The sequence below is a fragment of the Rhinatrema bivittatum genome, chromosome 6, assembly GCF_901001135.1.
Source record: "Rhinatrema bivittatum chromosome 6, aRhiBiv1.1, whole genome shotgun sequence".
Lineage (NCBI taxonomy): Eukaryota > Metazoa > Chordata > Amphibia > Gymnophiona > Rhinatrematidae > Rhinatrema > Rhinatrema bivittatum.
In genome coordinates, this window is record NC_042620.1 from 73,630,171 (window position 1) to 73,702,259 (window position 72,089).

General features: G+C 42.1%; 1 long non-coding RNA gene across 1 annotated transcript; it reads right to left on the minus strand.

The window, feature by feature from the left end:
• Positions 1-19,764: 19,764 nt before the first annotated feature.
• LOC115093201 lies at positions 19,765-49,706 on the minus strand. Its single transcript, XR_003857217.1, has 3 exons — positions 49,613-49,706; positions 42,565-42,692; positions 19,765-20,989 (listed from the first exon to the last, which is right to left on the minus strand). It is a non-coding gene; the product is annotated as an uncharacterized LOC115093201 (long non-coding RNA).
• Between the last annotated feature and the right edge of the window lie 22,383 nt (positions 49,707-72,089).

Genomic DNA, 72,089 nt, shown 5'->3' on the forward strand with positions numbered 1-72,089 from the left:
CTGAAGCCCTGTTTTGATGATTTTGCATTACAAACTTTAATTCTTGAGGTGTTAGGTTATGATAACATTTCTTGATAAGAATGCTGATTGCTGTGATCAAGAAACTTCAATTTATTCAAAACAGTGTGGCCAGGCTAATTTGCACTAAGAGTAAAAATGAAAGTGCTGCTCCATTGTTAGTTCACCTCCATCGGTTAATGGTGTTGGAGAGAATAAAATTAAATTACTAACAGTAGTTTTTCTCTGTTTCAGAATAATAGTCTAAAGTACTTGTATGATAAGTTGGAATGATGTGTTCTAGGTCAAGCCTTGCGGTCTTCATAGGATTTCCAATGGTCAATTTCAGAGGGATATGGATATTGGATACAGAGTTTTCGAAAAGGGCCTTTACTAGCATAGCTCCACAAATATGGAATATGTTATCAATTGCAGTGCAGCTGGAAATGAACTATCAAAACTCCCAGAGGATTTCCTGTACCCTAGTGCTTGAGTAGGTGAGGTTCCAGGGGTAAAGGGTTTAGCAGTGAAGAGGGTAACTGTTTTTTTAATATATTGTTTATGGATTCTTTCTGTTTGCTTTTATATTTTTTATAGATGAATTTATTGTAAACTGTTCTGATAGTTTTGCTTATGATACGGTATGTAAATTTTTAAATAAATAAATATACTAATCTATCCAATATTCAGGCCAATCCAGTACCGAGCGGTAGGAAGAGCTGCGTTAGTGCCTACGGCACCCGCAGTTACCGCCCGCACAGTGCAGCTCACCTACCGCTCGATCCTGAACCCTAATTATATGTAAATGTAAGCCGCGTCCGAAAAGCCTTAGGCCCGCGCAACCCAGGATACTGGATAGAGCGCCTATACAGGATCCTGGGTGCGCGGGCCTAAGGCTTCATGGCACGCTGGTATCTGTCATTTCAAATGTCATTTGAAATGACAGATACCAGGAAGCGAAAAAACCAAAAGCAAAAAGTAAGTCACTTCCCCGCTTCACTCTTCCCTCTTCCCGGAGCAAGGCTGCTTTTCGCGCCCTGCTCCGGGTGGAGGGAAGAGTGAAGCGGGGAAGCGACTTACTTCTTGCTTTTGGTTTTTTTCCTTCGCCGCTGTCAGTGTGCCCCCTCCTCTCAGAGCATGGCGCGAAAAGCAGCCTTGCTCCGGGAGGAGGGGGAGCACACTGACAGCGTCGAAGCAACGGCGAAGACAGCGGCGAAGCAACACGAAGACAGCAGCGAAGCAACAGCAAAAAAAAACAAAAGCAATTTTGGGTTTGTTTTTTTCAAAGCGACAATTTTTTTTTCCAAAAGCGACTTACTTTTGGGATCTGTCAAGATCCCAAAAGTAAGTCGCTTTTGGACGCCTGCCAACTTACTTTTCTGAAGCCATCATCAGGAACACATGCGATCGTAGCTCCTCCCGACGAACTCAAAGATGGCCGCCTGCACGGGGGAAGCGTACAATTGGCCGCTGAAGACGTGACTTCGTGACGTCACGTCTTCAGCGGCCAATTGCAAGCTTTCCCCATGCAGGCGGCCATCTTTGAGTTCGTCGGGAGGAGCTACGATCGCATGTGTTCCTGATGATGGCTTCAGAATAGTAAGTTTTGCAGGCGTCCAAAAGCGACTTACTTTTGGGATCTTGACAGATCCCAAAAGTAAGTCGCTTTTGGAAAAAAAAAAATTGTCACTTTGAAAAAAAAACAAACCAAAATTGCTTTTGGTTTTTTTTTGCCGTTGCTTCGCCGCTGTCTTCGTGTTGCTTCGCCGCTGTCTTCGCCGTTGCTTCGACGCTGTCAGTGTGCTTCCCCTCCTCCCGGAGCAAGGCTGCTTTTCGCGCCCTGCTCCGAGAGGAGGGGGCACACTGACAGCGTCGAAGCAAAAAAAAAAAACAAAAGTCGCTTTGCCGTTGTAGTCTTCGTGGCAGCCCCAGTCCGGACATCGGAGGGGGGCTGCAACGTTTTTTACGCTTTTTTTTTTTGGGTTCGGGAGCAGGGGAGAGGACTGGGGCTGCCACAGAGACCGGCACCCATGATCGCGGCCGGGGCAGGCGAGCGGGGGCTGGGGGAAAGCTTTCCACCTACCCTTACCCATGCCTCTACCGCCTGGGTCAGGGTAGGCGGTAAGTTTGCAGGTTAAACGAGCGACAAAACGGCAGGGAAAACTAGCGTTAGTCGGGGCGCGGGTTACGGGATGCTAGGGAATAGCTAATTCGCTCGTTTGCATGCAATATCGCGCTAATTCGCTCGTTTGCATGCAATATGCATGCCGCGGGCGGAAGGGGTTGCCCGGGGAATTTAGGACGTGGTAGGAGTAGGTTAAAGGGGATTCGGGATCGCAGGAAGGGCTAACGCGGCCGAAAACGAAGTTAAAAACGGCTTAGGAGCAGGGTAAACGCGGCCGCACTTTACAGGATAGGCCTGATTATTAGTAGTTATACCCTTTATATTTAACACTTATTCACCTACATTCAGCCAGTTTTCTAATTGCATGTCTTTTGAATATACCATATGAAGCATATTTTTGTATACTGTTATTCAGTATACATATGGAGTTGCTTAAGTTATTAAATCTAGCATAGCAAATAAGAGCTGCCTATGACACCTGGTACCTTATTTGATCTGTGGTCATCTCTCTAGCAGGCAACAGTACCATGAGTCTTATTCATAACTACCTGTTTTCTTGCTATTCCCCACCTGGCTCAGCCCTTTCAGTAATAGAGGACACAGACTCCAGCTGAGCACCCTGAGCCTGCCTAGTAGATGTCAGGGTTGTGTAATGGCTGAACTTCCCTCCCCATTTTTAAAAACATGCCTTAAAAATAAAATATATAATTTCCCACTGTATGAGGTTTAGATGTTTTCTGTCTCTCTTATATGTATGAAGGTAAAACTATATCTTTTGAAAATACAATGCTTGTAATCCTAGAGAGAGGAGTTACAAGAAAATCATTTACAGGAGCACAGAAATACATTCTCATAACTTAAATAAATTAATTACCAGAACCCAATTTATTAGTTATCACCATGTCAAAAGATAGACTTTGTTCATGCAGTAAATCACACCTTAAGGAATATTTATTTAATGTTACTATGTTTATTTAATGTTATTATTTAATGTTACCATAAGACAGAAGATGATACACTCAGTCATGGATGGAGGAGTATTGAAACCAAAAGACAAGTGCTGAGGTACTAAAGCATTTATTATGCTGAAAATGTCTTGCCCTGTGCACTAACCTTTTACAGAGCCTGTTAAAATGTGGTAAATGGTATCATTGCACTTGCAATAAGTATTATCACAGTTACCTATGCTAGAACAATAATAGACATGATGATGATGATAAAAATGAGTTTAGCTCCAATGTAGTAATATTTTAAATTTTTATAGCCCTCATTTATAGATAATGCTCAAGGTGATTTGCAGCATTATTAGTTTTCAGCTACAATAAGTCCATGCACCAAACAGCTTACAATCTAAGAGGTACATTTTAAAAGGAGTGCGAATGAACCCATTGGCATGCAAGCAGAGATAAGCTTAATTTTATATCATACGTACAAGTAAACACATATCATTTAAAATGTTACGGGACCGGGCCGTGCCCCTGGTCCCTCCTCCTACCTCGGGGCTGGCCCGACCCGCACGGAGCTCTCTTCGGCCACATAGGCCCGATCCACGGCCTGCCGCAGCGAGACGCCGCCGACTCGACATTCTTGGCCCCGCCCCCTATGCGCGTACGCACCCAGGGGCTGAGGCTTTAAAGGGGCCAGTGCGGGAAACTCTACAGGATGCCCTGGATGACATCAGACGCTGCAGGGTATTTAAACCCTGCCGCTTGACTAGGACGGGGCCTTGCAATGAGGTTCACTCAGTTCCTGAGTCTCTAGTTGCTGCATCTGGATCCTGGATCTCCTATTACGTCTTCTGGCTTCTGACCTGGCTCTTTTCCCGTCTTCGGCTTCAGTCCCTGGCTCTGGCTTGACTTCGTTTCAGTCCCACGACTTCGATTCCTGCTTCTGGCATTGGCTTCGGACCTCTGATTCTTGGCTACTGACCCGGCTCCATCCTTGGACCATGACTTCAGCCTCTTCTTCCACTGCAGGTATCCGGTACTTGCTGGCCCAGAGGATTCTCCTAAGTCCCAGCAGCTCGGGCTCTCATGGGCTCCTCCCGGGGGAGCCGTGGGCTTCTGAGGGTGAAGACTCTCCTGCCTCCTGGGCCCAGCCGACCTCTCATCCACCTCTTCGGCGGCTGCGAGGATCCTTGGTCGCATAGGGTCCCACCCAAGTCCAAGAGGTCCGGGTCCCTACGGGTTTCTCCTGGGGGGACCTTAGACTTCCGGTGGTGAAGTCTCTTCTGAGTCTCTTCTGTGCCACCTCTCGGCTGTGACGTTCGCTGTGGGGCCCCACAGCATACCAACAACAGTCTCAGCCAGCTCAAGGGTCCACGACCGTAACAGTTTGCAAGGCCATGGACCCGGCGGATCTTGCAGGCTTGAAAGCCATCCCGGGTATTGCCCAGAGGCTGCAACAGCAGCAAACTTGCCTCAACTCCCTGATGGCAACAGTGCAGGGATTAGCCGACTGCGTTGGCGGAGCCACTGCTTCCAGTTCCTTGGTACCTGGAGCTAGGACCAATTCCAGATCAACAGCACCCATACAGATGCCAGTACCCTCGCGGTTTTCAGGAGATGCAAAGCTTTGCCAAGGGTTCCTGAACCAGTGCTATATTCGATTCAACCTCCTTCCGCTTCAGTTTCCGACGGACTGGGTCAAGACAAGCTTTATTACAATATTTACAATAAATCTTCCAAATTGATGAACAACAGAATTTAAAACAAAACACTAAATAAAATAAAAATAACAATGCATAGAATACCATTACAGAAAAACACTCCAGAGACAAAGTATACATTCCTACTACTGGTTCCAGATTAAAACAATCATAACTTAAACTTGAAAATCATCAGCCAGGTCTTCAATTTATGTTGAAACTACTTTAAATTATTATCTTCCCTGATGGACAATGGGAGATCATTCCATAGTTTGGGCATAGTCATAGAGAATTATCTATTTTGCAACTTAATATGTTGAAAAGCTCTTATTGGTGGAAGTTGAAGCTGATGGCAATATTGTGGACACACATCTCTGATTAATGATTTTCAACATAGCCTTTGAGAAATACATGGAAGGCAGGTGTCATGCAAGATCTTAAATATGAGCATGAATAGTTTGAACATACATCATAACTTCACAGGTAGCCAATGTAATTTTACTAAAAGAGGGGCAGCAAATTCCCATCTAGACCAGCATGGAAACCATGAAGGAGAAGCTACAAAAGAGTGAGAACCAAAGGGAGGAAAGAGCAAGTGAGAGAAAGGGAGGAAAAAATCCAGTTACAGCAAGGGAGACTGCAGGAGAGCTCTCAGAAAGCACTACAATAGAGGAAGCCATGTAGGCAGTATTCTAGGTCCTATATCACTGTCTTGTGCATTTAGCCTGCTCAGATCCCATGGCACCCTTCAGTCTTTACTCGATAGTAGAGATCTGGATGGAGCATAGCTTCCCTCTTTGTAAAATGATCCAGTGCATTTTATTTATTTCAATATTTATTTATTTGAATGGTTGTAATCTGTCAATCCAAAGATCATTGCTCACAGCAGATAACATTAAAAAACAAACAATACAATCTATTAAAACAATGTTAACATAAGAACATGCCATACTGGGTCAGACCAAGGGTCCATCAAGCCCAGGTAAACCAGTAGATGTAGTGTATTTGGATTTTCAGAAGGCGTTTGACAAAGTCCCTCATGAGAGGCTTCTACAAAAACTAAAAAGTCACGGGATAGGAGGCAATGTTCTTTTGTGGATTACAAACTGGTTAAAAGATAGGAAACAGAGAGTAGGATTAAATGGGCAATTTTCTCAGTGGAAGGGAGTGGGCAGTGGAGTGCCTCAGGGATCTGTATTGGGAACCTTACTTTTCAATATATTTATAAATGATCTGGAAAGAAATATGAAAAGTGAGGTAATCAAATTTGCAGATAATAAAAAATTGTTCAGAGTAGTTAAATCACAAGCAGATTGTGATAAAGACCTTGTGAGACTGGAAAATTGGGCATCGAAGTGGCAGATGAAATTTAATGTAGATAAGTGCAAGGTGATGCATATAGGGAAAAATAACCCATGCTATAATTACACGATGTTTAGTTCCATATTAGGTGCTACCACCCAAGAAAGAGATCTAGGCGTCATAGTAGATAACACATTGAAATCATCGGTTCAGTATGCTGCAGCAATCAAAAAAGCAAACAGAATGTTAGGAATTATTAGGAAGGGAATGGTTAATAGAACAGAAAATGTCATAATGCCTCTATATCGCTCCATGGTGAGACCACACCTTGAATACTGTGTACAATTCTGGTCACCGCATCTCAAAAAAGATATAGTTGCGATGGAGAAGGTACAGAGAAGGTGGTTCTGGAAGGGACTTTCTAATTTGGAACTAAGACCTTCAGCAAATGCTTGAAACCCACATTCTCCACTACCTGCAAGGGCTGGTCATCAAGGGCATTCAATTCCCCAATGCTCCTGGTTACAACTTTTGAGCCTGCCTGCCTCCTTCCCTGGGATAGCGTTACCAAACACCACCCCATTTCCTCCATGGTGGTGGTGAATGTCTGACTAGGCTACTAGCCTAGTGTCACTGGTGAGGCTAGTGGCATTTTAGCAGAATTATAATTTATTTTTATTAGTACTGCAGCATTGATATATTCAAGCCTAGGTAGGCAGGCAGTGCACCACTCCAGCAGTCACATCATTGCTTCCTGTGCATTGCATTATGTGCACACATTGACTCCAGCTTGGGGACAAGGCAGGTCTCCTTTACTGCACACTTGACTCCAGCTTGGGGAAAATGGCAGGTCTCCTTTACTGCACACATTGACTCCAGCTTGTGGACAAGGCAGATCTCCTTTACTGCACACACTGACTCCAGCTGGGGAAAAGGCAGGTCTCCTTTCCTGCACACATTGACTCCAGCTTGTGGAAAAGGCAGGTCTACTTTACTGCACACACTGACTCCAGCTTGGGGACAAGGTAGATCTCCTTTACTGCACACACTGACTCCAGCTGTGGAAAAGGCAAATCTCCTTTACTGCACACATTGACTCCAGCATGTGGAAAAGGCAGGTCTTCTTTACTCCACACATTGACTCCAGCTTGTGGAAAAGGCAGGTTTCCTTTACTGCACACACTGACTCCAGCTGGGGAAAAGGCAGGTCTCCTTTCCTGCACATATTGACTCCAGCTTGTGGAAAAGGCAGGTCTCCTTTACTGCACACATTGACTCCAACTTGTGGAAAAGGCAGGTCTACTTTACTGCACACACTGACTCCATCTCGGGGACAAGGCAGGTCTCCTTTACTGCACACACTGACTCCAGCTGTGGAAAAGGCAAATCTCCTTTACTGCACACATTGACTCCAGCATGTGGAAAAGGAAGGTCTCCTTTACTCCACACATTGACTCCAGCTTGTAGAAAAGGCAGGTCTCCTTTACTGCACACATTGTGCAGGAAGATCACAACACCCCTGGTATCAGGATTAGGGCACTGTGTGCAGGAAGATCACAACACTCCTGGTATTAATAGGGATAGGGCACTGTGTGCAGGAAGATCACAACACCCCTGGTGTCAGGGTTAGGGCACTGTGTGCAGGAAGATCACAACACTCCTGGTATTAATAGGGATAGGGCACTGTGTGCAGGAAGATCACAACACCCCTGGTGTCAGGGTTAGGGCACTGTGTGCAGGAAGATCACAACACTCCTGGTATTAATAGGGATAGGGCACTGTGTGCAGGAAGATCACAACACTCCTGGTATTAATAGGGATAGGGCACTGTGTGCAAGAAGATCACAACACCCCTGGTATCAGAGTTAGGGCACTGGGTGCAGGAAGATCACAACACTCCTGGTATTAATAGGGATAGGGCACTGTGTACATGAAGATCACAACACCCCTGGTGCCAGGGTTAGGGCACTGTGTGCAGGAAGATCACAAAACCCCTGGTATCAGGGTTAGGGCACAAGTTCTAGTCACATTGACTGATCACATTACTTTTTTTGTCAAGCTACCAACTGTTTCCATTTCCCATCCCCCATATACTGTCAGTAGGAACCTTGGTAACATGAATAAATAAGAGGGCAGCCAATAGGAATACATATTCATTCCTAAACTGACCTGAAAGTGTCAAATTGTATCATTTTCTGTTAGTGCGCACTAACGGGAGTTAGTGCGCACTAATCGGAAAAAAACGATTTTTAACGATTTTTTTAACTAAAAATCATGCCAAACACGATTTTCTTCTCCTGCCAGACGATTTCGATCGTTAAGACAATAGGGTACACGATTTACATCCCTATTGGTGATCTAGTGTGGACCCATCTACTCCTGGACCTGGTGGCCTCCAATTTGAAAAAATGGCACCAGCTGGCCTTTTGTCCTATGATGTGTCAGGGCTACCACATGGTACTGATAGCTCCAGTTGCATGGTAGGGGAAAGTGCCAGCGAGCACCCTTTTCCAAAGTGGTGCCGGCTGGCCCTCTGCCTCTACTATGTAATGGGGTTACTCAATGGCACTGGTAGCCCCTGTCAAATGAAAGCTCAAAGGGCTGGGTGGGCCATTTTCCAAAATAGCAGTTGCCTTATTCAGGATTGGAGAGGTCTCTCCAAGCCTCCACTAGACCACCAGGGAGCATTTGGTAAGTCTAATAGGGGGTCAGGAGGGTGGGCTAGGGTGAGTGATAGGGAAGCTGCAGGTGGGGGGGGGGGGGGGGGGGGGGGGGGCTATTTTTAACAAAGGGGAGAGATTGGGCCAGAACATGTGACTGAGAGTTTTTTTTACTAATATTAACTTTCTGGGGAATCTTCAGCCATCTTCAGCAGGGGGTGGAACAGGGGGTATCTGGAGACTCTCAGGTTACAATGTTTGTTGGGGGAACCAGTGTGCACACAAAAAATGATACATAATAGATGAAATTTCATATTTTTTTCTATTGTTTAATTTAAGAAATGACATGAAATGGTATAGACAATGACATTGTCTGTTGTTTTGAATCACAAAACATCCCTACTAGTGTTGAAACAGGAGTCCATAGGCATAACATAAATGCAAAAAGCAGAATCAATAAATTGGCTATTTGAATTGTGACAGGATGATGCCATTTTATTTGACTTCTAAATCAGCCCAGTAAAGTGATACAGTATTAGGGAAATAAATTACTAAATAGTTGATGCTGAGAAACCTTCAAGACTTGAATTCCACCAGGACCTATAAGAATGTTACTGAACAGGTCTAAATAGTTCTGCTATTTAAAACCAGACCATGTGCCCTGAATTCTTAAAAACAAATTATGAAAAACTGAATATATTATGGCAGATAGCAATAATGAATAAAAAAAAAGCCATATATATATAGAGAGAAACACTCATATGGATGCCAAACTAGAAAGACCCTCATATATGATTCAGCAACTGAAAAAAATCACTTATATGTGTTTTTTTAAGGTTTGCCCTTAAACCACTAAAGATGACTTAGTGCCCATCAATATTTAATCATCGGTCTTTTAGGTCTATTTTTTCATTTTCTTAATATGCATTTAAAATGATTACATAAATATATAACTATAGACACTTATCTTAGAAGAATTTCTCAGATAAATGATATAAAGTTCATGCCAAATATTCTTAACTTAAAAGTCATGGGAAAGGAGGTGATATCCTTTCATGGATTACAAACTGGTTAAAAGACAGGAAACCAGAGAGTAGGATTAAATGGCCAATTTCCTCAGTGGAAAAGGGTAAACAGTGGAGTGCCTTAGGGATCTGTACTTGGACTGTGCTTTTCAATTTATATATAAATGATCTGGAAAGGAAAATGATGAGTGAGGTTATTAAATTTGCGGACAATAAAAAATTATTCAGAATAGTTAAATCACAAGCGAATTGTGATATATTACAGGAGGACCTTGCAAGACTAGAAGATTGGACATTCAAATAGCAAATGAAAATTTAATGTGGACAAGTGCAAAGTGTTGCATATAGGGAAAAATAACCCTTGCTGTAGTTACACAATGTTAGGTTCCATATTAGGAGCTACCACCCAGGAAAAAGATCTAGGCATCATAGTGGATAATACTTTAAAATCGTTGGCTCAGTGTGCTGCAGCAGTCAAAAAAGCAAATAGAATGTTAGGAATTAATAGGAAGGGAATGGTTAATAAAACGGAAAATGTCATAATGCCTCTGTATCGCTCAATGGAGAGACTGCACCTTGAATACTGTGTACAATTCTGGTCGCCGCATCTCAAAAAAGATATAATGTGATGGAGAAGGTACAGAGAAGGGCAACCAAAATGATAAAGGGGGTGGAACAGCTCTCCTATGAGGATAGGCTGAAGAGGTTAGGGCCGTTCAGCTTGGAGAAGATACGGCTGAGGGGGGATATGATAGAGGTCTTGAAGATTATGAGAGGTATTGAACAAATAGATGTGAATCGGTTATTTACACTTTCGGATAATAGAAAGACTAGGGGGCATTCCATGAAGTTAGCCAGTAGCACATTTAAGACTAATAGGAGAAAATTCTTTTTTGCTCAATGCACAATTAAGCTCTGGAATTGTTGCCAGAGAATGTGGTTAGTGCAGTTGGTGTAGCTGGGTTCAAAAAAGGTTTGGATAAGTTCTTGGAGGAGAAGTCCCATTAACTGCTATTAATCAAGTTTACTTAGGGAATAGCCACTGCTATTAATTGCATCAGTAGCATGGGATCTTCTTGGTGTTTTGGTAATTGCTAGGTTCTTGTGGCCTGGTTTGGCCTCTGTTGGAAACAGGATGCTGGGCTTGATGGACCCTTGCTCTGACCCATCATGGAATTTCTTATGTTCTTATTGAAATGCCAGACAGCTCATGTTTCGAAAACCTCCTTCTTCAGGGGCTTATGCGCCATGAATTCTAGTGATATTTCCTAAAATAAAAAATACATTTCTTAAGTGGTGATATAACCTTAAAATTATTGCATGTTGAAAACATACATGTCTTGGTTAAGATATCCAAATTCTCATACAGAGCTTTGTATGGTAACCTCAGCGTTTTAAACTAAGATCCGCCATCTTGATTATACACATTTATACCATTTAGGTGAATGAAAGTAAACCAATAGGGAATGAAGAAATTCAAAATGGACCAATCAGCTTTTGGTATACTTGCTGGTAAACGTTTAAAGGATAACATGCATTCATACATGCCATATAGGTGTTGCATCAATCACAGTAAAGACATCCAGTCTATGATGTCTTTCATTCTAGAAGAGAAACTAGAGGATGGGTGAAAGATCCAAGTTGTTCTTTATAGTTTAATGAAGATTTAATGTCTCTACCTCTATCTGAAGAGTGGGAGCTTCTAAAATAGTCCAACATAGTTGTTCAAATGTATGTTTATATTGTAAGCAATGCTTCATTATTAGCACATCTAATTTACTTGCGTTAAGTCTACTGCTGGTTCTTGCAAAGATGTTTTGATAGGTCTCAATGTATGTCCTCATATAATTGCAGGCATATAAATTGCAGCACATAAATTACATTCTGAGAATTATAATTGGTATTAGATTGTTGTTTGTTTGTTTTTTAAAGTAAGTGAAACAGGATCCTGCTATGTTGTGCTTTCAAGAGCAGTAGAACACATATCACACGCACCACATGGATAGTCACCTTTTCTATGTAATGTATCCAGTGTATTGGTGATTGGAGGTAGAGCTGCACAAATAACTTGATTCTTAATTCTGGCTCCTTTTCTAAAATAAATCAATGGATCATCTGAAAAAACAGAGTGAAATTGAAGGATCAGGAGCAAGAAGAATCAATTGACCAGTAAGAACATATATTAAATGTAAATATAAAATCACAGATTTAATAAAAGAATTAAAGCTATAAATGGACTGCAGAGAATAAGAATTTGTAACTAAACATTTTATCAACTTTTCATCACTAACCAGTAAAAGTTAAGTTGGAAACCATCAATTGCTTTCAGTGTGATTATTACTGCTGTTTTCCAATGACTGAAATGCTGAATTAACTATTGAATAATGCTCAGGACGTAGAAAGTAATCTTCTCCCTCCCCACTCCTATCTTGGACTTTCAGAGAAGCTTAACCTCAGAAGAGGAAAGTTATGCACTTATGCCCTTAATTGAGGTGTGGTCTTTGGGTGTCCTGTGATGGGACACTAGGCCAGGGGTTACATGTATGTGGTTGCTAGGGATAGGCTATGGATGAGTATTATTAGGATTGTTTTTCTGATGGATTGGATGTTTATTGTAAAAGAGGGGCAGCAAATTCCCATCTAGACCGGCATGGAAACCATGAAGGAGAAGCTACAAAAGAGTGAGAACCAAAGGGAGGAAAGAGCAAGTGAGAGAAAGGGAGGAAAAAATCCAGTTACAGCAAGGGAGACTGCAGGAGAGCTCTCAGAAAGCACTACAATAGAGGAAGCCATGTAGGCAGTATTCTAGGTCCTATATCACTGTCTTGTGCATTTAGCCTGCTCAGATCCCATGGCACCCTTCAGTCTTTACTCGATAGTAGAGATCTGGATGGAGCATAGCTTCCCTCTTTGTAAAATGATCCAGTGCATTTTATTTATTTCAATATTTATTTATTTGAATGGTTGTAATCTGTCAATCCAAAGATCATTGCTCACAGCAGATAACATTAAAAAACAAACAATACAATCTATTAAAACAATGTTAACATAAGAACATGCCATACTGGGTCAGACCAAGGGTCCATCAAGCCCAGGTAAACCAGTAGATGTAGTGTATTTGGATTTTCAGAAGGCGTTTGACAAAGTCCCTCATGAGAGGCTTCTACAAAAACTAAAAAGTCACGGGATAGGAGGCAATGTTCTTTTGTGGATTACAAACTGGTTAAAAGATAGGAAACAGAGAGTAGGATTAAATGGGCAATTTTCTCAGTGGAAGGGAGTGGGCAGTGGAGTGCCTCAGGGATCTGTATTGGGAACCTTACTTTTCAATATATTTATAAATGATCTGGAAAGAAATATGAAAAGTGAGGTAATCAAATTTGCAGATAATAAAAAATTGTTCAGAGTAGTTAAATCACAAGCAGATTGTGATAAAGACCTTGTGAGACTGGAAAATTGGGCATCGAAGTGGCAGATGAAATTTAATGTAGATAAGTGCAAGGTGATGCATATAGGGAAAAATAACCCATGCTATAGTTACACAATGTTTAGTTCCATATTAGGTGCTACCACCCAAGAAAGAGATCTAGGCGTCATAGTAGATAACACATTGAAATCATCGGTTCAGTATGCTGCAGCAATCAAAAAAGCAAACAGAATGTTAGGAATTATTAGGAAGGGAATGGTTAATAGAACAGAAAATGTCATAATGCCTCTATATCGCTCCATGGTGAGACCACACCTTGAATACTGTGTACAATTCTGGTCACCCGCATCTCAAAAAGATATAGTTGCGATGGAGAAGGTACAGAGAAGGTGGTTCTGGAAGGGACTTTCTAATTTGGAACTAAGACCTTCAGCAAATGCTTGAAACCCACATTCTCCACTACCTGCAAGGGCTGGTCATCAAGGGCATTCAATTCCCCAATGCTCCTGGTTACAACTTTTGAGCCTGCCTGCCTCCTTCCCTGGGATAGCGTTACCAAACACCACCCCCATTTCCTCCATGGTGGTGGTGAATGTCTGACTAGGCTACTAGCCTAGTGTCACTGGTGAGGCTAGTGGCATTTTAGCAGAATTATAATTTATTTTTATTAGTACTGCAGCATTGATATATTCAAGCCTAGGTAGGCAGGCAGTGCACCACTCCAGCAGTCACATCATTGCTTCCTGTGCATTGCATTATGTGCACACATTGACTCCAGCTTGGGGACAAGGCAGGTCTCCTTTACTGCACACTTGACTCCAGCTTGGGGAAAATGGCAGGTCTCCTTTACTGCACACATTGACTCCAGCTTGTGGACAAGGCAGATCTCCTTTACTGCACACACTGACTCCAGCTGGGGAAAAGGCAGGTCTCCTTTCCTGCACACATTGACTCCAGCTTGTGGAAAAGGCAGGTCTACTTTACTGCACACACTGACTCCAGCTTGGGGACAAGGTAGATCTCCTTTACTGCACACACTGACTCCAGCTGTGGAAAAGGCAAATCTCCTTTACTGCACACATTGACTCCAGCATGTGGAAAAGGCAGGTCTTCTTTACTCCACACATTGACTCCAGCTTGTGGAAAAGGCAGGTTTCCTTTACTGCACACACTGACTCCAGCTGGGGAAAAGGCAGGTCTCCTTTCCTGCACATATTGACTCCAGCTTGTGGAAAAGGCAGGTCTCCTTTACTGCACACATTGACTCCAACTTGTGGAAAAGGCAGGTCTACTTTACTGCACACACTGACTCCATCTTGGGGACAAGGCAGGTCTCCTTTACTGCACACACTGACTCCAGCTGTGGAAAAGGCAAATCTCCTTTACTGCACACATTGACTCCAGCATGTGGAAAAGGAAGGTCTCCTTTACTCCACACATTGACTCCAGCTTGTAGAAAAGGCAGGTCTCCTTTACTGCACACATTGTGCAGGAAGATCACAACACCCCTGGTATCAGGATTAGGGCACTGTGTGCAGGAAGATCACAACACTCCTGGTATTAATAGGGATAGGGCACTGTGTGCAGGAAGATCACAACACCCCTGGTGTCAGGGTTAGGGCACTGTGTGCAGGAAGATCACAACACTCCTGGTATTAATAGGGATAGGGCACTGTGTGCAGGAAGATCACAACACCCCTGGTGTCAGGGTTAGGGCACTGTGTGCAGGAAGATCACAACACTCCTGGTATTAATAGGGATAGGGCACTGTGTGCAAGAAGATCACAACACCCCTGGTATCAGAGTTAGGGCACTGGGTGCAGGAAGATCACAACACTCCTGGTATTAATAGGGATAGGGCACTGTGTACATGAAGATCACAACACCCCTGGTGCCAGGGTTAGGGCACTGTGTGCAGGAAGATCACAAAACCCCTGGTATCAGGGTTAGGGCACAAGTTCTAGTCACATTGACTGATCACATTACTTTTTTTGTCAAGCTACCAACTGTTTCCATTTCCCATCCCCCATATACTGTCAGTAGGAACCTTGGTAACATGAATAAATAAGAGGGCAGCCAATAGGAATACATATTCATTCCTAAACTGACCTGAAAAGTGTCAAATTGTATCATTTTCTGTTAGTGCGCACTAACGGGAGTTAGTGCGCACTAATCGGAAAAAACGATTTTTAACGATTTTTTTAACTAAAAAATCGTGCCAAACACGATTTTCTTCTCCTGCCAGACAATTTCGATCGTTAAGACAATAGGGTACACGATTTACATCCCTATTGGTGATCTAGTGTGGACCCATCTACTCCTGGACCTGGTGGCCTCCAATTTGAAAAAATGGCACCAGCTGGCCTTTTGTCCTATGATGTGTCAGGGCTACCACATGGTACTGATAGCTCCAGTTGCATGGTAGGGGAAAGTGCCAGCGAGCACCCTTTTCCAAAGTGGTGCCGGCTGGCCCTCTGCCTCTACTATGTAATGGGGTTACTCAATGGCACTGGTAGCCCCTGTCAAATGAAAGCTCAAAGGGCTGGGTGGGCCATTTTCCAAAATAGCAGTTGCCTTATTCAGGATTGGAGAGGTCTCTCCAAGCCTCCACTAGACCACCAGGGAGCATTTGGTAAGTCTAATAGGGGGTCAGGAGGGTGGGCTAGGGTGAGTGATAGGGAAGCTGCAGGTGGGGGGGGGGGGGGGCTATTTTTAACAAAGGGGAGAGATTGGGCCAGAACATGTGACTGAGAGTTTTTTTTACTAATATTAACTTTCTGGGGAATCTTCAGCCATCTTCAGCAGGGGGTGGAACAGGGGGTATCTGGAGACTCTCAGGTTACAATGTTTGTTGGGGGAACCAGTGTGCACACAAAAAATGATACATAATAGATGAAATTTCATATTTTTTTCTATTGTTTAATTTAAGAAATGACATGAAATGGTATAGACAATGACATTGTCTGTTGTTTTGAATCACAAAACATCCCTACTAGTGTTGAAACAGGAGTCCATAGGCATAACATAAATGCAAAAAGCAGAATCAATAAATTGGCTATTTGAATTGTGACAGGATGATGCCATTTTATTTGACTTCTAAATCAGCCCAGTAAAGTGATACAGTATTAGGGAAAATAAATTACTAAATAGTTGATGCTGAGAAACCTTCAAGACTTGAATTCCACCAGGACCTATAAGAATGTTACTGAACAGGTCTAAATAGTTCTGCTATTTAAAACCAGACCATGTGCCCTGAATTCTTAAAAACAAATTATGAAAAACTGAATATATTATGGCAGATAGCAATAATGAATAAAAAAAAAGCCATATATATATAGAGAGAAACACTCATATGGATGCCAAACTAGAAAGACCCTCATATATGATTCAGCAACTGAAAAAAATCACTTATATGTGTTTTTTTAAGGTTTGCCCTTAAACCACTAAAGATGACTTAGTGCCCATCAATATTTAATCATCGGTCTTTTAGGTCTATTTTTTCATTTTCTTAATATGCATTTAAAATGATTACATAAATATATAACTATAGACACTTATCTTAGAAGAATTTCTCAGATAAATGATATAAAGTTCATGCCAAATATTCTTAACTTAAAAGTCATGGGAAAGGAGGTGATATCCTTTCATGGATTACAAACTGGTTAAAAGACAGGAAACAGAGAGTAGGATTAAATGGCCAATTTCCTCAGTGGAAAAGGGTAAACAGTGGAGTGCCTTAGGGATCTGTACTTGGACTGTGCTTTTCAATTTATATATAAATGATCTGGAAAGGAAAATGATGAGTGAGGTTATTAAATTTGCGGACAATAAAAAATTATTCAGAATAGTTAAATCACAAGCGAATTGTGATATATTACAGGAGGACCTTGCAAGACTAGAAGATTGGACATTCAAATAGCAAATGAAATTTAATGTGGACAAGTGCAAAGTGTTGCATATAGGGAAAAATAACCCTTGCTGTAGTTACACAATGTTAGGTTCCATATTAGGAGCTACCACCCAGGAAAAAGATCTAGGCATCATAGTGGATAATACTTTAAAATCGTTGGCTCAGTGTGCTGCAGCAGTCAAAAAAGCAAATAGAATGTTAGGAATTAATAGGAAGGGAATGGTTAATAAAACGGAAAATGTCATAATGCCTCTGTATCGCTCAATGGAGAGACTGCACCTTGAATACTGTGTACAATTCTGGTCGCCGCATCTCAAAAAAGATATAATGTGATGGAGAAGGTACAGAGAAGGGCAACCAAAATGATAAAGGGGGTGGAACAGCTCTCCTATGAGGATAGGCTGAAGAGGTTAGGGCCGTTCAGCTTGGAGAAGATACGGCTGAGGGGGGATATGATAGAGGTCTTGAAGATTATGAGAGGTATTGAACAAATAGATGTGAATCGGTTATTTACACTTTCGGATAATAGAAAGACTAGGGGGCATTCCATGAAGTTAGCCAGTAGCACATTTAAGACTAATAGGAGAAAATTCTTTTTTGCTCAATGCACAATTAAGCTCTGGAATTTGTTGCCAGAGAATGTGGTTAGTGCAGTTGGTGTAGCTGGGTTCAAAAAAGGTTTGGATAAGTTCTTGGAGGAGAAGTCCCATTAACTGCTATTAATCAAGTTTACTTAGGGAATAGCCACTGCTATTAATTGCATCAGTAGCATGGGATCTTCTTGGTAATTGCCAGGTTCTTGTGGCCTGGTTTGGCCTCTGTTGGAAACAGGATGCTGGGCTTGATGGACCCTTGCTCTGACCCATCATGGAATTTCTTATGTTCTTATTGAAATGCCAGACAGCTCATGTTTCGAAAACCTCCTTCTTCAGGGGCTTATGCGCCATGAATTCTAGTGATATTTCCTAAAATAAAAAATACATTTCTTAAGTGGTGATATAACCTTAAAATTATTGCATGTTGAAAACATACATGTCTTGGTTAAGATATCCAAATTCTCATACAGAGCTTTGTATGGTAACCTCAGCGTTTTAAACTAAGATCCGCCATCTTGATTATACACATTTATACCATTTAGGTGAATGAAAGTAAACCAATAGGGAATGAAGAAATTCAAAATGGACCAATCAGCTTTTGGTATACTTGCTGGTAAACGTTTAAAGGATAACATGCATTCATACATGCCATATAGGTGTTGCATCAATCACAGTAAAGACATCCAGTCTATGATGTCTTTCATTCTAGAAGAGAAACTAGAGGATGGGTGAAAGATCCAAGTTGTTCTTTATAGTTTAATGAAGATTTAATGTCTCTACCTCTATCTGAAGAGTGGGAGCTTCTAAAATAGTCCAACATAGTTGTTCAAATGTATGTTTATATTGTAAGCAATGCTTCATTATTAGCACATCTAATTTACTTGCGTTAAGTCTACTGCTGGTTCTTGCAAAGATGTTTTGATAGGTCTCAATGTATGTCCTCATATAATTGCAGGCATATAAATTGCAGCACATAAATTACATTCTGAGAATTATAATCGGTATTAGATTGTTGTTTGTTTGTTTTTTAAAGTAAGTGAAACAGGATCCTGCTATGTTGTGCTTTCAAGAGCAGTAGAACACATATCACACGCACCACATGGATAGTGACCTTTTCTATGTAATGTATCCAGTAGGGGTGTGCATTCGGATTGACCGCATTAGTAAAACGCAACTCATATTTTTTTTTTACTTAAAAAATTGATTCGACATAAACGATCGGATTTCCCACATATCGAACATAGATATGTTCGATATGTGGGAAATCGCGATTGTTGAACCAAAATAAAAATATAAACCCCCTCACCCTCCTTAATCCCCCCCCCGACTTACCACAACTCCCTGGTGATGGAGCGAGGAGTGAGGACGCCATTTCTGCAATCCTTGGCGAGAAGCATGTGACGTCGGCGGCACGTCGAGTGACGCCGGCGTCACGTGATTCCCGGCTCGTTCGCGCCGGACGGCTCGTTCGGCCCAAAAAGAACTTTTGGCCAGCTTGAGGGGGTCAGGAGGCCCCCCCAAGCTGGCCAAAAGTTCTTTTTGGGCCGAACGAGCCATCCGGCGCGAACTCGCCGGGAATCACGTGGCGCCGCGTCACTCGACGTGCCACCGACGTCACATGCTTCTCGCCAAGGATTGCAGAAATGACGTCCTCACTCCTCGCTCGATCACCAGGGAGTTGTGGTAAGTCTGGGGGGGGGATTAAGGAGGGTGAGGGGGGTTTAAATTTTTTTTTGCACATATGTACATATACCCAACTCATTGGATTTTTTTTATGTCCATATTGGCCGCAAGTGGGACCCCCTTTCGGACATAAAAAATATGAACATAAAATTTTGCTCTGCACATCCCTAGTATCCAGTGTATTGGTGATTGGAGGTAGAGCTGCACAAATAACTTGATTCTTAATTCTGGCTCCTTTTCTAAAATAAATCAATGGATCATCTGAAAAAACAGAGTGAAATTGAAGGATCAGGAGCAAGAAGAATCAATTGACCAGTAAGAACATATATTAAATGTAAATATAAAATCACAGATTTAATAAAAGAATTAAAGCTATAAATGGACTGCAGAGAATAAGAATTTGTAACTAAACATTTTATCAACTTTTCATCACTAACCAGTAAAAGTTAAGTTGGAAACCATCAATTGCTTTCAGTGTGATTATTACTGCTGTTTTCCAAAGACTGAAATGCTGAATTAACTATTGAATAATGCTCAGGACGTAGAAAGTAATCTTCTCCCTCCCCACTCCTATCTTGGACTTTCAGAGAAGCTTAACCTCAGAAGAGGAAAGTTATGCACTTATGCCCTTAATTGAGGTGTGGTCTTTGGGTGTCCTGTGATGGGACACTAGGCCAGGGGTTACATGTATGTGGTTGCTAGGGATAGGCTATGGATGAGTATTATTAGGATTGTTTTTCTGATGGATTGGATGTTTATTGTATAAATTGAAAAACCTCAAAGTGGGTTAGAATGTGAAGTAGGAAGTCAAATTTTAATAAATAAAACAAATAAAAACAGTTAACTAGACCGTGTACTACTATAAATTACTGCATGATCAATGACATTTTCTCTTACTGTTCTGTTTTTAGGCAATTAATGATGTTATAAACAATAAATAGCTTGCTTTTTTGGTCAGATTGATGGTTGGTGTACATTTTGAATTGTCAAAACTAAAATTGGATTTTTCAAAAACAAGGTAGCTAGCTAGAAATATATTTTCAGAAGAAGACTTTCTTTTGATATTTTGAATGGATAGTTATCTTTCTGAATATGGACCACAGAAAAAATGGAAGATAGACAATGTCTTCCTACTGCTTTCCTACTTCCCCTTCAACTACCCTATGCTTTTGCTGATGGCTCTCTGCATTCACCTCTCTGGCTCCCAAGTCATCTTCTTATCTGATCCCACTCTTTTCTGGGTCATGATTTTCTGATCTCAATCTAATTTTTCTATTCTCTTTTCCAGTTCGTTGACCATTTTCAGTTTCTGTTGCTTTTGATTGCTGCTGACACTTTTTTTTTCTGCTGACCCTGCATTGATCTTTAACATCTTAAGACTTAAAGTTAAGATACCCTCACAAGTCTCTATTTTACTTCTGTTTTGCTACTTGCTCCTCAGCATTTCTTGAACCACAGTAATGCATCTCTAATAAATCAAGTAAACCACGCTCAGTCTCTCATCATTAGCTGATCTTCCAAAGACATTTTGCTAAGCAACAGGTATTTCTGATGGCAATGATGTTACTTCTGCTTCATTTTAAGTTCTGCTGTAATCAGAGGCTCCCAGGAAAAGGTCTGTTGAAGCACAAAAAAAAAAAAAAAAAAAAAGAGCATTACAAGGAAAATTTGCTTCATTTAATCCAAAACTCACATATATAGCTTACTTCAACTTTCCGTTAATACAAATTATGATCTTAACTTTTAAACAGGCATGTGTTTGTTAGCCTGCATCCAGGGACATGGCCATTTTATAACATGTGCATGTATATGCACACATGTTATAAAATAGACTGACCATGTATACGTGTGCACACAATTTTAAGTGGGCGTGCAACTATGCACACAAATGCTTCTTCTACCATGTAAGTGGGGGGATTTTAGTAGACATGTGCACCAAAGCTATTTCCAGTTTTCCCAGTTCTTCCCAGTTCACCCAGGTAAGTGACAAGATTTTCAAATCCCCCTAGTTTAATAGCCACCCATTTCCCCTGTTAGCCCCTACCTTTAAAACCCTGACAATCTATCAATTTTTCTTTATTTTATTACTTGCATGTCCTTCATAGCAGAAGTAAAGTTACGTGGCAGGGGACCCCAGCGCATCTGTGCACATAAGAATTTATTAGGGGTGTGCATTCGGTCCCTACGTATTGGCAATCCGCAACGGATGTGCCAATATTCGTTGTATTCGTGGGGAAGTGAAACGTATTGCGATTCCCCACGAATACAACGAATTTTCCCCGAATTATTCGGCCGCCAATTTAAACAACCCTCCCACCCTCCTGATCCCCCCACGACTTACCAAAACTCCCTGGTGGTTCAGCGGGGGGGGGGGGTCCGGGATCCATCCCCTGCACTCTCACACCCTCGGTACATTTCAAAATGGCGCCGGTAGCCCCTGTGACATAGTAAGGGCAAGGCTATCGGCGCCATTTTGATTCCTGGCACCCGACAGCACAAGTGCAGGAGATAGCTCCTGGACCCCCGCTGGACCCCCAGGGACTTTTGGCCAGCTTGGGGGGGCCTCCTGACCCCCACAAGCCTTGCCAAAAGTCCAGCAGGGGTCCGGGAGCGACCTCCTGCACTTGGGCTGTATTGCCAGTATTCAAAATGGCGCCGGCGCTACCTTCGCCCTCACTATGTCACAGGGGCCGAAGGTCGGCCTCTGTGACATAGTGAGGGCGAAGGCTAGCGTCGGTGCCATTTTGAGTATTGGCAGCCGCTAGCCTTCGCCCTCACTATGTTACAGGGGCCAACCGTTGGCCCCTGTGACATTGTGAGGGCAAAGGTAGCGCCGGCACCATTTTGAATATTGGCAATATGGCCCGAGAGCAGGAGGTCATTCCGGACCCCCGCTGGACTTTTGGCAAGTCTTGTGGGGGTCAGGAAGCCCCCCAAGCTGGCCAAAAGTCCCTGGGGGTCCAGCGGGGGTCCGGGAGTGATCTCCTGCACTTGTGCCGTCGGGTGCCAGGAATCAAAATGGCGCCGATAGCCTTGCCCTTACTATGTCACAGGGGCTACCGGTGCCATTGGTCAGCCCCTGTCACATGGTAGGAGCACAAGATGGTGCCGATGGCCATGTGACAGCAGCTGACCAATAGCACCGGTAGCCCCTGTGACATGGTAGGTCAAAGGCTATCGGCACCATTTTGAAACTGGTTCGAGGGTGTGAGAGTGCAGGGGATGGGTCCCGGACCCCCCGCTGGACCACCAGGGAGTTTGGTAAGTCTTGGGGGTTCAGGAGGGTGGGGGGTTGTAGTAAATTGGTAGTAGATTAGACGTAAAACCGTATCGGGGCGCCATACGGATGTATGCAACGTATTTGCCCCCCGACGAATACGTATCCCGAATGCAACGTATGGCGTCCCTCTGCACATCCCTAGAATTTATGCACAAATTTGAAGTTGAAATCCAGGAATGCTCATGCCCCACCCCTTTTTCAGAGGTTTTCATTTGTGCACATAGTGGGAGATATGTGTATATGTGGGTGCCTTTTAAAATTCACTCAGTGTTGTTGGCCTAACATATTCACATATCTCCAGTTTTGGCACAACAGGCTTTTAAAATTCACCTTTAAGCGCCTGAATATATGAATATATAAATTGTATTGATTGAACTATAAAGTTAGAAACTGAAAACATTATATACATATTACGGTACATGAAAAACTAAATACAGACTGACAGAAAAACTATTCACGTGGAAAAATATTGCTTTACACAGTGATCTGAAATTATCAACAGATCTCAGAATATACAAAAATGTAAGATATCAAATTGTCAGACTGAAACATGAGGTTCGTTTTTGCAAAAAAGTGCAGATCTTTATGTTATGAGTAGTTCTGCCTCTAATTGTGTTTGGAAGCTCATGACTGTCGAATGAAAATGACCCAAGAGATTAAGCTGTGTGATATTTAATTTATCAAAATATCAAATAAGGACCAACAAAAAACATTTGTAATACAAGGTGGACAGCTTTCAATCTAACTGTAGAGAAATGAATAATTTAACTCAAAGGGTGTCAGCAAGCTGGTGCAAGACCACCTATAAGCTGGTAACCCGGACCTCTCAATCATTTACCCAGAAAGAACGTAGAAATAATAAACCACAAGTAATGGGAAATCATTTTTTTAAATATTTTCAATGGCACATAAAATACTCAGAGAAATCGGCATGAAATGGCTGCCTTCCTAATTCGTTTGGAGATCGGGAGATCCATACAGAGCGTGGAGCATTTTGATGTGAAAGAAGAGCCTTACCTGATCAGATAAGTCCCCCTAATGCAGGTGATCTGAAACGCCAGCTGACGTTGGGGTTTTGCATCTCTTATATCATGCCGATTTCTCTGCGTTATTTTATGTGCAATTGAAAATATTTTAAAAAATGATTTCTCATTTCTTGTGGTTTGATGTTTGTACATTCTTTCTGAGTGAATGATTGAGAGGTCTGGGTTACCACCTTATAGGTGGTCTTCACCAGCTTGCTGATACCCTTTGCTGTTAAATTATTCATTTCTCTACAGTTATATTAATAGGCTGTCTGCCTTGTATTACATATGCTTTTTTGTTGGTCTTATTTGATGTTTTGCTATTTTTGTATGGGCCACCTTTTGTATGTTCTTTTTTCTTAGTTGATATTCAATTTACACATTTTTTATTTAAAAATATGTCTTAGGTTTTTCTGAAGGAGTAAAAATTAGCCCATAACTTTGGGGTTAAATCCAATGAGACCAATCTTAAAAGGGTTGTAGTTGGCTAAGTAAGGACTTGGCTGGCTAGATTAATGCCTTTGAAAACTAATTGGGCAATATAGCTCCTGAATTTCACTAGGGTGGCTAAATTTGGCCAGCCACATGCTGGAAGGGCCTGAGAGTAGCTTTAGCGTGGGGTCAGAAATCAGATGTCCAGTGCTGATTTTCACCTCTAGCTGTCCCAACTTGGCTGATCAGATTTAGGATGGCCACACCTCCTAATTTTGTATGGCCATGCTTTCTCCTGGCTCTTTTTAGTTTTAAAAAAGTACTCTTCCCCCACAATCCCCTTCCCGGTCTCCCCCCCCCCCCCCCCCCACTCTTTAAATTAGTGGAAGGAGGGAGGGAAGTGAATTCTCTCCTCCTTCTGTCCAAAAAAGGGCTTATCTTAATTTTGGACGGGGAGAATCTTTAGCATTTTTGTCCTTTTTGGGAGGTCCAGACAGGCCCAGCTAGAATGATGGAAGGAGGGAAAGGGGTCGCTGTCGCATGGGAGCAATATTTACAATTTTGAAAGGTGGAGGGAGGGAAAAAGGGAAAGGATTTGCTATCATGCAGGGACATTTTTTTTTAAAGGGTTATGGGTTGGAAGAAAAGGGTCTGCTACTGCGGAGGTGCATTATTTTGAAGGTTGGAGAGGGGGAGGCAAGGGAACTGGCTGCTGCACAGGATCTTTTTTCATTAATTTAAAGGATGAAGGGAGGGGAGGGAAAGAGGCCATCACCACATGGGTGCATTTTTGTTTCTTTTAATGGGTGGAAAGAGGAAGGGAAGCAGACCACAGTGGGTAAATAAATCCTCTTTAAACAAGGACTTACTTATTACCTGATTTTCAGCACTAACCCTCTAAGGTTAGACACAGATTACTAGGCCATAATGAAAATAGCCAGTCAAATGTTGACTGGTTAGTTGTAGTCAAACATTTAGTTGCATGCATAACTTTTCTGGAATAACTTTGCTGCTTGCCAGCATACTGAATGTTGACTTCGTGTGTACTAATTTACTTAGCTTTTGTCGGTAGGCAGTAAGAAAATTCAGACTGACTATGCACGCCACAAGCAACCATATCCCTAGCACAGCTGTATTCAGACTCAGCGGGGCAATATATTATGAAATACATCAAAACAAATAAGCAAGGCAAATGGCCCATGTAATTGACCAGAAAAATAAACAAAAACACCGCACAAGCAATACAAGTCTCGGACAATTGTTCCTATCATTCCCACTACAACTATTCACGTACATTAATATTGCAGTTGATGAGTCAAACGTTCCAGCAGACTTATTGCAGTATTATAATACATAAAAACCTTTATCTACTGGGCATGTTGCATATTATGTGACACATGGACTGCAACTTGCAAAGTGGGATTTACAGGACTTTCCATATTTTTCCTGCTATAACCCCAATCATGATGTACTGAACTGTCAATATTTTCATGAACCAGTGACTACAAAAGTTGATCTGGTAAAATTCCTGAGCATCTTCTTCTCTCTGACCTTCGACTCTGCTTTTCCTCAAATTTTAGAATCTAAGGTATAGCTTTTCAAAGACGCCTGCGGGACCCGGCACGTGCACATGGACGTGTGTATTTTATAACATGCGCACATGGCTACACGCACGTTATAAAATACGTGGGCCACGCGCACATATCGCGTGGATTTTATAATACGCACGCATATGTGCAGGCAGCGCGCACAAGGGGGTAGATAAATGCGATTTCCGCACGGCGACGCATCCAGGCCTTCCCCAGTTTTCTCCCAGTCCGCTCCAATTAAGGAGCGAACTGGGAGGAAACTTCCTTACCCCCTGCTCTAACCTCCCTTCCCCTTCTCCTCTCCACCCCAACCCCTAAATCTAAATTATTTTTTTTTACCTTTGTTGGTCAACTTACTTCAGCTCCCGAGCTGAAGTAAGTTGTATGCGCCAGCAGCAGGCTGCCGCACGAGACTCCGGGACAGTGAACAATGGTGCTATCCGGGCCCACCCCCTGGCCCGCCCCTCCCTGCCCTTCGGCCCGCCCCTTCCAAGAGGCCCAGCACTTGAGCATGTACCGGCCTTTACACACATTGCCGGGCCTCTTGGTAGATTCACCTGGCACACGTAAGACCCAGCCACGCACGTAAAGGCGGGAATTTATACACACCGGGCATTTAAAATCTGCCCGTAAGAAGATACATAAGAACATAAGAACATAAGAAAATGCCATACTGGGTCAGACCAAGGGTCCATCAAGCCCAGCATCCTGTTTCCAACAGTGGCCAATCCAGGTCATAAGAACCTGGCAAGTACCCAAAAACTAAGTCTATTCCATGTAACCATTGCTAATGGCAGTGGCTATTCTCTAAGTGAACTTAATAGCAGGTAATGGACTTCTCCTCCAAGAACTTATCCAATCCTTTTTTAAACACCGCTATACTAACTGCACGAACCACATTCTCTGGCAACAAATTCCAGAGTTTAATTGTGCGTTGAGTAAAAAATAACTTTCTCCGATTAGTTTTAAATGTGCCACATGCTAACTTCATGGAGTGATCCCTAGTCTATTATCCGAAAGAGTAAATAACCGATTCACATCTACCCGTTCTAGACCTCTCATGATTTTAAACACCTCTATCATATCCCCCCTCAGTCGTCTCTTCTCCAAGCTGAAAAGTCCTAACCTCTTTAGTCTTTCCTCATAGGGGAGTTGTTCCATTCCCCTTATCATTTTGGTAGCCCTTCTCTGTACCTTCTCCATCGCAATTATATCTTTTTTGAGATGCGGCGACCAGAATTGTACACAGTATTCAAGGTGCAGTCTCACCATGGAGCGATACAGAGGCATTATGACATTTTCCGTTTTATTCATCATTCCTTTTCTAATAATTCCCAACATTCTGTTTGCTTTTTTGACTGCCGCAGCACACTGAACCGACGATCTCAATGTGTTATCCACTATGACACCTAGATCTCTTTCTTGGGTTGTACCACCTAATATGGAACCCAACATCGTGTAATTATAGCATGGGTTATTTTTCCCTATATGCATCACCTTGCACTTATCCACATTAAACTTCATCTGCCATTTGGATGCCTAATTTTCCAGTCTCACAAGGTCTTCCTGCAATTTATCACAATCTGCTTGTGATTTAACTACTCTGAACAATTTTGTGTCATCTGCAAATTTGATTATCTCACTCGTCGTATTTCTTTCCAGATCATTTATAAATATATTGAACAGTAAGGGTCCCAATACAGATCCCTGAGGCACTCCACTGTCCACTCCCTTCCACTGAGAAAATTGCCCATTTAATCCTACTCTCTGTTTCCTGTCTTTTAGCCAGTTTGCAATCCACGAAAGGACATCGCCACCTATCCCATGACTTTTTACTTTTCCTAGAAGCCTCTCATGAGGAACTTTGTCAAACGCCTTCTGAAAATCCAAGTATACTATATCTACCGGTTCACCTTTATCCACATGTTTATTAACTCCTTCAAAAAAGTGAAGCAGATTTGTGAGGCAAGACTTGCCCTGGGTAAAGCCATGCTGACTTTGTTCCATTAAACCATGTCTTTCTATATGTTCTGTGATTTTGATGTTTAGAACACTTTCCACTATTTTTCCTGGCACTGAAGTCAGGCTAACCGGTCTGTAGTTTCCCGGATCGCCCCTGGAGCCCTTTTTAAATATTGGGGTTACATTTGCTATCCTCCAGTCTTCAGGTACAATGGATGATTTTAATAAGTTACAAATTTTTACTAATAGGTCTAAAATTTCATTTTTTAGTTCCTTCAGAACTCTGGGGTGTATACCATCCGGTCCAGGTGATTTACTACTCTTCAGTTTGTCAATCAGGCCTACCACATCTTCTAGGTTCACCGTGATTTGATTCAGTCCATCTGAATCATTACCCATGAAAACCTTCTCCATTACGGGTACCTCCCCAACATCCTCTTCAGTAAACACCGAAGCAAAGAAATAATTTAATCTTTCCGCGATGGCCTTATCTTCTCTAAGTGCCCCTTTAACCCCTCGATCATCTAACGGTCCAACTGACTCCCTCACAGGCTTTCTGCTTCGGATATATTTAAAAAAGTTTTTACTGTGAGTTTTTGCCTCTACAGCCAACTTCTTTTCAAATTCTCTCTTAGCCTGTCTTATCAATGTCTTACATTTAACTTGCCAATGTTTATGCTTTTTCCTATTTTCTTCTGTTGGATCCTTCTTCCAATTTTTGAATGAAGATCTTTTGGCTAAAATAGCTTCTTTCACCTCCCCTTTTAACCATGCCGGTAATCGTTTTGCCTTCTTTCCACCTTTCTTAATGTGTGGAATACATCTGGACTGTGCTTCTAGAATGGTATTTTTTAACAATGACCATGCCTCTTGGACATTTTTTACTTTTGTAGCTGCTCCTTTCAGTTTTTTTCTAACAATTTTTCTCATTTTATCAAAGTTTCCCTTTTGAAAGTTTAGCACGAGAGCCTTGGATTTGCACACTGTTCCTTTTCCAGTCATTAAATCAAATTTGATCATATTATGATCACTATTGCCAAGCGGCCCCACCACCGTTACCTCTCTCACCAAGTCCTGTGCTCCACTGAGAATTAGATCTAAAATTGCTCCCTCTCTCGTCGGTTCCTGAACCAATTGCTCCATAAAGCTATCATTTATTCCATCCAGGAACGTTATCTCTCTAGCGTGACCCGATGATACATTTACCCAGTCTATATTGGGGTAATTGAAGTCTCCCATTATTACTGAACTACCAATTTGGTTAGCTTCCCTAATTTCTCTTAGCATTTCACTGTCCATCTCACCATCTTGACCAGGTGGACGGTAGTATACCCCTATCACTGTAGTCTTCCCTGTGACACAAGTGATTTCTACCCATAAAGATTCAATTTTGTATTTAGTCTCATGCAGGATGTTTATCCTGTTGGACTCTATGCCATCCCGGACATAAAGCGCCACACCTCCTCCCGACTGCTCCTCTCTGTCATTGCGATATAATTTGTACCCCGGTATAGCACTGTCCCATTGGTTATCCTCTTTCCAGCATGTCTCTGAGATGCCAATTAAGTCTATGTCATCATTTACTGCTATACATTCTAATTCTCCCATCTTACTTCTTAGACTTCTGGCATTAGCATACAAACATTTCAAAGTTTGTTTTTTGTTTGTATTTTTATTCTGCTTTTTAATTGATAGGGATAAGTTAGAATTTTTTAGCTCAGGTGAGTTTTTAGTTACAGGCACTTGGACTACTTTTCTAATTATTGGAACCTCACTGTCGGGATGCCCTAATATTTTTTTTATTTGTGTTTTTCTATACTGGCATTCACGGGAGTTCGTATCATGTCGGTTTACATAAAACAAGGGGTGATCAATACATTATAACGTACATAACTAAAACATAAGAGTATACATTACAGGAGTATAACAAGTGCACGGAAGAAAAAAGTTAATATTAATGCATCATTAGTATCCTTTAAAGATACATCTCTCCGAACCATGCGCTGTTGAGCGACTGTCGGCTTTCCCCTTTGTTCTAGTTTAAAAGCTGCTCTATCTCCTTTTTAAAGGTTAGCGCCAGCAATCTGGTTCCACCCTGGTTAAGGTGGAGCCCATCCCTTCGGAAGAGACTCCCCCTTCCCCAAAAGGTTCCCCAGTTCCTAACAAAACTGAATCCCTCTTCCTTGCACCATCGTCTCACCCACGCATTGAGACTCCGGAGCTCTGCCTGCCTCTGGTGACCTGCGCGTGGAACATGGAGCATTTCAGAGAATGCTACCCTGGAGGTTCTGGATTTAATCTTTCTACCTAAGAGCCTAAATTTGGCTTCCAGAACCTCCCTCCCACATTTTCCTATGTCGTTGGTGCCCACGTGTACCACGACAGCCGGCTCCTCCCCAGCACTGTCTAAAATCCTATCTAGGTGACGCGTGAAGTCCGCCACCTTCGCACCAGGTAGGCATGTTACCAGGCGATCCTCACGCCCACCCGCCACCCAGCTATCTACATTCCTAATAATCGAATTACAAACAGTCTAACTTTAGTTAGTCAGCCTGAGTGACTCACAGCTCCCTTGATTAACAAATGTTGTTCCCTATTCAAACCTAATCACACTACCTCAACACCTTTCCAAGGTGAGTAACTGAGCTGAACTATTCAACTTTTTTACTTTGGTATATACTGCTCCTAGCTTATTTCTAGCTTCTGGCTACTTTTTTGTGGGTGGGTTTTTTTTTTGTGTTTTTTTTTTTTTGTTTTTCAATACAATGCACTCAGTTATTATTAAATAAAACACTTAGCTCTTTAAAAGTCTGGAGGACACTTTAATAGTCAGGCAGACTTTTTAAAAAATAAACACACTACCTACTGCTTCCTTATTGACTGACTAAAAATACAAACAGTCTAACTTGTGTATTCACTGCCTACCTACTGCTACCTTATTGACTGACTAAATACAAACAGTCTAACTTGTGTATTCACTGCCTACCTACTGCTACCTTATTGACTGACTATTTAAAAATGCAAACAGTCTAACTTGTTTATTCACTGCCTGACTATTAAAGGCACAAACACACAAACATACTAAATAATATTCCCAAATAGTTAACTTTGCCCCAATACTTTTAAAAAAGTCAATGTCAATGTCCCAAGCAAAAACTTACTGATTCCTTTCAGCCACCAGTAAGGTGATCCTCTCCTCTCAGTGTTTCCACTGGAATGTGGGTTACTGAGCTCTTTCCTTCTAATTTATAATGTGCTTCTAAAGTAAATTAGTGCAAAACAATCCCTTAGGAGATGTACACTTCAGTTAGATTTCCTGCGTGACCTTTCAGTTAGATTTCCTGAGTGACTCACTGCTGTGCTGATTAACAAAGAATAGTACCTATTCACAAACACACAATAGTACTTATTCACAAAACACACAATCTTCACACTTAGTTAGTCAGCCTGAGTGACTCACAGCTCCCTTGATTAACAAATGTTGTTCCCTATTCAAACCTAATCACACTACCTCAACACCTTTCCAAGGTGAGTAACTGAGCTGAACTATTCAACTTTTTTACTTTGGTATATACTGCTCCTAGCTTATTTCTAGCTTCTGGCTACTTTTTTGTGGGTGGTTTTTTTTTTTGTGTTTTTTTTTTTGTGTTTTTCAATACAATGCACTCAGTTATTATTAAATACACTTTTTACTCCTGCTTTCTTAACTGGTTTTAATTGTGTTTCTTTTTTAAAGTAGCCTCCTGCACTTACTTCCCTTGTTCGGTGGATTGCAAATTGGTTAAAACATAGGAAACAGAGAGTAGGATTAAATGTCAGTTTTTTCAGTAGAAAAAGGTAAACAATAGAGTGCCTCAGGGATCTGTACTTGGACTGGTGCTTTTCAATATATTTATAAATGATCTGGAAAGGGGAATGACAAGTGAGGTAATCAAATTAGCAAATGATACAAAATTATTCAGAGTAGTTAAATCAAGGCGGATTGTGATAAATTGCAGGAGGAACTTGTGAGACTGGAAGATTGGGCATCCATATGGCAGATAAAATTTAATGTGGACAAATGCAAGGTGATGCATATAGGAAAAAAACCCCATGCTGTAGTTACACTATGTTAGATTTCATGTTACAAGTTATCACAAAGGAAAAAGATCTAGGCATCATAGTGGACAACACATTGAAATTATCACCTCAGTGTGCTGCGATGGTCAAAACAGCAAACAGAATGTTAGAAATTAAGAATGGAATGGTGAATAAAACAGTGAATGTCATAATGACTCGTACAGCTCCATAGTGAGATTGCACCTTGAGTACTGTGTTCAGTTTTGGTCACACATCTCAAAAAGATATTGGTGCAGTGGAGAAGGTACAGAGAAGGGTGACCAAAATGATAAAGTGAATAGAATAGCTCCCTTATGAGGAAATGCTAAAGAGGTTAGGGCTATTCAACTGGGAGAAGAGACTGCCGAGGGAGGATATGAATGAGGTCTATAAAATCATGAGAGGAATAGAATGGGTTAATGTAATTCGGTTGTTTACTTTTTCCAGATAATACAAGGACTAGGAGGCATACCATGAAGTAAGCAATCAGTACATTTAAAACAAATCAAAGAAAATGTTTTCAGTCAATGAACATAAGATATGCCACACTGGCTCAGACCATGGGTCCATCAAGCCCAATATCCTGTTTCCAACAGTGGCCAATCCAAGTTACAAGTATCTGGCATGTACCCAAACATTAAATAAATCTCAAGCTACTATTCCTTACTGATTAATAGCAGTTTATGGATTTATCCTCTAGGAACTTATCCAAACTTTTTTTAAACCCAGTTACACTAACTCCCATAACCATATCCTCTGGCAATGCATTTCAGAGTTTAATTGTATGCTGAGTGAAAAATATTTTATTTCAATGTGTTTTAAATGAGCTACTTGCTAACTTAAATGGAGTGCCCCTTAGTCCTTCTATTATCTGAGAGAGTAAATAACCAATTTAAATTAACTTGTTCAAGTCCTTTCATGATTTTGTAGGCCTCAGTTGTCTTCTCCAAACTGAACAACCCTAACCTCTTTAGCCTTTCCTCATAGGGGAGCCATTCCATGCACCTTATCATTTTGATCGCCCTTCTCTGCACTTTTTCCAGTGCAACTATATCTTTTTTTGAAATGTGGCAACCAGAATTGCACACTGTATTCAAGGTTTAGTCTCACTATGGAGTGATACAGAGGCATTATGACATCCTCCATTTTATTTGCCATTCCCTTCCTTAAAAATTCCTAATATTCAGTTTGCTTTGATAGCCACAGCACACTAAACTGATGATTCCAATGTATTATCCATTATGATGCCCAGATCTATTTTCTGGATGGTAACTCCTAAGATAGAACCTAACATCGTGTAACTACAGCATGGGTTATTTTTCCCTATATGCATTACCTTGCACTTGTCCACATTAAATTTCATCTGCCATTTGGAAGCCCAATCTTCCAGTTTTACAAGGTCCTCCTACAATTTATCACAATCCACTTGAGATTTAACTACTCTCCATAATTTTGTGTCATCCACAAATTTGATTACCTTTCCAGATCATTTATAAATATATTAAAAAGTACCAGTCTAAGAAAGGGAGGAGGAATAGCCTCGTGGTTAGAGCAGTGGACTATGAACCAAGAGACCAGCGTTCAAGTCCTGCTGTCACTCCTTGTGACTAAATGTAAACCAGTGTGATATCTCAATTGAGATCAAATGCTGGTATATTAAAAAAAACAAAACAGATCCATCAGGTACTCTACTATGAAAACAGACCAATTAATCAAACTCTGTTTCCTGTCTTTTAACCAGTTTGTAATCCACAAAAGGATGTCACTTCCTATCCCATTAAACGATCCAAAAAGAAATCACCTCTTATCACTTTTTTTTATATACACTCAAATATCGAATATCAACCCTGATGTCGGGTAACGCATTAAAAATTAGCTCAATCGCTCTGGAGTAATGTAGCTCCAGAACACAACATTTTTTTGAAAAAATGTTTATGTGGAAAGAGGAAAAGTTTCATATATTCGAGTCATAAACCCCAATCGGGTGATCTCACCGTGCGTATAATCATCAACAATCCTCCTCCATCCAATTTTTTTGTATATGTAACATACACCAAAGGTGAAAAATCTGTTTTTGCAAACTTTTTTCTTTTTTTTTTTTAAAAAAGCATACTTATGAATCAACAATAATAGAGATACTTAATGCCCTGACTTATCTGATGTAAATAGGATGACCCAAAACAACTTTGCCGCCATTGAACGCTGATGTATACCAGTCTTTTTTAATCCTGGTGCCAGGATAGCTGTGCGTCCAATCCCAAGCCACGTTGCTGTGACGTCAATACGTGTACCATCATACCAGAGATCCCCAATCAAGCGCCTCATTTAAACCTTGAGGCGCTTGTGTCTGTAAAGTGAATATCCAGTATGCATCATGTCTATTGAGCAAAACACCCCGATTTCCCCCTCTTAACAATGGTTGTACATGATCTATGACCGTCCACTTGAAATCACAGAATGTATGCCCATTCTGAACACAATGTGTCACAATCAGTGCTGTAAGTGTTGCTGTGTTTAATTTGGACTTGTGTTCATTTAATCTTATTTTAATCTTAAGAGTGGTCCTACCAATGTAAACTCTAGGGCAGGGGCAAATGATAGCATAAATGACATAATCCGAATTACATGTAATACTGAATTTCCGGGACACTTTATATCCCTTACATGGTTCCATCCAATCCAATCCATCAATACTATTTTGATAATGTAAACATAGGCCACATCGACGATGGCCCCCTGTTGGATTATAACCAAGCGGGTCCGATTGAGCTTGAATCAATTTATCCTTAATATTAGAGCCGCGAGTTGTCACAAAAAGTGGTAATTCCTTAAAGATGTTATGAAGCGCTAAAACTTGCCAATGCTGGCGTATCGAGGATGCAATTACATTAGTGGCTACTGACTGTTTCAAAACACAGACAAGTTGAGGATCTTGCTTGACAGGTTTGTATTGTAACAAAGCCTGTCTATCTGAATATTTAGCCTGCTTGTAAGCACGCTTTATCACTGCTTTTGGGTACCCACGTTCCAAAAATCTATCACGAAGTATTGAGGCCTGTACTTCAAAGTCCATCATGTTGGAACAAATCCGTTTTACATGAAAAAATTGACTAACAGGAAGCCTGCACTTAAAAGAGTAAGGGTGGTGACTGTGGAATCTCAAGAGATTATTTTTATCCGTGGGTTTATGATATACTTTGGTTCTAAATGACCCTTGTTATAATTGAATAAGAACATCTAGGAATGCAATCTGTTGATCCAATTGCTGCATCGTGAACTGAAGATGAGAATTCTGCATGTTTATCTAATTATGAAATAGCATCAAATGTTCTTTTGTGCTTTTCCATACCAAAAAGATGTCATCTATATATCAAACCCACATCACAATGTCATGCCACCACTCAGATTTAGACCACATCTTCCTCAAATTGCGCCACATAGATATTTGCTGTAGTGGGAGCTAAAGGCGATTCCATAGGGATCCCATGAACCTGTAAATAGATCTCTGAATTAAGCATGAAGCAATTATTATACAGTACTGCAGCCAGTAACTGTAAAATCACCATCGTTGGAATCCTTTGATGTCCCAATCTTTGGGCTAGACGCTGTTCAATCACCTCATATGCTTGAGTCTGAGGAATGTTAGTGTATAATGTGGATATGTCTAATGTCACTAACAAATAATTGGTGGAATCATCTAGTGTCATTGCCTGAAGTTTTTGTAGAAAATGTATCATAACTTTAACATACGAATGAGCCTGTACATGAAGCATACTGGATATTCACTTTACAGACACAAGCTCCTCAAGGTTTAAATGAGGCGCTTGATTGGGGATCGCTGGTATGATTGTACATGTATTGACATCACAGCAACATGGCTTGGGATTGGAAGCACAGCTATCCTGGCACCAGGGCTAAAAAAGACTGGTATACATCAGCGTTCAATGGCGGCAGAGTCGTTTTGGGTCATCCTATTTACATCAGATAAGTCGGGACATTAAGTATCTCTATTATTGTTGATTCATAAGCATGCTTTTTTAAAAAAAGAAAAAAGTTTACAAAAACAGATTTTTCACCTTTGGTGTATGTTACATATAAAAAAAAATTGGATGGAGAAGGATTGTTGATGATTATACACACGGTGAGATCACCCGATTGGGATTTATGACTCGAATATATGAAACTTTTCCTCTTTCCACATAAATGTTTTTCAAAAAAATGTTGTGTTCTGGAACTACATTACTCTGGAGCGATTGAACTAATTTTTAATGCGTTACCTGACATCGGGGTTGATATTCGATATTTCAGTGTATATAAAAAAAGTGATAAGAGGTGATTTCTTTTTGGATCGTTTAATTATTATATAGTATAAATCCCTCTAAAGTTTTTGGTGCTATTGATAGTTTCTTGACCTCCTATCCAATGACATTTTAGTTTTCTTAGAAGCCTCTCATGAAGAAAACTTTGTCGAACGCTTTCTGAAATCCAAATACAGCACATCTATCAGCTCACCTTTGTCCACATGTTTATTCACCCCTTCAAAAATGTAGGCAAGGCAAGACTTTCCTTGGGTAAATCCATGCTGTCTGTGTCCTATTAAACCATGTCTATCTAAATGTTTTCTGATTTTCTTCTTTATAACAGTTTCCACAAATTCCACATCCTCTGGAATTCATTATTACAGGATGCGGTTAAAGCAGTTAGCTTATATAGGATTAATAAAAGGTTTGGACAAGTTCTTGGAAGAGAAGTCCATAAACCGCTATTATTCAAATTGCCTTAGGAAATAGCCACTGCTTATTACTGGCATTAGTTGTTACGGTCGTGGACCCTTGGGCCGGCTGAGACAGTGGATGGTATGCTGCGGAGGCCCACAGCAAACGTCACAGCCTGGAGGCGGCACGGAAGAGCCTTGGAGGAGCCTTGGAGGAGCCTTGGAGGAGCCCATAGGGACCCGGACCTCTTGGACTTAGGTGGGACCCTATGTTACCGGGCTGTGGCCGAAGAGATGGGCGAAGGATGGCTGGGCCCAGGTAGTAGAAGAGTCTTCACCCTTGGAAGCCCATGGCTCCCCTGGGAGGAGCCTGTGAAAGCCCAAGCCACTGGGACTTAGGAGAATCCTCTGGGCCAGCAAGTACCAGATACCTGAGGTGATGGAAGAAGCCGACGTCGGAGTCCAAGAGCGAAGACAGGTCAGAAGCCAGAAGTCAGAAATCCAAACCAAAGCCAGGGACGAAAGCAGAAGACGGAGTCATGGAATGGAGCCGGGTCAAAGCCAGAAGTCAGAGGACGAACCAAAACCAGGAGCGGAAGCTAAAGACGAAGTCAGGAGACGAAGCCAAGTCAGATGCCAGAATTCAGAAGTCGATACCAATACCAGAAGCGGAAGCCGAAGACGTAGACGTAGACAAGAACAAGCCAGGTCAGGAGTCAGAAGACAGGATAATCAGGATACCACAGCAACTAACAACTCAGAGGAACTGAGGAACCTCGTTGCAAGGCGAGGTATAGCTGCAGCTGCCGGGTTTAAATGGCCCGGCAGTGTCTGGCGTCATCAGGACGCTGTTCCGGGTTTCCAGCGCTGGCCCCTTTAAATCTGAAGCCTGAGCGGGGCCAGCCGTGGATCAGCACCAGCGTTTCCCTCGCAGGGAAAATGCCGCAGAGGGCCACGTCTCCGGCCTGGGAGGCCGAAAGGGAGGCGTTCTTGTGGCTGTATCAGCCACGTGGTAGGTGCAAGTCCCGGGGCACGGCCCAGGACCGTAACATTAGTAGCATGAGATCTATTTAATGTTTGGGTGCTGCCAGATACTTGTATCCTGAATTGGCCACTGTTTGAAACAGGATGCTGGGCTTGACAGACCCTCCGTGTGACCAAGTATGGTAACTTCTTATGTAGTCCCAATGAACATTTTTTCTTAATGTGCCTTCTTTTCTTCTCCATGGTCATTTTCTTTCCCTTTCCCAAAGTAACATCATTTAAAATGAAAATTTTGTAATTTATAAATTGAGCTTTTATTCACCTCAGTTTATAAACTTGGTCACAGAAAGAAAGAAAGAAAAAAAAGTTAGACATGCTGTTTGTTATAATATTCAGATTGAAGTTTGCAACCCACTCTGCTGCAAATTTTCAATTTACAATATCACTGATCTGTGGGAAAAACTCTTAATTTGATTCCTTGAAAGTCACACAGTTTGCAGCAAGACACTGTATGTAAATTAATTTAATATCTTATAAATTATAAAGTGTGATATATCAAATTTGGTGAACCTGAAAAGTGAAAAATGCTTGCAGAGGGAAAGAAAATAGATATGTGTGAAACTATAAGATGAGAGAATTTTTAGCAGAGTTACTAGTGGATATGGGGGGAGAAGGATGATACCCCATGATATCTCTTGCTTGGCGCAGCACTTTATACTGGTTGCCTTACACATACAGTTACAGCTTTTATGATGCTTCACATCACATCTTTGTTCACATGACTGTTTTCCACACATTTTTTCTCTTTTTACAGATTCCACCAAATCCTTCCCTAATGATGATGATGATGAGATGGACCTAGTTCCTCTTGCCAATGCAACTGCAGTGCCTGATGCAGGTGTCCAGCCGCTGCCACCTTCACCACCAGCATCATCAGTCCAGTCAACACACTTTCCCCATCTTAAAGGCAGTCCTGGGCCTCTTAGGAACATTCCTTCCTAGGCTGCTCCCCCACTAGCTGAGATTCCTTCCTGGAATGCCCCTGAAACATCACTTTTTTTTATGCGGCTAAATGGCTGAATATGCTGCATTAGCCATTTAGACCAATAATTTGTGAGTTATCTGTCTAAATGGCTTTTGAATACCTACCCTTTAGAGTCCAAGTGAACTCTCCTGAAGCAAAGTCTGAATTGTCTGTACCCACACCAGCTTTTTCATACATATATTTACTTTAACAACAATGTTAATTATATAAAACATAGAACACTGGTAATCTTCAGGACAACATCCTGAAGTCTTCTAAAACATAGGGGGCCATAAGAGAACACTAAGGAGTGAATTTTGGTGTATAAAGGGCCACACTATCTCCACATATATAGAAGGTATTACATTTTCACAAAGAGGGACCATTTACATACATACATTTGAAAGAATGTATATACTTGCACCGTGTGAATTATGTGTAAGAGAAAAACAAACATTTGTGCATCCCTTCTCCTCCTCCCCACTAACTCTTGATAATATTAGGGTGACTAGAAATCAGAAGTTCCAGATATGGAGCGTGATGAATTTTTTAAATCCTTATTTATTTAAATTGTGTGTTTGATGTGTCTACTCTTTTGAATTATTATTTTGTGTTTGGGAATTGTTTAAACATTTTATGAGTTTTTAATCATTGTATATTCTTTTTCTTAGCTGTTTTGAATATTTATTCTTTGTATGAGCATGTTTTTACTATTATGATTTATATTGCTTGATTTTGTTTGATGTTTTATGTGGAATGGTGATTTTTCCATTATTGCACTATATACAGAGTCTGTCTTGTTATGGTTTCCAGTTCAGTTTTTGTCTGCATACTTCTGTTTGGTGAGGGTTTCTCTGTATTCTGCATGTGTGACCAAGGATAGGTATTTTATTAGAATGTAGTTTCTGTATAGGGTTCTATAGTAGCTTGGCTTGTTCTGTTTTGCTTTTGGGAGGTATATTGGTATTTTAGGGCCTGATGTAATATTTGCAGTGTTACCTTCTCATAGGTAGTGTTTATGTTTAAGTGCTGGCAGTTAGTGCTGTTTTGGTATGGAGGTTTCCTATATTGTAATTCACTTTTTTCAAGAGGATTCATTGTCAATTTGATTTCAGCATCAAATTAAAGACAGCATAATGTTTACAATACTGTAAACCAAAGGCTATATGTAAGTGGCTATGTGCTGTGTGGTACTTGGGTCCTTCAGTCAGCTGTGCGAGCATCTTAAGAAGAGATCAGTTAAGATAGGAATGATAGTATGGGTGAATAATTTCTATAACACAGGAAAAAATGAGGAATGTACCCATAAAACTAATTCATGCACACAATAGAATGCACACTGATATGCAGATTATGCGCCATCATTGTTATGGTGTTTTAGTGCATCACTCATCAGTGATGGCCCTGTCAGCTCTATTGATTCATTGGTAGATTATTCATTGCCACTGTCCTGGGGATGTTAGAATAGAAGGAACAGAGGGATGAGAGCAGGAAGTCAGGTCCATGGAGAGTGGTGGCAAATTTATGAAAATCATTGGTCAAGTTCTCTTCCCCAAGTCCTCAAGTATTTAGTCCTGGTCTATGGAAGGAACTCTGATGGAGAGAAAAAGGACCTGTGGACCCATGCCTCAGCTCTCTGATGAACCTAGCAACGCCCCTCACAATATGGATGAAGAAGAGGGAAATAAAAAGGGTAGATGCATAGCAATGCAGTTATGTATAAAGAATATATAGGGTAACTGTGGCTGAAGAAAGGATGATTAAATAAGTAGATAATATGTGGGAAAGTCTGTTGAGATTATTCTACAAATTTCTAAGAGTTTATTTCATAGAGATTCTTTAGGTTCTTTTTATTAGAAAAAGGATTCATAAGTTTTAATGATTTATTATGTAGGTATTAACTATGTAATGCCCCCTTGACTGCTTAACTCGCGGGGCATTCTTGGGTCCAGGACCAACCTGGCAGGAGCCCCCCAAGGGCAGGCTCCATCAGTCCACACATTCTTGGCACCTGGTGCCCCCACCTGGGGAAGAAGGATTTAGTGGGTGGGATTTCCCTCCCTTCACCCCAGGAAAACAAATGGAACTGTGAACAAGGCTGGCACTATGTACAAATATGTACAGGTTTAGTAGACTATACAAGCATAGACATTTCTACATGACTATGTACTTTGCTAAGAGGATGTCAAAGAACACACTTATCTACTCATGGTTATTAGTTTTAGGCCAAACAACTATATACATTTCTACAAGATAGCAAGAACATTTAATATTTGGCAATTTTGGGTTTGTTCGCCCCACAGTATACCACCATATGGAATAGAAGGGACCTCCTGCTGTCCTGCTTAATCAAGTAGTATTATTATTCTCCCCCTTTTTCCCCCAAGCTCACCCGGGTGAAAAGATGCAATGGGCTGGTGGGCAGTGTTTGCCTAGGGGGTTCCATTGTATCTAAACTTTCTCCTTCCACTCTGCTGAGAGGTAGACTCAGCTGAAAGATCCATGCCAAAGCTGAGATCTATGTCCTCTTGGGAGTCCCAACTCTGCCTCCCAGTCTGTTGTTAGGGTCCATGCTCTCCTGAGGGACCCAACTCAACCTCCTGGACTTCCACTAGGATCTATGCCCACCTGGACAACTCAACTCCACCTCCTGGAGTGCCTCTGGGGTCTACACCCTCCTGGGGACCCAACTCTACCTCCTGGTTGGCTTGCTAGGGTCAATGCATTCCTGGGGGATCCAACTCTACCTCTACCACTAGGGTCCATGCCCTCCTGAGGGACCCAAATCCACCTTCTAAACTGCTGCTGGGGTCCACTCCCTCCTGAAGGACCCAAATCTACCTCCTGGTCTGCCGCTGGTATCTGCACCTTCCTGGGGCACCCAACTCCACCTTTTGGAATTCTGCTGTGGTTCACACCCTCCTGGGAGACCCAACTGCACCTCAGGCCTTCTGCTGGGGTCCATGCCCTCCTAGTGGACCTGACTGCACCTTTGGACCTACTGCTGGGGTCCCCTTGCTCATGGGGGACCACTCCACCTCCAGATCTGCCACTGGGGTCCCCTTACTCGGGGGGGGGGGAGGGGCACTGCTTGATCTCTGAATCTGCCACTGTCCTTCAGTTCTTCTCCCTTGGTAGGAGCGTTTTCCATGGTTTGGGTTTTATAGCTCCACTAGGCTCATGACTATTTAGCATTCAGTGAATCATGCCCTTAGCTGTCTCAGTTTTCAGTGATTTTAGCTCTGCTAAGCTCATGGACAATCATTTGCTGTCACCCAGCCTGAATATATCACCTTATCTCAGTTAAAAGGCCGTTTTGCTTTTTCTGTTATCTGACCCTTAAAGTCACCTTCTCTCAGCCAAAAGGTCAAGACCCAGGCAGGACCACAGAAAGAAACCATGTGCATACCCTACCATCCTGCCTGGCTATCCCCTTCTGGTGTCTGGGAACTGGGTACCCAACTGAATACTCTTGCTAGTCAGGGTGAGAATCTGTTTGCTTCCTAGGACTATTTTCCAATACTCTTTTCTCATAAATCCCTTTCCCAGTCATGGTTCTGTAATTTAAGAGTTTGAAACCTTTGATTTTTAGTGATATTTCACAGCAAAATTGCCAGCAGAAGTCTAGGGGGCTGTGGCATGCAAATTCCCTACCTGAATTTCTGACTAATCTATTCAATAGTCATTAAAGCACCTCCATAGTGAGGGTTCTGGCAATCTTTTCAGTTTCCTGAGCTGGCAGCTCAAGTTACATAGTTCTATTGTCCCTTTTTTTTCTGCCGCAGATCACTTAAATGGTAGCATGCTCAAATCTTCCATCTCTTGCGTGTGTGTGTGTGTGTGTGGGGGGGGGGGGGGTGTTCAAATATAATTGATTAAATGTTACTTAGCTATTGCTTAAGTAATTCAAGAAATCTATATACAATTATTTCACAGCATCTCAACAGATAAAACAAAATCAATTAAAACTTTGTACAGATTTGTTAATTTACAGCAATCGTAGGTTATCTAACCCCTGAGATTAATTAGGATTCATTCTCAGAATTTCTTAATATATATCAGTGTTAAAGTTTGTGCTTCTCACCATGCTGATCAGCAATCACATAGTCAAAGCAGCTGGGTAGTTTCTCTTTGTTTGCAAAGCAGGATCAGGTCAGTTTTCTTAGAATATCCAGGGATGTTGCAGGAGTCTCAGTGATGGCAATGTTGATTCTGTTGGTGGTATGCGGGCAAAAACTTTGTCACTTACTTTATATAGCAAGATAAGCATAGTAAATACATATTGATGAGTTCCATAGACAGCATTTAATTGTCTCATTGCTTCCTTTTCCATTGCATCATGAGCACAAACCAACAGGAATGGTTTGAGGTAAGAATGGACCAATGAGAGTGTTTCTATGTATCCATATTTGTAGATGAGATTAGGCTGTAGACTTGCTGGTGATAGTTCCCAATATGATTTGCGGTATAGGCAGGTTCTGCAATTTCTGCATTTCTCAGTCCTGAAGCATAGAGCAGAATATCCAGAATTATTTGCTCTTCTCCCAAATGTTGCTTCAGAGAGAACAGGCTTCTTTAAAGCTGGAAAGAGCAAAGTAGAGGTGTAGGATTTGGGTGCAGTCACCTGCAGTGAGCTTGTTGGCTAAGCATGGCATTTGTATAAAGTTGTACAATTCTAAATAGAAGTCAAATTTGGAAAACAATGTCAGAAGAATGCTTGTGGCCATTCAATAATGGCCCCAAGTGAGCCTGAGGGCTCACTTGGGGCCATTATTGAATTCTTTATGGTCAGCGGCGGACTCACGATGTCGGACCGGCCAGGGTATTTGCCACCTAGGCCGGTCCAAGACACGTCACGTGGTCTGCCGAGCGCAGCTCTCACTGCCGCGCACGGCAGACCACGTGTCTGGAGCGATCAGCCCACCGGGGGATGCCCGATACCCTGATAGGCCAATCCGCCCCTGTTCATGGTGATCCCTTCATCTACGCAGCAAAAATCAGTTTGAGCAGACACAAATGAGTAACCCTTTCTAAAACTCATTTTGAAGAGTGCCCAAATTTGTCTAATAAATGAATATTGCTTTCAGGGCAAAAGATTTATGATAAACTGGGCCTGATATTTGCAATTAGTGCTTGCGAAATGGGCATGAATTTATATGCACTAAAACACCACCGCAGAAAGACAAGACAGGGAAATACCCTCAGATAGCAAGCACTGGAATTAAGCATTACACCAGTGATAAACTTTAGGGCTTTACTCTGCCATTATATTTAAAAAAAACCCTTTCATCTTTAAATTCAAAAACGTTTTATACATACACAATTAGGTTTTTTTTTAATAGTTTTACCTGGAAAAAGCCACCATGATCCATGTTTCGCTACAGGTGTTTCAGGGCAAAAATATCACAGTACTCTATGTTCAGTCATAACAGCTCCTTGTAAATATTATACAGCCACTTTGAATTGTTTTAGGGAAAGGCACAGCTTAAAACCACATTCCTTAAGACACAGGCATAATAGGTGCCTGGATTTGTCAATAGGCACCTATTATGCCTGTGCTTGGGATGGCCAAAGATTTAGGGGCATCAGGTTGGCTAAGATTTGCTGCCTTTCCAGCTCTGCTAAATTTCATTCAGCAGAGAATAGGCCTCTGCTACCCTGGAATAGACCATTACAGGAGAGGGAGGGGAGGTGAAAGCACCAGAAGAGCCTGGTGTGGCAAAATCCTAAATCCATCCCTGTCAAGACTTACACCAATCCAATAATCTCACTTGAAAAAAACTTCTTACCCAATCAGTAACACTCATAACATCTAACTCCATTCAATAGCAAGACTGATGCATCCCCGAGGATGCAAAGACTGAAGATAATGAATCCATTGGTGTTCTCGTCGAATCAACTGGAAATTCCAAGAAGCACTATGTGAGTGTTTATGCCTGAAGAATACATGATATTTTTGACCTAAAGCAGCTGTAGAAAAATGTGACCGACTTCACTGTTTTTTTAAAGATAATTACTGTACATATTACAGCTATAATATTCTCTGTTTGACAAAGTCCCTCATGAGAGCCTTCTACGAAAACTAAAAAGTTATGGGATAGGAGGCGGTATCCTTTCGTGAATTACAAACTGGTTAAAAGACAGGAAACATAGAGTAGGATTAAATGGTCAATTTTCTCAGTGGAAGGGAGTGGGCAGTGGAGTGCCTCAGGGATCTATATTGGGACCCTTACTTTTCAATATATTTATAAATGATCTGGAAAGGAATACAACGAGTGAGGTAATCAAATTTGCGGATGATACAAAATTATTCAGAGTAGTTAAATCACAAGCAGACTGTGATACATTACAGGAGGACCTTGCAAGACTGGAAGATTGGGCATCCAAATGGCAGATGAAATTTAATGTGGAAAAGTGCAAGGTGTTGCATATAGGGAAAAATAACCCATGCAGTAGTTACATGATGTTAGGTTCCATATTAGGAGCTACTACCCAGGAAAAAGATCTAGGCATCATAGTGGATAATACTTTAAAATAGTCGGCTCAGTGTGCTGCAGCAGCCAAAAAAGCAAATAGAATGTTAGGAATTATTAGGAAGGGAATGGTTAATAGAACGGAAAATGTAATAATGCCTCTGTATCGCTCCATGGTGAGACCACACCTTGAATACTGTGTACAATTCAGGTCGCCACTTCTCAAAAAAGATATAGTTGCAATGGAGAGGGTACAGAGAAGGGCAATCAAAATGATAAAGGGGATGGAACAGCTCCCCTATGAGGAAAGGCTGAAGAGGTTGGGGCTGTTCAGCTTGGAGAAGAGTGCTGAGGGGGGATATGATAGAGGTCTTTAAGATCATGAGAGGTCTTGAATGAGTAGATGTGACTCGGTTATTTACACTTTTGAATAATAGAAGGACTAGGGGGCATTCCATGAAGTTAGCAAATAGCACATTTAAGACTAATCGGAGAAAGTTCTTTTTCACTCAACGCACAACAAAGCTCTGGAATTTGTTGCCAGGGGATGTGGTTAGTGCAGTTAGTGTAGCTGGGTTCAAAAAAGGTTTGGATAAGTTCTTGGAGGAGAAGTCCATTAATGGCTATTAATCAATTATACTTAGGGAATAGCCACTGCTTTTAATTGCATCAGTACTCCAACTTTTGCTGTTTCAAGGGAAACCTTGCCTGGTGGTTTTTGTACGGAGGCTTCATATAAGGATAACCGATTTGCAGTTATCCTTTTTGTTCGCTCCCGTCTATTATTCTTTATTATTTCTGAAAATGTCCATTTTTTTATTTTTCTAATGTTTTTTTCTTTTTCCTTAAAATGCCTTCTCCCCGGCTGCTTATCCGACCCACTATCTTATTTCATTATATACTTATCAAGGTCACCGCCTTTATTGATTTTCATGGGTGCGGAACTGCCCGTCCGACATCGGCCGTGTTTCGGCACAATGTGCCTGCTTCAGGGACTGCGGAGAATTTGACACTCGGGCGGATTTTAAAAGCCCTGCTCACGTAAATCCGCCCAGATTTATGCGAGCAGGGCCTTGTGCGCCGGTGCGCGCAAGGCCCTGCTCGCGTAGGTCCCAGGGTTTTCTGAAGGGGGCGTGTCGGGGGCATGTCGGGGGCGGGGCTGAATGACGCGGCGTTTAGGGGGCGGGACGCGGCATTTCGGGGGCGGGCCCGGGGGCATGGTTTCAGCCCGGGGCGTTCCAGGGGCATGGCCTCACCCTCTGGAACCGCCCCCGGGTCGGGTCTCGGCGCGCCAGCAGCCCGCTGGCGCGCGTGGATTTACGTCTCCCTCCGGGAGGCGTAAATTCATGGATAAAGGTAGGGGAGGGATTTAGATAGGGCCGGGGGGTGGGTTAGGTAGGGGAAGGGAGGGGAAGGTGAGGGGAGGGCGAAAGAAAGTTCCCTCCGAGGTCGCTCCGATTTCGGAGCGGCCTCGGAGGGAACGGAGGCAGGCTGCGCGGCTCGGCGCGCGCCGGCTGCCCAAAATCGGCAGCCTTGCGCACGCTGATCCAGGATTTTATAAGATACGCGCGGCTACGCGCGTATCTTATAAAATCCAGCGTACTTTTGTTTGCGCCTGGTGCGCCAACAAAAGTACGAGAACGCGCTTTTTTAAAAAATCTACCCCACTGTGTCCAGTACCGGTATTGAACACAGTTTGTCCAGTGCGGGCTAGCTTTTCCCTTTCATCTGTTTTAATGCAGTGAAGTGTTGATACTTTTGAGTGACTGGACCTATTTATTTCAATTTTCACCAGTTTGGGGTTTTTTTTTTTGCATTTTGAAGTCTTTTACTCTGGGTGTATTATGAGTTTATATGTGCCTTTGGAGAATCCAGATTGTAAAAACAGCTAAACTGTTGTCCTTGGGAAACTTTGAAAAACAAAATTGTAGGTTTAAAAGGATGTTATTTATCCTTTTAATGAGTTTCTTTTAGCATAAAAACCAATAATCTATATTTTGGAGGCAACATCATGCTCTTAAATGGATTGTTTCTTAATGTTCTCTGAGTGTCACCAATTTTAATTAGGCATTCTAATGTTCAGCTTAAAGAACAACTCTGTATAATGCAAACCAGTAAAATTCAATCTAATATGGTTATGAAATTGTCAGCATTGAGAAAATAAAATAAATGATGTAATTACACTGAACCACCAATATGCAGATCCCACAAAGTCCTTTCTCAAGAAGAGGTTCTCTCATTTTCACATTCCCACAGAGAAGCCAGACATCCAGGATTCAGAATACCAGGAAAAAATGGATTACAGTGGCCTCTGGCAGAATAAGACCCCCAGCCTCCCCACTGGTACCCTTACATAATGCATTTTCTGCATTGGGAAATGAAGAAGTTCCAGTAACAGAATATGAAATGATGTCTGGAAGGGTAGTAGTCACCCAATGTACCCAGAAACGCTTCAACATGATTAAATGCTCTAAAAGAAAGCTGCTTCTGCTGGGAGATTCAGTCATCAAAAGGAATCAACTTGGAAACTCATTATGATGGGGGCGGGACGCGGCATTTCGGGGGCGGGCCCGGGGGCATGGCCTCACCCTCCGGAACTGCCCCCGGGTCGGGTCTCGGAGGGTTAAATGCCTTCCAGGATCCTCAGCTAACAGAAATGCAAGAAAGGTGGTCAATGCAATTATAGAAGAAAGTAAGAAATCTGTTATCAGTGTTATAATCCATCTGGGGACCTATGACCTTGCTAGAAACAATACCCAGAGAGTACAGAAAGATTTCCAAAATCTAAGGAAAAAGATTAGACACATGGCAAAGACTGCTGCCTTTTCAGAAGGCAATGAAAAGGGAAAGGAAAGGTCATGCCATATAGATAACTTCAATGCCTGGCTCAAAACCAGGTGTACAGAATGTGGATTTGGATACATTGGAGGCTTGGGTCATGTATGGAGCAATAAAAGATTATATGGTAACGATGGCCTACATTTGTCAATGGCAGGAAAGAGGATGCTAAGAGAAAAATTTAGATCATACATTATCAAGCATTTAAACTAAGGAACCAGGGTGGCAGGAGGTGGCCAGGGAACTTGGTATGACACTCTCAAGCAAAACAGGAAGAGGGAAGAGAAAGTAACAAAATTAATCAGTTCAAAAATGCAGAAAGGTTGACTAGGAAGAGCAGCTGGATAGCTAAGACTACAAATGTTCTTAGTCTGGGTAGCAAAATCCCAGACCTGCAGGCCCTAATGGTGGGGGCGGACTTGGACATTGTTGCGGTTATGGAGACATGGTTCACCGATTCTCATGATTGGGATACGGCCAGAAAAAGAGGAGTAGTAGTTCTTTATGTCAAAAACAATTTCCAACAACATCATATATATGGAAACTTTTAATCAATTATATTCTTTTCTTTTGTGGTGAGTAGAGACCTCATATTACAAAGGAGAGTTGTTATGTTGTACACTCTCATTTTTAAAGACGTGGTTCCTGCTTAATTGACCCTACAGTTTCACTGGCACATTGTGTTACCACATTTTCAATTTATAATCATTGGTCTCTATTTCTCACTATTTTTTAAAGATTTTTTCTTGGATTAACAAGCGCTGTTCATATTATAATATTTGCTGAACGATTTTAACGCTATAACTAGCAAGTAAGCACGTAATTGTTTCATATTAGGAGCTGAGCGATTAAACGCTGGAGGAGCGATGCACAATCTGTGTAGGGCAGTAGATTGTGCATCGAGGGAGGGGTGAACAGGGAGAAATTACAAAATTATGTACATGTTTTACAGTGTCAATACAGATATCTGTGTCAATACATCCAATAGAGTGTCAATACAGGTGTCATTAGGAAGCAGAGGAGTGTTTGAGGTGCGGTAGGTTATTCGAAGGCTTGTTTGAAAAGCCACGTTTTTAGTTTTCTTTTGAATTTGTGAGAACAGGGTTCCAGTCGCAAGTCAGGAGGCATGTTGTTCCAGTTTGAGGGCCCTGCTAAACTAGAACTGCCATGGAAGCAACTTCTCTATACATCCTCGCTCAATGCCATTTTGGTCCCAGGTTGGCATTCTAACCCATCATTCAGTTTTCTCATATGCTCCTGGGTGTGATGTGCATGATCGCACAAGCATTTAGAAGACATTCATTTTTTGGGATAGGTGCAGGTAAGGGAAGTGCTCCTAGATGTGGGACATCTATATCTTATAGGTGGTGGCAAAGCCATATATTGATTTGTTGAGCAATGGAAGCTTCAGTTCAGCACTTTTTAACTACATGGTGCCAAACTAGTGAATATGGGCTCAGAGCTAGATTCTGTGCCAGGGTAGCTAGTGTTTCAGTTTGGTCTACATAGAAAGGCATCAAGGGCCATGAAGCAGCACCTACAAATGGGTATTTCTAGGATGGGGGCATGCACTTTTCCCGTTAATATTTTTAGGAGTGGGTTGAAACATCCTAAAGGGTTTCATACTAGGCTGAGGGTGTATTTCTAGTCATGCTTCATGACCATGCTGCCTGAGGCATGCCAAGAATGTTTTTTGGCATGAGGGTTTTCTCATGGCAGAGACAGGGTCTTGCAGAATGGCAGGGTATTAGTGGGGCCAGTGATGGAAGCAAGAAGACAGATCAGGTTCAAATATCCCCAATGGCCTTATTAATAACTTACCTCCAGCCCTATTCTCTCACATGCAGCTGATCCAGCCTCCTCTGGTTTTTCTTGCACAGCTGCTGGGCCTTCTTCTTCAGGTCCTCAATCTATACAGAGAAACAGAAATATAGTATAGAAACATAGAAACATAGAAATGACGGCAGAAGAAGACCAAACGGCCCATCCAGTCTGCCCAGCAAGCTACGTACTTTATCCATTTTTTTATTTCCCTTTTTCTCTCTCCCACCTGTTACTATTGGCTTCCAGTACCCTCCAGCCCTAATTCCCCTCCACCCCACCACCAATGTAGAGAGCAGTGCCGTATCTGCATCCAAGTGAACATCCAGCTCAATTAGGGGTAGCAACCGCTGTAACAAGCAGGCCACACCCCTGCCCCATACTCTTACCCACCCCTGGTTTTTTTTTGTTTGTTTGTTTGTTTTTTTTGGAGACACACTAGCAGCAACAGTATGCACTGTTGCTGCTAGTGTGTCATCCATATTGGTATGTTTGTATGTTTTCAACAGAAATCTGGAGTTAGTAGTATGTCTTTTTGCATTCCCTTATTGCACCTAGAAGTAATGTCCTGCCACCAAGCCTGAAAGAACACAAGAACAGGGACAATCCATGAACCGCCATGGTAACCATTTTCAAGACAGAGCTAGATGGCTAGTCCTGCCAGTTGGAATATCCCTTTCAGATAAATTATCATTTCTAAGTGATAACTCTGTGACTACAGAGAACACACTTCTGTGATGGGGAGTCCAAGCCGTCACTAATATTGCCCTTTAATTTGAATATTCAATAGCTTTAGGAGGTGTTCTGTATGTTTGATTCCTCCCTGTGTGCTAATCCCATCTTTTTGGGGGTATGAAATCTGCGGTATATATTGCCTAGGAACATGCCCAGAACATAAGAGGCTGAAGGAACCAAGAGGAAAGGAGGCAGCTTAAGATTCCAACAGGATCTCAAACAAGAGGAATTAGTATTTTGATATTCCCTCTAGGATTTCAAATACTTTTGGGAGAGCTTTGGATCCTCTCAGAATCTATGAAAAGAAGAGAAAGGTTTTGGGATTTTCTACAGGATCTCAGAAAGGAGTGCTGAGTACTTTTTGGATGGGCCTTCTGCTCATCACTTTGCTATTTTTGATATTCAAGGAATTTTCGGAAAAAAGATATTTGAGACTTTGACTTGACCATTTTGAAGGGAAGGGCATACCCCTGGTATCCTCGAGGATTTGGGACAAGAGTCTGATTGCCTGAACGGTCTGAAGAAATAACTAAGCAAGGGTAAGAAGATTTTGATACTTTATGATACAAGGACTCAAAGGGCTACACCCCTTGAGATAGTGATATAGTTTTTCCAGTTTGAAAGTTGGACCAATTGCAGTTGGATGTTTTTCTACGTGGGGACAGTGTCCTGCAGTTTTGGGCTTGGGGATTTTCTTTTATTTGCTGATTGGAATGGGGTTCTAGCATGAAGTCAATTTTCCCACATTGTGAGGGGAGCAGTTTTTCCTCCATGGATAATGGTGCAAATGAGAAAGTAGGTAACACCTAAGATGGGCAAACTAACAATCATCTTCATTGCTTTTATCTTTTTGTTGCTGTTCTTTATTTTTGGCATTGTGGCTTGGATTGTTTTATGTAAGTTTCAGTAAAGACTATTTTATTTGAATTCTGTGAGTGATTTATTCTATTGCCAGAACTGTATGGCTGAGTCCTGGTGTGAATCTGTTTATTTATCCCTGCTACTGGTAATATTCTCCTTATTTCTATGGACAGTTTGACGCCTGTTGGAGGTTCTCTACCTTCAGCGTGAACATTAAGAGGCGGATTTTCAGAGCCCTGCTCGCCTAAATCCGCCCAAAACCGGGCGGATTTAGGCGAGCAGGGCCCTGCGCGCCGGTGAGCCTATTTTACATAGGCCTACTGGCGCGCGCAGAGCCCCGGGACTCGCGCAAGTCCCGGGGTTCTCCGAGGGGGGCGTGTCGGGGGCGTGTCGGGGGTGGGCCCGGTCATCGTGGCATTTAGGGGGCGTGTCGGCAGCGTTTTGGGGGCGGGTCCGGGGGCGTGGCTACGGCCCGGGGCGGTCCGGGGGCGTGGCTGCGCCTTCCGTACCCGCCCCCAGGTCGCGTCCCGGCGCGCAACAGGCCCGCTGGCGCGCGGGGATTTACTTCTCCCTCCGGGAGGCGTAAATCCCCGGAGAAAGGTAAGGGGGGGGGTGTAGACAGGGCCGGGCGGGTGGGTTAGGTAGAGGAAGGGAGGGGAAGGTGAGGGGAGGGCGTTAGAGGATTCCCTCCAAGGCCGCTCCGATTTCGGAGCGGCCTTGGAGGGAACGGGGGTAGGCTGCGTGGCTCGACGCGCGCCGGCTATACAGAATTCATAGCCTTGCGCGCGCTGATCCCGGATTTTAGTGGATACGCGCGGCTCCGCTCGTATCTACTAAAATCCAGCGTACTTTTGCTGGTGCCTGATGCGCCAGCAAAAGTACGCCTATTCGCGTTTTTTGAAAATCTACCCCTAAGAGTAAAAAGTGGTTAGACATGCCAGAAAGCCCCGGAAGATTATTCTTCCTCCTCATCCAGACTGAATCTCGACACGGACCATGCCAAAGTGAAGGATAAAGCACCCAATTTAAGGAGTAACTGGGTAGAATGATGGGGCCACATCTCTCCCTTCTGCTATAGAGGCAAATCTTAACTTACCTTTGTAGTCTCAATATCTGTTCTTCCTTCACCAACATTTTGAGACCCAGATTCAGAAGTATTTAGCAGGCTAACTCAGAAGTTATGTATTAATCAAAAGAGCAGCCGCAGCTGTTCTATCACTGTGCTGTTTGCTATTTTTTAAAGTGCTTTCTTTTTTTTTTTATAACTTTTTGTTTTATTCAAACAGCAATCTTTTATGATACAGACCACAAACAGAAAAAGCTTGCAACCTCAATGACCTCTATAAGAGGCCCATAACTTCACACAATAGGTAATACAAGATAGTATCACAATAAAACTGCAATTACTAATAAATGAGATGAAAACATCAGGTAAGAGTATTGTGGGTCATATATTATCTTACATGAAATATTGGAACCAGCAAGTAATATCCTTAACTGTCGCATACAATTCCATTGAACCCCCCTCCACCTCTGTATATGAAGGAATCAAGAGTCAAATTCCCTCATGGATATCCTATCATTCACACATTGTGTTGACACTAAGACTTATAAAGGTACCATAGCTTGTCAAATTTAACCAGTTGTTTCCGTTTAAGAGCAGTGAGTCTATTCAGATAATAAGTGCGAGCTAACCTCTGGGTGACCTTCAAGGGGGAAGGTACCTCCTGAGACTTCCAGTGATACGCCAGTTCACACCGTGCCGCAAGGATCACTTGCAACGCCAGGGTACCCCCACAGGAGGCAACGTCCACCATATTTAAAAGGAATATCTTAGGATATTTACTTATATCTGTGCCTACAATATTCTTGATTAGTAATACAACCTCCTCCCAGAACTGTACTACCTTAGGACATGTCTACCAGATATGAAAGGTATCACGCTGTCCGCATTTCCTCCAGCACTCACTTCCTAGTCGTGGATAGTACATAGTCTTTCAGGGGTCAGATACCACCTATAAAGGAATTTGTAACTGTTTTCCGTTATAGAAGCTGAAATACAGCCCCCTTTAATTGCACGGAAACATTGATCCCACTGGGCGTGTTCCAGTGTACCACCCAAATCTCTCTCCCAATTCCGCACGTGAGTTGGATCCGGAGAGAGATCCTTGTTAAACATGCGATACAGTCGGGAAACATCTTTAGTAATAGTTTTAGCATTGTCACACAATCCCTCAAAAAGGGTTTTCCCCAGCGAAAAATCTTTTTTCTGCGCGGATTGGGATATAAAATGACCTAACTGTAAATAAAAATAACAATCAGATTGTTCTAGATGAAAAGTCTCTTGTAACTCTAAAAAAGATCTCACATTCGGTCCCTTCCAAATAATTTCGAATCTACTGCAGCCCTTATCTTCCCAACTATGCCTTCGCTGGGCAGAACATCCCAGTAGAAACTCCTTATTCATAAATATAGGGGTCCTATAAAAGTATGACCTTTCCACTTATCCCAAAGTTTTAGTGTTAAATCTACTAGGGGAGGAAATGGTAGCTGATATATTCTGGCACTGCTAGTTAACCACACTAAATTATCCGAAGGCATGCCACACAGAAAAGCTTCTTCCAGGGCTACCCATCGTTTCCCCTCCCCCCCTCATGCCAATCCAGAATGGCTTTTAATTGGGCAGTGGCATAATACCATTCCAGAGATGGAACTCCAATACCTCCTCTTTCTTTAGGTAAGTATAAAACTTTCCTGCTTATCCTTGGGGGTCTCCTCTTCCAAATAAAACATAAAAATTTCCGTTGCCATACATGTAACTGAGAGGTAGAAATTTTCACTGGCAGAGATTGGAATAAATAAAGAAGTTTTGGGAGGGCATTCATTTTAATGGCTGCAATTCTCCCCAATCATTATAGCTCGCACCGGTCCCATTTAATTGAATACGCTTCTATTCTTTTCTCCGTATTAAGTTGGTATCCCGATATCTTACTGAAATCCTCGATTTCCTGCATCAGATTGTTAAGAGAGCGGTCTGGATAAGCCATTGTGAACAGCACATCATCCGAAAAAAGCGACATCTTGTATTCTTGGTCCCCTACTTGTAAACCCTGCACTGCCGGGTTAGTACGAATTTTAGTAACCAACGGTTCAAGATACAAGGCAAAAAGCAGGGGAGAAAGCGGGCACCCCTGCCTGGTACCCCTTCCAATCGGGAACATGTTAGAATATGAGCCATTCACCTTGATACAAGCTGAGGGGTTTGTGTATAGCTGTCGAATCCACGTTGAGAAGTTGCCTCCCAACCCTAAAGTATCCAATAACGTAAATAGATAATCCCAATGGACCAGGTCAAATGCCTTTTCGGCATCAATTGTGAGAAGAGCCATCGGAATCTGGGTAACTTGGGCTTTCCATATTAAATTTATAACCCGTCTAATGTTGTCAGCTGCCAATTTACCTGGCATAAAACCGGTTTGGTCAAGATGGATCAAATCTCCCACAACACTTCTAAGCCTATTTGCCAGAATCTTAGCTAGAATTTTTAAATCTAAATTTATAAGCGAAATAGGCCTACAAGAGCCACACAAAGTCGCATCTCTACCAGGTTTTGGGATGACCGTAATTCCCACTGTATTTGTTACCGCTGCAATCTGTCCTCCCATTAATAAGTAATTGAAAGTATTCTTCAAAGGTCGGACAATCACAGAACTCAGTTTTTTGTAAAAGCCCGCAGAAAATCCAATCAATCCCGGCGCCTTTCCAGGTTTCAGGTCTCTTATGACCTGGAGGATTTCCATTTCTGAAATTTCTTTATTCAATCTGTCTTGTTGGGTCAGATTTACTTTACATAGTTTCAGCTTTTCCAAGTAATCAGAAATGTGATTCGCCTGAATATCCTGCCTGGTTGTATATAATTCAGAATAAAATTGGGTGAACCTGGACCTGATTGCTACAGAATCAAACAGCATCTCACCCTTCCGACCTTTAATCTTAAGAATTTGGCTTTGCAAGGTTCTGGCTTTAAGTCTCCTAGCTAGTAATTTGCCGGCTTTATTCCCTCCCTCAAAATTCTTGCTTAGCTCTAATTGGAAAGCTATTTCTTCTGCATCTAAATTCTTCAGCTCTTCTCTCAAGCCATCAAGGGTCCGGCCTAGCTGTGAGTCTGTGTTCCATTTATGCATAACCTCTAATTTAGCGATACGTTCTAATAGGTGAAGTTGCTTAGCGGCCTTAGTCTTTTTCATATAGGCAGCTCTGGCCTATATGAAAGTTTCTCCCTTGCCACTGCTTTAAAACACTCCCATACAGTGTTAGCCGATACTTCCCCATTATCATTGTCTGTCAAATATTTCCCCATTTCCTTCTGCATCTTGGTACAGAAGTTGTCATCCTCTAACAATCCCTCATTTAGTCTCCATACTTTCTTCCCCGTAAGGTCCCCCAGACCTCTAAGAGAAAGCCATACGCTGCATGGTCAGACCAAGTAATGGGATTTATTCCGGCCTCTTTTGTGCTGTTCACTAGGGCTTTATTTAGGAGGAAAAAATCTATTCGCGAATATGTGCCATGTGCTTTAGAAAAGAATGTGTAGTCTCGTTCAGAGACTGTGAAAGCCGCCATACATCAATCAGGTTCCAGTCTGCCAACAATAATTTCAAGCCCTCCTGTTAGTATGAGAGGCACCTCCTCTCCCCCCGCTGTTATCCAAATAAGGGTAATGTGTGATATTAAAGTCCCCCCCAATAATAAGAAACCCCTTTGCCCATTGTTTTAATACCTCAGAGATTTTCTCCAAAAACGTCCCTTGCCCTGCATTAAGGCCATACAGGTTGACAATAGTATATATTTCCTTCCCCAATTTAAATTTTACAATTAAATATCTCCCTTCTACATCCCTCAAAACTGAAATAGTCTCCATTACCACATGTTGGGAAAAAAGTATGCCAACCCCACTATATTTAGAAGAGGCAGTTGCGGAAGCAAAAAATTGTGTAGGAAAGTGTTTGGAGAATAGCGTCCTTTCGTATTTCTTCCTTAAGTGCGTCTCTTGACATAACAAAATATCAACTTTCATACGGGTAGTGTCCTGCAGTAGTTTTTTCTCTTAACATATGTATTAAGCCCTTTCACATTCCATGACACTATTTTCAGATCCCCCATAGGTACAGATTAACGACAATGCCCCCCTCCATGCCGAACAGCTCCAGCTGGAACTGTAGAAAAACAGATCTTCTCAAGAAGCCTATATAAGCCACTCACTGGTCTGCCATGGCTCTCTTTCAATGGCTTGGATACCCATGAGTATAACAATCTCCCCCCCCAATTTCCTCCCTGCCCCCCTCCACCTACACTTTCCCCTCTTCCCATCCTTCTGCCCCTCCCCCCCCCAATCGGCAAAACCTCCGCTGCTCCACTCTCTGAGGAACGACGACCCACAGAATTCCGGCAACTCCCGGTCTCCCCGAGCCCCTTTTTTGATCAAACATGACAGTGCCTCCCTCTACAGAAAAATAAACAAACTTAGAACGTGTGCAACCCCAAAACTGCAAACATTTGAAAAAAAACTAGAAGCGTTGAAGAAATAGCATCTTCTTGCCCTAAGTTGGTCTGGGAAGGGTATGCGCTCTCCCCCGTCCACTAAATTAGAACCTTGAGATGTTGTCAACACAGATTTCAAGTGTCAGAGTCTCTCAGGTGTACGGAACTGCCTGAATGTCTGCGAAGCCTCTTTCCACCGTTCTGTACTCGTTGCCATTTTGTGCTCAGATCCCGTCCTGGTATGACTGCTGGTTGCTGGTTCCTTGTGCTGTGGCCTGTCAAGATACCCGCCTCTTGCAAAATTTTTCGTGCCTCCTCCATGGAACGGACACTCGACGACACTCTGCTGATAGCAAATTGTAATCCAAAAAGAAACAACCATTTATACCGGTGATCTCCAGCTCCCAGTAGATGCACCACCTCTCAAATCCCTTCTCTTTCGTATAGTTAAGGGGGACAAGTCTTGGAAAAGCTCTGTTTTATTATGCCAATAAATTTCTTTCAACTGTCGTGCAACTGTCATAACCCTTTCCTTGATGGCAAACTCATGAAAGCACACTACGATGTCTCGAGGCTGATTATTATAGGCTTTTGCCAAAGCCCTGTGTGCTCTTGCCAGCTTGATGGTTACTGGATTTTCTTCAGATTCACCCGGGTAAAGGATCAAATTGCATATATCCAGTATCACCCTCTGGCAGTCATAAGCCGGCTCTTCTGGAATGCCATGAAACCTCAAATTGTTTCTCCTGGACCTGTTTTCCAGGTCCTCAACCTAATCCTGTAACTTGCCATTTTTGTCCCTTTAGAGTTTGTAATGTTTGCTGCACCCTTCAGAGGCTGTTTCAAAATCATCTTGTCTTTGCTCCACTGCCTCCACATGATTTCCCAACTTGCCTCAGCTCAGTAACTATTGTATGCAGCTCTTGTTTTAATAGCCCCATATCAGCACGGAGTACCCCGAACCATTGCTGAAAAATCTTCCCTGGATAGGGGAATTTCAGAGCTCTGGGGCTTGTTACTTTCTTTCTTCCCCTGGGGTGCAGGTTGCCGTCTCGGTGCCATTTTCTGCTGCGTTTTCAGCACTGGCCTCCCCCGTTGCTTTCGCTGCCGCGGCATGGAAGGAAAACTGCTTAAGGTCGGGGAATTTCTTCCTGGCCGCCATCTCTGAAGTCTTGGGAGGTTAATACTTATTTTTGGCACAGCATAACATGTCAAAAGCTTCAGCTCAGGAGGATAAAGCTCAGTCGGGACTCGGAGCTATCAGTTCAGATCACCATCTATCAGCGAGACATCACTTCCTCCCCCTTCAAAATACTTTCTAATGTCAAATCTTTCATTTGTACTATGAATTTTCTTAATAATTTCAATGCCTACACAAATTATTAGAATGTATTTTCTCCTATTTTTTAAAAATTTGTTTTTAAAACAATTTATTTTGGAGTACGTTGAAGGATTCATACACTGGTGTAGGTGTCCCTGCACCATTCATGCTTAACCGCCTGCCGTCTCCATGCTATATTTTCTTACTTGCAATTTTTTTTGATGTTGTTATTTTTTATTTTAAAGTCCCAAAAACACCATGTCATCCATTTAGTGTAACATGATGCACTGACTCTCTGATGATACTTATTTTCTTCTTTAGACAATTGTCGTCTTCTTTAAAGCGCAATTATTAGCAAAATGTTACCTTCATTCTTTCTTAATGTTATACAATTTCCACCATGATGCTTGATACATTTTCAGAATGGATACCTTACGACCGCCTGCATGCTGTGAATCTTTAACTCAAATCCCAACACATTCGTGTTTCAGACTAACGTCTTTCCTCAGGGGAGTCTCTCTGTAGATCAAGCTCCAACAAACAGGATTATTGCCACACTGATAATTTTCTATTCAAGCTGCCATTTCTTGATGTGATTCCTTCTCTTCCTCCAGTTCAATCTGACGCCATGAATGTCAGCTGACCCTGTTCAATGCTTGTCCCATTATAAGTACTTAACCGGGGTATATTCAGTTTGCCAATCCAGAAACATTAAATTTAACCAAGCCAATTAAGAACGTTGTGGGTGTATTCTCTAAATTTCTTGCTGATGAACTTCCATTCCACCTGCATCCATTCTGAGTATTTCGCTGCAAACTACTATCCTCTGTTTTTTCTTTGGTGTTTGGTAGGTCCTGACATAGACCTGAATGTCCCTGCCCTGTTGTTCACTGCCGGCAAATCATACCTGATAGACTGCTGTCTATATCCATAAGCCACGATATACAGATATGAATGGTATACTCTCTGACTACTATATTTAAACACAAAAGATGTTTTACAACATTATATTCAAATTGAGCTCGTCGTTCATACCTGCCGGATCTGATGTTTTTAGTGTATAGATCCAAAATGCTTCTTGGTAGTTCAACTTTGCACCTATATCCCCGCCCCGTGCTGGCATATGAACTTGTTCTAATATTGTCCATCTCAGTTCCGCAATCATATGACTCAGAGGTTAGCCAGCTAACTATAATTTTTGAGCACTTATCCAGCTAAATTTTAGCCAGTAACTGGTTAGTTGGCTAGAATTTATCCATTTATGATAGGGGCATTCCAGGGGCATAACAGGGAGGAGTTGAGTCAGCCGGGACCCCTGCTGGACCACCGGGGCTTTCAGTAAGTCTTGGGGGGGAGATCAAGATGGTAGGGGGGTTGTAATTAAATACATTTGAAGGGTTTGGTTTGTTTTTTTTTTAATAAATGTGCCCCTCCCTCCCACGCTAACCCGAAAAATGAATTTTTTCCGAATTTTGGGAAAATCTGTTTCGGGATTCGGGTCTCCCAAACCAGGACGAATTAGACAATTTCATTGAAATTGCCTAATTCATTCTAAACGAATGCACATCCCTATCAGTAGCTCTTTATGTCAAAAACCATATACAACCTACTGAAATGCAAGGGATGTGGGGTAGGGAATAAGCATTATGGGCTGTCCTGAAAAAAGAAGATGGTACTCCCAGTTACACTGGTGTGGTCTTCAGGCCTCTGACTCAGACAGAAGAACTGGACAGACACCTAGATGAAAACATTTAAAAAAGATGGGAAAGATGGGAGAAGTTCTTTTTGTTGAAGCTTTTAATCTGCCAGATATGGATTGGAGTATCCCTACTGCTGAATGTGCAAGAAGTAGAGAAATAGTGGAAGCCCTTCAAGGGGCTCTGCTCAAACAAATGGTAATGGAACCCATGAGGGAGGGTGTGATACTCGAGCTAGTGATCACACATGGGTATAATGTCTCTAGTGTCCCTCTCTCAGGTTGGTTGGGCTTGGTAGTTTTTCTTCCCTGGTTAACACCAACAATGACCACACACCCCCAGTGATACCAGCCTTGATTGCCCATGTCCTCCCTGCCGCAATGCTGGAGGCACCGCGTGCCAGTGAGCACGTGCTTCACTCGTGAGCACGAAGGAGCGCAACTAAGGAGCATGCTCCTTTGTGTACTCTTTTGTATGCGGATGAGTGCTATGAATACAGGATTCTTTTATTTTTCCATTCTGTATTGATGTGGTTCTAAGGTTTGTGAGTTTTGAGTGATTTTGGAGGCTCAGCTGCCAGCAGTCTTATTAATTTAGAGGTATTTTTGTTCACTCTGATGTTGCCGTCAGCACAATAGAAGGGTGGCTTGTCGATGTGCTGGTAAGGGGCCATGACCCTTTGCTTAGGCCTTTCTCCTGGAATGATGTTTGCATTGATATTTGGGATTTGGCTTTTGGGGATGTCTGTTACAGATATGTCTGCAGTCTTAATGATTACAGGAAGGGGCCAATATAATTATGTTAGGAATATCCTGCAAGATTCTTATAGGATTAGGCCTAGGGTATTAACTTATCTGCACAGAGTATCTTATTGGATACTACTTTAATTTATCAGGAAGAGGGGTTATATACTGTGGCTTATGTTAACATATGTTCTATTACAGCTAAAATAGAAATAGTTGAGCAGTATTTATTAGACGTGGGACAAGATTTTTTAAATTTTTATTTATTTTATGTAAAAGTTTTATATATCATCATTCCATGTGAGAATCACCAGTTCATAATGGTTTACATTTAAAACATTAAAAATATAATGTGTGTTTGTTTTTTCTTTCAGAAACATGGCATGCAGATGCAGATGTTTTTGTTTCAGATGATTTGTCCAAGAGGTTATCGGGTTTACATAAAAGTAGAGAGGTATGAAAGGGGAGAGGGGTTATTTTATTTTTTGAAGCAAAATTTTTGTTACAGGAAATTCCTTTGGGGTTGCAGGTTGCTAGCAAAACTCTGTTGGTTAAATGGAGTGGGTGGGTATAGGATGTTTTATATTGTCCACAGGTACCCTGAATAGGGATTTATCTGTATTGGGGATTTTTTAATGGCTATTTCAGCTCATACAGCTAAAATTATTTTTTTCTGGGAGATAAATCCTCCTTAAATTTCAGATTCCTGCTAGTTCAGTTTTGTAGGTTTGAAATGAGGCTTTATCCCTTATCACATAGACGTGAACCATTTTGTGCTTCTTGAAAATAATTTAATAAGATAATGAGTGAATATTCTACGCCTTAAAAATGGGTGAAACTTTATGCTTCATGGCAAAGTATGACTAAATTTGGAAAAATGAAACAAAAAGCCCTGCCCTAAGATAATATATTTTAGCAATTGGAAATGCTTTTAATTAGTCAAAAAGGGGTCCGATTAGATAGGGGTATGCAGCAACCTTGATCTCCCTTGGAAAGCCAACCCTGGGTTTCTAATTGGAGCCTCATTTTCCCATAACAGTATTTGCTTCTCAGGTGTTCTCCAGATAATTATGAACATGGAGTCTGAGTTATGAGGTGAGGAGGGTCCCTTCTTGGCCTTTTGGCTAAAAAGTGAGAACCTGTGCAAATGAGGGATAATACCCTGCCTCTCAATCCCATTGATGACTTCATGTTTCAACCATTATCAAATCAGGAAGATTAAACTGTTTTAAAAAATAAATAACATTTCCTTTGAGATAAAAGCAAATATCATTATTGTTCCTGTGATTAATAAAAGCATTTGAATTGGGGATGGAGTTGGCTTTTATTATAAGATTGATATAACTTACAAGACGTTATAGTAAAAACATGAAAAGCAGAGATTAAGGGTGGAAATTTGCTTGAAAGGATATTTATTTATCTTATTTTACACATATTCTAGAACACTCAAGAATACTGCAGATTCCATTAAAATGATCTGGAAACTAATTTGAAATGTATGATGCTTTATATCATTGTGGTATTTAGATAGCACCCCAAACTAGATCACATTACAATTAATTATACAGCTACAAATACCTTTCCCAGAGAGCTTGTACCTGTGTTAATGGGAGATAATATGACTCATCTATGGTCATGTCCAGAATTAGTAGCAGAAGCAAGACCTGAAGCCAGGTCTGGTTCCCAGACATTATTCTAACCACTAGGCCATTGCTTTCTACATGCTAATTATTGCAAAAAAAGAGTACAAGGACATTAAGTATTTGAACAAATAACTTTTTATGTGATCTGCCTCTTTTCCAATTCAAACTCTCTCCTTTGCACTGCAGCTTTTGATGCATCAAAGTTCATCCTGAACTCAGTCCATTAAGCTTCAGGGTTATCTGTGTTATTTGATTTATGAAATAGTCTTGCAGAGACTGAGGGGCAGATTTTAAAACATATGCACGGGCATAGATTTGTTTGCGCAACCCGGCGCAAACAAATCTACGCCCAATTTTATAACATGCAGTGCGCGCATGTTATAAAATCCAGGCTCGGCGCACGCAAGGGGGTGCACACACGTGCACCTTGTGCGGGCCGAGCCCGAGGGGGAGCCCTGATGGCTTTCCCCGTTCCCTCCAAGGCCGCTCCGAAATCGGAGCGGCCTTGGAGGGAACATTTTTTCCGGTCCCCCCCACCTTCCCCTCCCTTGTAAATATTTTGTACATTATTTTTATTAATTTGTTCAATTTTCCCTCGTAATACCTGTTTAATTTTTAATTTTCAGTTTCTGTTTCAATGTAAAGGCACCGCCTATTAGTTTTGAGTTAACTGTACACTGATACGATGTGCAAACAGCTGTCGGTATATAAAAAATGTTAAATAAAATAAATAAATCTAACCCACCCCCCAGCCCTACCTAAATTCCCCCGCTTACCTTATTTTATGTCTTGCGCGTGCCGGCTGGCTGCCGGCGCGAGAACCTCCGGCACGGCCAGAACAGAGGAGGGCTCAGGACACGCCCCTGACCCTGGACCCGCCCCCGGATCGCCGTCACACCCCCAGACATGCCCCCTTCCTGCCCCTTTTTCGAAGCCCTGGGACATATGCGAGTCCCGGGGCTTGCTCACGCCACCGAGCCTATGCAAAATAGGCTCGGCGTGTGCAGGGGCAGATTTTCTCAGGTTACGCGCGTAGCCTTTGAAAATCTGCCCCTTAGTATATCTGTAAAAATGAATATTGGATTCTGTTGAGAGAAATTCCACAGAAGAATACAAAATAACTTAAAACTGAAGAGAAGTTAAAGTCTTAAAGTACATTCTTGTAACCTGATATTGGGGTAGATTTTAAAAGAAGCACGATCAGCCTACTTTTGCTTGCGCATCAGACTCAAGCAAAAGTACGCTGGATTTTAGTAGATACGCGCGGAGCCGCGCGTATCCACTAAAATCCTGGATCGGCGCGCGCAAGGCTATCGATTTTGTATAGCCTGCGCGCGCCGAGCCGCGCTGCCTCCCCCCGTTCCCTCCAAGGCCGCTCCTAAATCGGAGCGGCCTTGGAGGGAACTTTCCTTGCCCTCCCCTCACCTTCCCCTCCCTTCCCCTACCTAACCCACCCGCCCCGGCCCTGTCTACCCCCCCCCCTTACCTTTGTCGGGGGATTTACGCCTCCCGGAGGGAGACGTAAATCCCCGTGCGCCAGCGGGCCTGCTGCGCGCCGGGCCGCGACCTGGGGGCGGGTACGGAGGGCGCGGCCACGCCCCCGGGCCGTAGCCACGCCCCGTACCCGCCCCCAAAACGCTGCCGACACGCCCCCGGAACGCCGCGACGACCGGGCCCGCCCCCCGACACGCCCCCCTCCGAGAACCCCGGGACTTACGCGAGTCCCGGGGCTCTGCGCGCGCCGGGAGGCCTATGTAAAATAGGCTTCCCGGCGCGCAGGGCCCTGCTCGCCTAAATCCGCCCGGTTTTGGGCGGATTTAGGCGAGCAGGGCTCTGAAAATCTACCCCTATGTGTCTTGGTCTGTGGTTGTCTGGTTCTGCTATAGGTTCCCTTTAGACTATCAATAAAGTGCTGGGATAGGTCACACAGGAACATGATACCATGACCCCCTGCACCTTCCCCTTTTTTTTTCCCCTCCGCTCTGGTGCTTCTTTGTTCTCTCTGGTTAGGGTGGAAAGATTCCCATTGACAGTGCAGAGGGGGGAGGGGGAACCTGGGTAAAATATAAAAGAGAGAGGGCAGCCCCATTGCCATTACTCACTTGCCAGTCCTGAGGAGATCAGTCATCATATTGAACCAGATCTGAAGTGGGAGTGCAGCAAAGATGATGAGGAAAAGAACCAGAGGCTTGGGTGAGCAACAGCAAGCTGCACAAAGTGGACTGCAGCATCAATCTGCTGTATGAAAGCAAGGCATCCAGGGGATCTTGGGCAAACCATCTGAGGCGTGGTTTAGGGGACTAGGTGACTGGATCCAGAGACTTGGGCAGGCAACATTGAGCAGCCCAAGGCAGACAGTGACATCAACTTTGGTGCTTCACGAAAGGAAGATCCTCAGGAGATCTCAAGCAAGTCATCTGAAGGTGGAACATGGCAACGTGCAAATTGGTGCCCAGAGGCCCAAGGCAAGCCACAAAGAGGAGGGCTGTTACCAAGAAAGGCACCTGGCAAGAGGTGAGAGAGGCACCCATGAACTAAGGCAAGCCACATCCAGAAGCAAAGGCAGAGAGTCAGTGCTGCTGGCTATACGCAACAGGGGTGGTCTGACCCCAAATGACCTAAGTCAGGACCCAGCAAGGAAAGGAGTCAGTTGGTGCAGGGAGATGTATCTGATGGCTGGCACAACAGAATGACACTACTTCATGATCTGGTAATTTAAAAAGATCCAGAAAACTATAGACCAGTGAGCCTCACATTTGTGCCAGGCAAAATAGTAGAAACTAACATAAAGAACAAAAATTGCTGAACATGTAGAGAGTTTAATGGGGCAAAGCCAACATGGATATAGCCAAGAGAAGTCATGCCTCACCAATCTGCTACATTTTTTTGAGGCCATAAATAACACCATTAATAGTAATGACCTGCTGTTGTATCTGCTCGTTCTCATCAGTTTCAACCCCTACCATTTGCCACTGTTCAGGTACTGGGGACCTCCCATGGAGGCCCATCTGCTTCTTCTTCCTATAACCACCTTCTATCTGCCAGAACTGACTTCTTTTTCCCTCTCTGGGGTTTCCCAATTCCTGTGAGTATGCTTGTGACATTTGCTGCAGCTTCTGCTGCTGTAGATTGCATGCTTGAGTTCAAGCATCATGGAAGTCTCTGATTTGTCTTGATTTTCTTCTTCTTTTTTTGTGCAATGGTGAGGGGAATCCATTTAGGTTCCCAATGCACTATGTTAAATATTATTTTAATTTTAGTCCTCGTGCTGCTGTTTGAGATAAGAACATAAGAAATGCCATACTGGGTCACACCAAAGGTCCATCAAGCCCACTGTTTCCAACAGTGGCCAATCCAGATCACAAGTACCTGGCAGGATCCCAAAGTATCTGGTGTAGCAGCTCCCTTCAATCCTGACACACGCCAGTTTTCGAGATGAGTCTCTGCTTCAGGGGATGGTTATGCACAATACCAAATACCTATTTATAGGCTTCACTGGTTCCACGTCCCGTGTGTCGGGATTCAAGGGAGCTGCTACACCAGATACATTGTGAAACATTTATGAAAAACATGGAGAAACACATAAAAAATAAGTGATTTATTTTATTTACATAAGAAATTAAAAAAAAAATGTTTTAAGCTTTGCATTCGGGACCGATGATTAAAGATAAAGCAATGAAGGCTCAGGTAGCCAGTAATACTTAGTATGAAGGTCCTCTCCAAATTACTCTATAATCTTATTTCAAATGCTTTATTGTTTAATTGTATTAAAATTTAAAAACAAATTACATGTACTATATGCCATTTTTCTATTTATTCTGTTTGTGAATCTGCTTGCAGTTTAGTACATTGACCTCCTGGTCTAAGTTTGACGAACTCTGAAGATTTTGCCATATCTGTGCCAGAAAAAGTCACTTTTTTGTTTTGGGTTCTGGGAAAATCCATAGAAATGCTCTTAAGATATATGGAAATCAGCAGCTGATTTCATACAAATGTACAGCAAATTTCAATGTGGCTACTGCAGATTTTGCTAATTAATTTTTAAATACATAGAATTAAGGGTCAAACAAATTGTGTTGTGATACCTTTTATTCGTCTAAATACTTGTGTGACTCACTTTACCGATTTTTCACTCTTCATCGAGTCAGTGAAGAAGCAGTGCAGTTACCAATTACCAATGGTTTTTAATAGCATAGAGTTATCTAGGGTTTAGGCCAGGGCTTCCCAAACCTGTCCTGGGGACCCTACAGCCAGTCGGATTTCAGGATATCCACAATGAATATGCATGAGATACATTCGCATACCATGGGGACTCAGTATATGCAAATTGATCTCATACATATTCATTGTGGATATCCTGAAAACTCGACTGGCTGTGGGATCCCCAGGACAAGTTTGGGAAGCCCTGGTTTAGGCTTTCTGGAAGTGAAGAAAAGAGTGCATGGGGGTAACTTGCTGGTATGGCGGTTACTACCCTTAACCAATAAGCCTTCATATGGCTGATGCAACTCCATTATTGCTCTCTGCTTTAACGGCAGGAGGAAAAGGAAATTAGATTCAGACAGCAACCAACAAGGACATTGAATTTTATGGTCTGGGAAAACAAACAAGCATGGGGGTAACTTGCTGATGCGGCTGTTACTACCCTTAACCAATAAGCCTGATACTTTGGATGCAACTCCAACATTGCTCTGTGCAACTCCAACATTGCTCTGTGCTTCAATGGCAAGAGGTACTAAGGAACTGGACGCAGATAGCAATCAACAAGGGCCCTGACTCTGACAGTTTGGGAACTAAGTATGCGAGTGACCTGTATGGCGTGGCAGATGCTACCATTATGGGGGTGACCTGCATGGCACGGTAGATACTACCATAAGCTTGCTGGGCAGACTGGATGAACCTTTTTTCTGCCATCATTTCTGTTTCTATGTTTCTAGGCTGCCTGATAGCCTCAGATGTATTTAGTCCAAAAAAATGTCTCTACAAGGTGTTTGCTGACCCTTAATTCTACATATCCAAGAGGACTAACACAACAACCATAATATTTTTTTTTAAATAAAAAAGGAAGTTAACTAAATTTCAAGAATCTGCAGAATTTATATGGGTTTGATGAGCTAGTTTTCTAAAAGTTTTCATGCCTCTAAATCTCCACTATGATTACATTAATAGCTCTCATCTGTTTATTATGCATAGCACTCTTTCCCCAGATCTAGAAGATGAGAAATGCTAACATATACATATGTATATGTTAAGTTGAACAGAAATGTTAGATGTTTGTACACTAATACAAGGAAGACGTATTATTGAGCATTTTGTAAAGTTAATGGCTTGAAAATAAAATGGAGATTTCTGCTGGAAGCAAACTAAGCTAAAATGGAATTCAAGGGAAGCAGGGCCCCCATTTTATAATTTATAGGCAATATAACTTCCATGAAGTTAAAAGGTTTTAGATGAAAGAGAAATGTCCTGTCCTTGGAGGCGTATTTTCAAATTCTTTTCATATAGCCTAGTTTTAAAATGATAATAAGTAATTCAGATGAACATGAGAGGTCACATGGTTCATACTGTAGTATGAAAATGAAGGAAAGAAATCCCATACCATTGCCTGCCTTCTCCTCCTCTAACAATTCCCCCCTTCCCCCACCCCGAAGGAAAGACAACCACTGAATTTCTCATAACCAAAGTAAGTGAATAGAAAATATAGTAGATTTGCCTTAAAGAATGAGAGATGATATCAGGATAATCCACTAAGTAGGAAGCAATTATACTATTTCAAAAATGAATATTTCAGCTATGCATTTACATTGTAGGAACAGCGACTGTCTCTAATGTGTGTTTTTACAGCACTGCATATGTCTTGTAATGCTATAGAAATAAGTAGTAGCAGTAGTAATATACAGATAAAGTTTAACAGTGGAGCCTCCTTTTTGAGAAAACGTGAAGTAATGTTTGCTCCCTGAAGCAGGATCACCTAAACGCAAATAAGGACCATTTATTTTAGTTCCTTTATTTAAACAGCTCATATTCCACAAATTCAAATGAATGGCCCTCCTGTGAATATCTGGCTCTCTACCCTTCTGTAATAAACAGCAGTACCTTGACTATGGGAAGCATTTCCATTTAATTAACAAATATTTTCCTGCCTACCTAATTGCTTAAGTGCAGCACCTATTAAATTAAAATAATAAAGAACGTGTATTTAGTAAAATCACAGCTGGATCCCAGCCTCAGGGTGCTAATGGCAATGCTCCTTTGTGGGTTATACAATGTCTGAAGAATGTCATCTCATTTTGTATTTTATGAATGCATTTTCTTCTCTTCTTTTTTAATTTAACCAACAATATTTCCATAATAGTTATTTGCCATCTGTTTTTTTTGCATGATTGCTCGAAATCACAGGTGCAATACAAGGCAGTCATGGTTACACTGGGCTTGATTCTAGAAATTCATTAGTACATGCAAATATGTGTGTGATTTATATGGATATGCAAATAGGGACAGGGCGGTGCACATGCAGTTTTTTTGGATTTAGGTTTAAAAACGTGGTCATCTGTGGTGATCTGTTTGTCTCATTGTGTCCTTGCTACAATGCAGCAGAGTTCACAGATTCAGAGGAATCTGACAGGAGCTGGGATGGCAACACTTGCACATCTCAGTGCTTTTCTATAAGTGAAGTTTAATGAACTTGCTTGCCTTGCCCCTCTTCTAGGCTGTGGATTACATTTTCTCCCTTATCTTAGTGTCTTCTCCCTTCTTTATATTTCACGGGGTATGCATCTCTCCTCATGAGATTATACACATCTTGAAAAAAAGGGGAGTGAAGATTTACAGAGTTTATTTTAATTTTAAAACATTTATGTTTTGCAGTCATACGAAGGGTTCTGAAGTGGAGCACAATTGCGAAAAGATATAATCTTAAAAAAAAAAAAAAGATAAAACTACCCTGCAAAAGTCCATATAGTAAAACCAGCTGGTGAACATCGGCATTACAGGAACAGCACTAACCTGGTTCAAGACTTTCCTAGAGAACAGAGGTTTCAAGGTTAGAATCCACAACAAAGAATCCCTCAGATACCCTTCCTCACTAGGAGTTCCTCACTCTCACCAACACTTTTCAACATATACCTTCTCCCGCTTTGCCATTTGCTAAACAAATTGAACCTAAAACACTTCCTATATGCCGACGATGTCCAGATCGTGATCCCCTCAAAGAATCCATCACTAAAACGCTAGAATTTTGGGAAAACTGTTTTCAAGAAATTAACGGCCTCCTCTCCAGCTTAAACTTAATTCTAAACCAATCAAAAAGCGAATTCCTGCTCATCTCTCCAGAAAACTGCAATATCACTATGAACCCGCCAGCCAACCTGCAAATCTCAAAAGTAAGAGATCTAGGAGTTTCTATAGACAACCGGTTAAACCTAAAATCATTTATTAACCAAACAACTAAAGACTGCTTCCACAAATTACATGTATTAAAAAGAATAAAACCCCTCTTTCATTTCCATGATTATAGAACAGTTCTCCAAACAATAATCTTCGCTAAGATAGACTACTGTAATGCTATCTTACTAGGTCTCCCATCGTCCCATACTAAATCGCTTCAAATGATACAGAGCACTGCAGCCAGAATCTTAACAAACAAGAGGAGAAGAGATCACATTACGCCAGTCCTCAAAGACCTTCATTGGTTGCCAATCCACTACAGAATAATCCATAAGTCCCTCACCACAATCTACAAATCTATCCATGGACTTGCTCCACTCTATCTACAAATAACTCTCAAAAAACACTCCTCCTCCAGACCCATTAGAGAAGCGTACAGAGAATATCTACAGGTACCACACGCCAATACCACCCAACATATAACATTGAGAGATCGGGCCTTCTCCACAGCAGGACCCCCACTATGGAACTCCATCCCCCTAGAATTACGACAGGAACCATGCCTTCCAACCTTCAGAAAAAGACTTAAAACATGGTTATTCAAGAAAGCCTATCCGGACCCTTACTGATTCTCTTCCATCAAACTGAGCCTTACTGATTATCCTCCATCAAACTGATCCAGACTTCACCAGTTACTGCAACGTTCTACCACTTTTGTTAAACTTCTATCATCTTTTTCTTCTACTCCCAGTTAGAATCATCCCTGTTTTATTGTAACTTCTTTTTCTGTGCACTTGTTATAATTTGTAATGTATACTCACAGGTTATAGTTCTGTACATTATAATGTATTGCTCACCCCTTGTTCTATGTAAACCGACATGATACGACCAATCGTGAATGCCGGTATAGAAAAAACACAAATAAATAAATAAAATAAATAAATAAAAAAGGACTAACATCTTGCCTCATGACAAAACCCATCCATGAAGCAGATCATTGCTGATTGAATGCTGGTATAAATAAATGTCTTTTAAAAGTGGTTTATGCAAGGAGCTGACCAGAGGTACTCCATGGGCCTGCCATTAAGAAAGCCCTTATGCTGCTTTTGGAGGGGGTGTATATAGCCAAGTGATCTAGATGGCTTATAAATGTATGCACCTGGGATGCTGTCTTGTATTGGATCCACCAAAACATAGATAACCAGTGAATTGAGGCAAGTACAGAAGTTATATGGTTGCGCAGCTTTAGTCCCTGTAAGTATTCTCACAGCAGAATTCTGAACAACCTGCAGTGCACAAACTGAATTCTCTGGAAGGCCCAGGTAAAGAGAATCACAATGATCTATGCCATTCCGTACTAAGAATTGTAAAACAAAGTGGAAATCCTGAGAAACTAGAAGCAGTCTGAGACATCATAACATGCAGAGTTTGAAAAAGGAAGATTTTACGATTGCACAATGGCACCGGTAGCCCCTGTGACATAGTATGGGTAAAGGCTATCGGCGCCATTTTGAGTACTGGCATCTGACGGCCGGCGTGCAGGAGGTCACTCCCGGACCCCCGCTGGACTTTTGGCAAATCTTGTGGGGGTCAGGAGGCCCCCTCAAGCTGGCCAAAAGTCCCTGGGGGTCCAACGGGGCTCCCAGAGCGACCTCCTGCACTCTGGCCGTCTGATGCCAGTACTCAAAATGGTGCCGATCGCCTTTGCCCATACTATGTCACAGGGGCTACCGGTGCCATTGGTCAGCCCCTGTCACATGGTAGGAGAACAAGGTGGCGCCGATGGCCATGTGACAGGGGCTGACCAATGGCACCGGTAGCCCCTATGACAAAAGCTATCGGCGCCATGATGAAACCGGCATCGAGGGTGCGAGTGCTGGGAATGGTTCCCGCTGGACCACCAGGGAGTTTTGATAAGTCTTGGGGGGGTTCAGGAGGGTGGGGGGTTTGTTTAAATTTTTATTTAGGTGGCCGTATAATTCGGGGAAGATTTGTGTATTCGTGGGGAATCGCGATATGTTTCGCTTCCCCACGAATACTACGAATAGTGCAATATACGTTGAGGATTGCCCATACGGCGAAAACGAATGCACACCCCTAGTCAAAGGCAGATAGTTCAGCCCAGAGACAGCAGCCAGCAGGTGGTATTGTTCTATCCTAGACTGATCCCACAACAGGAACCCAAGCACCAAGGAGCGAGGATTGACTGAAGGTACTTGAGCAAAAAAAGACCGGATTCTTAGGAGTCCACGTCCAGAGGATAGACAGAGGCATCACGGTCAAGCTTGAATGAGAGCTGGTGGCAATTGGGCTAAGTATTCTTTTTTAAACTTGGTGTTTGATGGGAGATTTTAAGGTTAATATAGTAGTGAAAAATTTCATAAAGAACTATTGATACAATAGAATAAAAGTGTTTAGATACAAATGACAATAAATGATTAAAATGCATGTGCCTGCACCTATTAGTAGTTCTTTGTTCAAATAGTAATTTAAATTGTGTGAAAATGTTGAAAAAAAAGTTACATCTCTTTTTGCTTGCTTTACCTGAAG